Source organism: Siniperca chuatsi, linkage group LG17 (genome assembly GCF_020085105.1).
Source record: "Siniperca chuatsi isolate FFG_IHB_CAS linkage group LG17, ASM2008510v1, whole genome shotgun sequence".
In the NCBI taxonomy this organism is placed as follows: Eukaryota; Metazoa; Chordata; class Actinopteri; order Centrarchiformes; family Sinipercidae; genus Siniperca; species Siniperca chuatsi.
The window spans coordinates 9,156,823-9,227,204 of record NC_058058.1 but is presented as its reverse complement, the minus strand read 5'-3'; the positions used below and the strand labels follow the sequence as shown (position 1 = coordinate 9,227,204).

The 70,382-nt window shown below is 39.3% G+C and overlaps 2 protein-coding genes across 2 annotated transcripts in view; both read right to left on the bottom strand.

Moving 5' to 3' along the window:
* Positions 1–2,527, bottom strand: part of abrab (actin binding Rho activating protein b) — a 4,566-nt gene extending 2,039 nt beyond the window's left edge. The window contains exons 1-2 of the mRNA XM_044170615.1: positions 2,396–2,527; positions 817–1,615 (exon numbers count right to left, since the gene is read on the bottom strand). Coding sequence (XP_044026550.1) covers positions 817–1,615; positions 2,396–2,477 — 881 coding nt within the window. The 5' untranslated portion in view covers positions 2,478–2,527. The remainder of the gene's footprint in view (positions 1–816; positions 1,616–2,395) is intronic.
* Positions 2,528–13,947: 11,420 nt separating this feature from the next.
* On the bottom strand, positions 13,948–69,084 carry angpt1 (angiopoietin 1). Its single transcript, XM_044170613.1, has 9 exons — positions 68,165–69,084; positions 46,205–46,360; positions 45,457–45,578; positions 43,986–44,218; positions 37,152–37,279; positions 34,938–35,039; positions 31,769–31,935; positions 20,368–20,498; positions 13,948–15,913 (listed from the first exon to the last, which is right to left on the bottom strand). Exons 1-9 carry the CDS (start codon positions 68,576–68,578, stop codon positions 15,750–15,752), a joined length of 1,617 nt encoding a protein of 538 aa, XP_044026548.1. The 5' UTR covers positions 68,579–69,084; the 3' UTR covers positions 13,948–15,749.
* Positions 69,085–70,382: the final 1,298 nt, after the last annotated feature.

The window sequence follows — 70,382 nt, the reverse complement described above, 5'->3', positions numbered from 1 at the left end:
GTATCTGATCCTGCAAGGGGAGTTACAAATATTCAACAGTAAGAAGTTGACAGCTGATAGACAAGCAGAACATGCATCATGACGTTATGGTTTATGTATTTCTGTGGTTTACCAGTAATAATTATACATTGCATTGTGGGACTGATAGAAGTTTGGAATATTTGAGGGCACTATATAGTGGATACATTTACACACTTAGACTTCGGACACATAAAATGGCGGTCAGTAAATATTGTGCACTACTAGTAAATAGGGAGTGATTTATCACTGCTACTAGCTGCCGTGTTTCACTGGAATCCTGCTTGTCATGTTATCTTGCTAAATCCCACAGGTTTTGAAACCAAAATACTGTAGATAAGCTTTGGAATCTTTATTAGACTGTGTTTTATTTTTAGGTTGTCATGGAATAGATACTTGATCTTCATGGAAACTATTATTTCCTGGAAGACTTCTCATCTTAATCTTTGACTTCATGGTGCACAAGTGGTTTTAATTCAACAAATTAAGTTAGCACTAATATTTCAGCAATCCTGGCTTTCTGCTCATCCTGTCAAATCAAGCTGCCTTTCTCTCCACAACTAACATACATTTACACTTTAGATTGATCTCTGACTGTCAAATGTCTCGCCTCAATATCCTATTTCAAAAGGAAATATCACATTAAGGAAGTAAAGGTACTATTTCATCTGAGTTTGAGAACTGAGTTAGAGTTTCTAAAGTTTGTTCCTTGTTTTTCAGCATTTTAAAACCCATTTTAAAATGCAACAACTTCCTCTTTACTGGAAATACAAAATGAAGCACAGTGATCGTACTCACGTTGGGACTGAGGATCTTTTAATCTTCATTGCTGACTCAGAGTCTCCTTCAGAGTCTTTTTGCTCTGCCTCTTTCAAAGAGCTTGTCCTGTGTGTTTGATCATCCTCTATGTCCAGTCTCTCCTTCTCTGCCTCAGGGTGTCCACTGTCGTTTTTACCACGACCAAAGGTGCGTCCCTCTCCTGGTCCTCCTCCCTCTTTTCCAAGCTTCTGCTCTTTCTCCACCTGTTTCCAGCTTTTGGTCAGAGATGATACCATGTTGGAGCATTTTCTGCGACGTGTAGGTGAGCTTTTCTTCTTCAGAAGCCTGTCAATCTCCTCAGCTGATGGCAGAGACTCTTTCTTTATCTTTTCGGTCAGGAGCCCAATGCCAGCACTTTTCTCCTGAACCCCGCTCGTCACCGTTTTCACCACTTGCTTCACCTTGATGCGAGATGCAACCGGTGGCTCAGTTGAGGTCTTAACCTCCTCAGTCTTGGATGCATCTTGGGTCTCTTTGTGAGGAATTAAAGTCTTTTGAGCCTCTCCAGAAGTGATTACATGATTTTGAGAAGCTTTTGTTGGCTGGGTGTGAGTGGGAGGAGGCTTCTTTGGGACCCATGTCTTTTTGGGTTCCTCTGTTGGTCCTCTTAGCGATGACGGAGCCCAGCCACTGGGTTCACTGGCCTGCTTCGTCTCGTTCTCTGTCACCCACTGCTGCCAGCTACTCGTCAGGCTGCACACCATGCTAATTGTGCGGAGCTTCTTGATGTTCTTGTTGCTGGATGGTTTCCTTTGGGAAACTTGGCCGGTCTGTATGTCTGACATAATTATGTGTATTTAATGTGTCAATTTATCCACAATTAATCCCACTAAAGGCTCTTCCTCTTCCAGCTGTCAGATTAGCTTGAACATATTCATCTCCTCTCTGCTCAAATCTTTGTTTTCTGTAACTTTTTCTCCCTCTGTTGCCACCTACCCTCACGCTTGCAGCTACAGCTCTAAAATGAGGGGAGCAAACCCTAACATGACGGTGGAAACTATTCGAGTCATCACAGGCTCCTGATCATCTTTCCCTGACACCGGTCACCCCTACGGACTCATGTGTCATCACAGATTGCAGAGCTTGTAACTGGTACAGACCAGGGAGTGCTAAGCTTAATCAGCAAGTGCACAGATACAAAGACCATCAAAGACATACCACTTGATATGCACTCACAATATGCCTTATTAACTTTATTCCTTCAACAGATATTTAAAAAAATCTTCAAGTAAAAGCAAATGTATATGTTGAAAAATCACACAACAACTCTTAGTAATCAAGGGAAATTATTATTATTGTTGACAAGTACTCCCGTCAGTTTTTCTGGACATTATACAAACACCCCCACAAATTTAGATGACCTTGTACACTGGGAGATAATGAAATTATCTTGTGTCCACATACTCTGCTTAGCACTGCCATTCCCTGTGGTGGGTGAGGTATTCAGATCCTTTACTTAACGTGAGACTATGTAACCCCTGAAAAAAGAAATACATTCTTCCTCTTACAAACGATAAGTTGTACTCAAAACCAATGCTCGAAGTGGGCTGGCACTCACCTTTACGCAGACCGGCTCTTCTACATTTTACTCGTTGGTGCACCGTGACTTTTTCTTGCATACTCTTTTCTGCCCTTTCCATATCAGGTTCTCTGGGTGATTCATAATGGCCCTAAATAAACTGCATTACCCAGGGGGCACTATGTGACACTCATCTGTTCCTGTTCTTGCCTGCCTGCTTTTCTCTGTTGGCAGCTAACACAGAGCCGGGTGGCCCTATAGAGAGGCGAGGTCCCTACCCTTCTGGTGGACCACCATGGGACCTTATTTTAGAAAAAATATGTACGGTCAACGGCAAGAGACAAATAATGTTTTGATCCCATTTGGATTGTGCCATGAATTACACAGATAATTTTGCAAGTCAAGAAAGTCGCAGTTTGTCATAGGTTTGTTGTAGAATCATTTAGTTTTGTGTGAAACCGCTCAGTGAACGATCTCTCGTCTCGCACAATATATGTCACCACCACCAACGTGGCAGCCCCTTATAACATTATCAGAGACAGTTTAGAAGGGACACGGCTCACTTTCCTGTATCTGTGTCATGTGGGTTTTCAAAACTGCCCTGCCTCCTTAGGAGACTAGCACTAGGTCCTGAGTTTATTCAGTCCAATGGGAGAAGTGAATGTGAGCACAGATTATGACAGATTCTTTCACCTCATAGTCTCCAAAGTAAACACAAAACCCATTTTTCACAAGCCACATATCTTCCAAACAGTCTGATGCTAAAATGACATTTTTCAGATGAACAAATCAGGAGAAAATTAACTTTGATCAAGACCTGTCTCTGTCTCAGCCACACACTCTTGTGAGATCTGGCAACATCTGCTCTATAACCGTCGGTCTGGGGGAGTAAGGAAACTCCGTAAATCACACAACTGAGGCAGAGCAGCCGAGGGACGACAGAGGGAAAACCAGAAAATATTTTCTCCATAAAATACGATCCAGTTTCACCAAAATTAGTGAATAAAGTTGTTGTGGTTCTATACAGTAATCAGTGAGGCCTGCCCCCCAGAAACACTCCGTTACAGCATATAACATTTTTCCAACCTCATTCTTGGCTCATTTGCGGTCTGATAAACAGTAAATTCATCAAAGTAAGTGCCCCATATCGTTACTTTAACCAAAACCATTGAATAAAGTCATAAAGTTGTTTTTTCTGTAAGGCCTCTCATGCAAAAACTACATGAAGAAGACCAACTTCTGTTGCTGAGATCACGTGATTTCCTGTCAACTGCAGAGATTTGCTTGTGTCTGCAGCTAGGTACTCTTGGCAAATTATGCAAGGGCCCCGCCTCCCTCTCGTGTCAAAGCGGATGACAGTGTTTACGACTTCGATGAGAGGATGAAGTGGAACTATCCTTATTCTCAGGAAAAGAGGGGGGAAAAACAACACATTTGTGCCTGACAAAATCGAGAGTGAAATACAACTATTTCTTACGCTTGATAAATGCCACTGGGCAACAGTGGTTATAAACTGCAGCTCAGAAAAAATGAAGAAACATGCATTCATTATGCGCGTGCACGAAATGAAACTCGTGCTTTCCAGCAGCAACCTCTGTGACCAGTCCAGACAATATTTGGGCGTGATGGCACTCTAGACGCACATCATTTTAAAACAAGACAATGATTAACGTTATCCAGTCTCTCAGTCAAGGTTTAGTTAAGACTCTGGACCAATTCAAGACGGAAAGCAATGGATTGACATTGACTAATGATTAAATATTAAATTTAAAATGTCAATTAGCTGGACATACTGGGCAATATGGATGCACATCTTTCAGTTAATAATAACCATCATGTATTCAGCCAAGCATAGTATAAATAGTATTTTATATTTGAAAATGTATAAAAGGAAATCTGGGGAAGTTTGAATGGGCATGATGCAGCTGATAAAATTAATAATAGTGTTGTTATCTATAATTCATAGGTGCTATGATTAAGTTTGTCAGTAGAGGTCCTATCCTATTCAATAAATATTGTTTGTTTCTACCTCATTCTGTTCTGTATAGGTCTACTTATTCTTAGACCGACAGATGGAGTTTGTTTTATTCACATTAGAAATTCAGAATGTAATACTTAATGATTTGCTGATACCAGCCAATACGCACGCAACATGTGAATAAGGGGAGTACCGGCAATAATTTTTTTCCACTTCAAGCACTGCTCAAAACAAATAAGACACACCTTTGCTCAATTCATTACTGTTGCAGGGTTTGCTGCTACACCTTTACTTGGTCTGGTATGACCACTAGCTTATGGTGGCGATTGTTAGCTAATGTCAGCAAACTTTATAGATGTGTACCTGACATTAGTAAGTCAGTGTGCTGACTTTATGACTCTTCCTTACTTGTGCAACTATAAAGCTACATTTTAGCATTTCCGCATACCATCAACCTGTTATTTTGACTTGTGAACAAAATGGCTGCTGTTCAAAGTTACACAGTCTGGCTTTCAGTAAAATTAGTAATATAACACTGTATTAGCAACAAGTATGTAGGGTACTTAAAGTACTGAACGTAAAAGTACTACTTGTTGGGCAGAATAGGCCCTTGTTCATTATACTGCATATATCATACTGTTAAAATATTATTACTGATGCATTAACACTGTTAACAATGTCACAGCTAGTTGAGGTGGAGCTAATTTTAGCAACTTTATATACTGTATATTATATATTTATATATATATATTGGGCACTGTTATCTATATTTTATAACTTGATCATATGTTTTATATGTGAAACTTTAATCTAGTAGTAACTAGTAAAAATAGTTGTCAGGTAAATTTATGTGGAGTAAAAAGTACAATATCTCCCTTTAAAATGTAATTGAGTCGAAGTATACAGTAGCAGGAAAATTAAATACTCAAGAAAAGTACAAGTGCCTCAATATTGTACTTAAGTACAGTACTTGAGTAAATGTACTTAGTTACTTTCCATCGATGCCTTTATTGTGACTTGTGACCAAAGTGGCTGCCATTCAGCAAATGTTACACAGTCTGGCTTTAAGTAAAATTAGCAATAACACTGTAAAAATATACTGTTACAAGTTCTGCATTGAAAATGTTACTTAAATAAAAGTATGTAAGTAGTAAAAATGTACGCTATTATAACTATGGCTGTCAGATAAATGTAGGGGAGAAAAAAGTATATTAAAGTATAAAGTGGCAAGACATGGAAATACTCAAGTGAAGTACAAGTACCTCATAGCTGTACTTAAGTACAGTACTTGAGTAAATTAACTTTAACATTTACATTACACCACTGGTCATTCCTGTCGCCAGGTTTAACAGTAATGATAGCAAAGTTTGCACAGGGAGAAGGGAGGTAGTAAATTAAATGATGACCATTTGCCCACAACTTTTACAGAGAGGTGCGATGAGATGCAGAGAGAACAACAAAGTAAGACAATCCCCAGGTATTACGTCTCTGACACCTAGAGCACCAGTAGAATATAGCTTTAAAATCTTACTAACAGAACTTTTCCAGAAGCTTTAAATACTGAAATAATTTCACAATTTAAGAAAAAAGAAAATCCCTCTCACACTGTTGTAGCTATTTAAGAGTTTATAAACATTATCAGAATCTGCTGCTGTCTGCAGTTGCACTGTCAATTCTAAATGATCTTAGACAGAAAGATTTAAAAGAAATAAATGACCATCAGTGTGAGGCTGAAGCAAAACTTTATAAAACTTGAAGGAGATGCAGCCGAGATTTAAACGGACATTATCACAGATACAAGGAGACACTTAATCTGAGGTGGGAAAAGAAACAGGGAGCGTCTGACCAGGAAAGAATGTAATACCTGGAGGAGACGAGGATCTCCTGCTTACGCATGAGGGGGTTTAGTCTTGCAATGCAGCTGGTAGTGAGATCACAATTCACCCATAAGAGAGCATAGAGCAGCATGCATCTTGATGTTAGCGCTATTAACATCAAGACTTTATGCTTTGCAAAACTGAGCTTTGACTGAGGTGTTTAGTGCTGTTTTAAGAGCTGTCTGTGTTTTATGTGAAGATACATGATGTAGTTTTATGTGTGTTGTTTTTTTCATATTAGTGTTTGCAGAGGAGGGTTATTTATAAATAGAACTTGGCACACAGACATGAAGTTGCAGCTGTTGGCAGTCTGTCATGGAGAGCGGAAGTGACTCATTGAGCATCAGCACAGGACGTCTTCTCAAACCAAGTCAGAGTGACAATAAAAACAGTTTCACATGCTGCTCTGAGAGGAGGGTTAGTGCTCCTCCACAAGGACAAAAGGGGTTATTGCGGTTTCAGGTTCAAGATGAAAATATGATACATTGATTAAATAGCTTTTTGCAACTGATGTGGTCTAGTGTCTTTTAGTGAAAGAAAGTAATTTATTCAAAAGACACACTAATATATCTTATTCAAAAGACACACTGATATATATTCCTAATTTAGATGTTGTCAAAGGTGCAACAGAATTTTCTCCCCTGTTATAGTTAGTTTAACAATGAAAATCATGTATATGTGAGACACTCCTGCTAACATGTTGTGACAACATCTCGGGATAAAAAAAATCCACACAACCATGCCACAGGAATTCCTCATTTTTAAACGCCACTTGAGACGCCACTGACTTCTTTTAGTTTTTTGTTTGTGCAGTGGGACTTACATGCAGTGGTGTCAGTGAAGAAAGCCCAACACAAAAAGACAATACTTCCTCCATTAGACTTTTGGATATAATAATAATAATAATAATAATAATAATAATAATAATAATAATATTGGTCAAAAGTCACAATAAGGATGCACAGCCCATCTGTCACATTCAAAACAAACCTTAAACCCTGTTTCTTTAGTGGAGCATCATCTGGAGCTTTTCCCAAATTTACCTTTTCCAAGTATAACTGGATATTACCTCTGAAGCTGCTTGTATTTTTATGTGACAGCATATCTGCAGGGACCTGGAACAATTTTGATGGCAGGTGAAGCACTAAGTCTATGTCTCTTCTTCACACTATGGCAAAAGGAGGATCATTCCTCCTTCCTTCACACAATATTGTTACAGCTAGAGAGTTTTTGTTTGTCAGGAAGTAAGAATTGAAGACTTGATTTTTCTTCCAGTCATTTACTTTGTTAAATGGATGTTTGACGGATGGAGCCAATAAAATGCAAAAAGTCTGTTTTAGTTGATTTTAAACAATTTTGGATAAATGTGAGGATGGCAGTCCACCAGTAGAGGTTGCTATGATTTCATTGTTGAAGCACTGTAACACTCCACAAGGACACAAATAGGTCTCTTCAGCTCACTATTTAATGTTTTTACTCAATAATCCCAGTAGAACATGTAAACATTTCTAATAATGAATCAGCAACCAGTCACATGGTGTATTGAATTAGAGCACTGATGTGCACTGTATACCACAGTTTATTATATTATATGAAAGAAATTTAATTTATCTCACCCTGTTTGATGTATTAGGCTGCCTTTAAAACTGAACTTTGTAGAGTGAAATTAGAGGGATTATGGGGCTCTGAGATGCATTTTCTGATACACAGAATAACAGCACAAAATTAGCACAAAATACCAAACACTTATCAAAAATAAACCAATAACACTGGATCCATGCGTGCTAAAAGTGCTGATTATGTTCATTAAAATGCCGTTAACCATCTGCTGATTCCTATTAGACTTTGCAAAGCAGTCATGACAGCAATGGAATAATGTCAATTCAGATGGTTTTCATTCTGTCTCTAAAAAGATACATAAGCCGGTGCATTTCCTAAATCTAAGGCTACTCTGGTGATTCGGGCCAAATAGACAGGGTGGTCGACCCCACTGAAGGCAGAGGAGGTCCAAATCTGGAGAGAATGCACCTGTGTTTCCTGGTGCGTATCAACATCTGCACTGCTACTGATGCTTTGTTTATCTTTTGCTGCTTGTTCTGAGATTGTTTTACTTGGCTGTCCTAATTATTGTGCATTAATTGTGCAGGAATGCATCTGTGAGGATCTCTCAAGCTGTTTCTTTGACCTCTCTCTGTATGTGATGCTGATTTGTGTTATGCTCGGGGTGATCTTGCACATAATTGGAATCCTGTTGTTGCAATGATCACATCAACATCCCAGCATGTAAGAGATGTTCATTACTATCATCTTGATTGCAGCAGCAGCTTAAATTTGGTCAAAGTTTATTTGCAGGACCAGTAAAATGACTAAACAGCTGTAACCAGGAATTAGAGGATGTTTTTCATTTCTTGCCACAGAGTTTGACAGATTTAATGTTTCTTCATAATCAACAATAACATCTGTAATGGTCAAACATATGGCTCTTCTGGCTCATCTGAATAACTACACTAAACTACAGTCCACAATGCTGACCTCAACAAAGAAGCCAGCCACACAAATCTGTCCTGGCCCAGGAAAAGTAAACCACGATGTAATCCACTAATACTTCCTTCCGAAGAAGCTGTATGTTATTGTTTGGCTGTACCACTTGGCCCTGATAAATAAAGATGAAAAAGACAGTAAATTAAAGCTAGCTCAATACAGGGGTCAGTAAGGGCCGGCCAGGAGGCTGAGAGGAAGCTTCGTCCCCTGCAGAGGGACCGACAGGATGACAGAGAGCACTGCTGGGGCCAGACAAACTCATTAGAGCCTGAGGGAGAACTGAAGGTCCCTGGTTTGGATTTATGTGCCAGGTTTCATGACAATGTCTTACATGATGAAGTGGATGAAAGCAGAAGAGGAAGGGAAATGATAAAAGATAAAACATTAGCTCTAGGGTGGCAAGTGTTTACAGTTGTAGAGGCTTTAAATGGCACTGTTTAGTGTTGAAGATGTTTTTTCTGTGTCACTGATAACTGCTAATGGCTTGAAATAAGAGTCTACAGCCATGCTAGCAGCTCTGTGAGGCTGTAGGTCCTACTTAGGCACAGCAGAGCTTTGAGCTAAATGCTAAAGTCAGCATGCTAATATACTCACAATAACAATGCTTAAATGTTAGTTAAATGTGTTAGAATGCTAACATTTGCTAATTAGCACTAAATACACAAATGTAGTGAATTCATATCAATATGTCCCCTGTGTGAACATGCTAGTGTTGTGACTTATTATAATGCTACATGTAACGAAGGGATGTATGCATTTTACAGCACTAAATTGGCCTTACAGTACAACATGAAATATTGGCAAATTAGCTAGCTAGCAGTCATGCTAAAATAACTTGCTGATCTTTTATGGTGTGCTGGATCTGCGCCGACTATGCTGACCCTAGCGCTGCTAGCATGACTAAAATGTAACTCATGTAGTATGGGCTACCAAATATTTTCGTTTGAGTTAAAAAAGGGGCTTTTTTCTTCTTTTCTGAAATTAAATAGGTCTTCTGTGGAGCTATGTTTGTCTCTATTCATCCAATGAATATGAATATGAATGTGCTTTCTTCAGGTAGGCTATAACAACATAATTTTCAGAGTAGTTAGCCCACGATTAGCAAGCTACTTCTCCCTTTAATTAAATGTTGATTTGTGTTGTGGCAAGCAAGTACTGTTCTGTATTTGAGGCATGCTTTTTAAAAAAAATATTTTATCAACAGAACAGAAAGCATATTCCAAATTTTTGATAGGAAGACTTTCACTTATCAAATTAGGACAAATTAGGCTGAATTTGAGAGGATTCTTCATGATTTGCATGCTGGTTCCTCTGTATTTCAGTTATATCGAATGTGTTAGTCAAACGTATGGGCTATTTGTTTTGAGACATGCCCTTGTTACCAGAGATCTTATAAAAATGTGTTGCTTTTGGCTTGCATTGCGTCAGTCAGCAATCACACTTCATTACTTCTGACCGCTGCAGCCTCTGGAGCAATAATTGGCCACACACTTCTCACTTGTTACATCAACTTTTATAATGTTATAACTGAGCTCTGAAATCAAAAGCCCAAAACAGGACCAGCACATTCATTCTTACACTGTTTCTTTATCCAACTTAATACTTTCTGACCTCCATACTGGTTTTCCATGTTTTTTTTGCTAATTTTCCAACATGTCACAGGAATGGACAGATAAAATAACACTTCATTGTATGAATACTTTTACAACTGATACTTTTAAGCTCTTTTCATCCAACTAAGAAACTTTCATGCTGTTATCAGTTTGAATGGCTCCTGCCGGGGCCTGCAGCCTTTCTTTGCTTCACACCCTCTGTGTACACCAAGTGTCATTCTTACTCCCACAGACCATCAATCATATCAAGCTCCTTTTGAGTTTTTCTAGATGAGGGAGTCCCTCACCTCAACTCACGTTTACATTCTTATTCTACTCTATTTATTTTCCTAAACCACAGGACTTTCTGCTCAAAACCAGCATTACACAATCCAAAATCACTTTATAATTACCACCACAATAATCTTGATAACTGTTACGTCCCAGTGGCAATCGTTCTTATTATAAAAGTCAAGAAGATAGCACATAGAAGTTGGCTTCTAATAGTCTTGAGAAATCAGAGATCAGATAACTTGTTGCTGTAGATTTGGAAATCTATAATGGAAATGGATATTGTCTCTGAAGTGTACAACCTAATGCCAAATCTTAACAACTCTGAAGAGACCACACAGTTGGTTTGGGATTAAACTGTATACTGCAGTGAAAAAGAGAATGACTCAGAGTTGCATACATTGATGTCAGCATTTACTGTAATGATTTCAGGTTGACTTACATCTGATGAATTTATGAGTTCATTCCCTTGTGCCATTTTAGCACCATATTCTGTGCTGTGGCAGCTTTTTAAAATGTTGGCTTCATCTGTGGTCGATTCTGTGCTATAATTATGCGGCTGAACAGATGATTTCTTTATGTGCTGGTCTTGGTGATTGCCCCGCAACATGAAAATATTTAAGAGCCAGTCATTAATTTAAACACAGGCAAAATGATGTCACTGTCACAGAAAGCCAAAATATGGGGGCTTTCTTCTTCCCTCACAATGCTGTTCAGCTCACAGCTAAGCAGCAAACTGAACCATATATGTATGTATAAGTACATATATGTATAAAATATGGACGTAGTCTCCGCGACGTCACCCATAGGTTTCTGAGCCAGTGTGAAGCTCAGTATGGTGGCCTGGCTGACGCCATCTTGGCAGTGCCTGACTCCCTGCTAATCCAAAAATGGGCAAAGACATGAAGCGTGGGTGGAGAAACACAATAACAAGAAAACTGGATTCATGCAATCTTAGCTGAATGGAAAGAAAAAGAAAACCACCGTTATTCTCTTCTTGCATTATTCCAAGATAGTTACCCTGACTTCTAGCCTTGACACACCATTTAAATTTGCGTTAAGTATTTGGAACAGTTCATTAGCAAGTGAACCAGATACGAACAAATGGTGACCACTCATTTTGAATTATGCTAGGAAGTAAGTATCACCAGTGAAAGATGCTAATCTAGTGAATCTAATAAACATCCTCATAGAGTCCATAAAAGTAAAATAAAAAGTAACAAACAACAGTTTAATGGTAAATTAACAGTTACTTTGAATGAAGTATTAGCAACACATTAGCCTCAGACAGCTAGCATAGTGGCTAGCTTGGTTCGCATTACAGTGCTTGCAGATGAACTGAATAAACAAATCAACAACCAAAAACAGCTAAGATAACAAAAGCATGAAGCAAAAAACGTTTGACTTCCGTTGTAGAAAATCATAGCAACGGTTAGCAACCCAAGTGACGGGGACAGTTTTTCATTAAGGGTTAATAGAGCATTCACTGCATTCCCTATGCACCATATAGGATTGAGATTTGTGGACTTAATTACGTTCAGATATAGATGTATGTCTTTTTTCTCTTGCTTTTAAAGCCTGAGAGTCCAATCCTACATACAGTCATGTGACAGCACACGTTAAAGTTAAAATTCTTTTAGTCTGTTGTGCAAATGAGAATTTGTTTTTACTTAGACATCAACAGCTGTTTAAATGAATTTCATCAGGTGACATCATTGACTGAGTGTGCAGTAATGGATGCAGCTACAACAATGCAACTGCCTCTGGGTGTGACTGGTCTCTATGCAAACATTTTTTATTCCTCACCCACTGCGAATCACAACAGCCGTCACTGACTGACCACTGATAATGACATAAAAACAAAAACAATTTGACACACACGTATTCTGTTTTTTTAATTTTAGGTAAGCCTAAACATTATTATTTCAAACTGAATTATTTACTATTTGAGTTCCTCACTGAGCTATTTGCTTCTCACTTTATTTAAAACTAAATTACTTTAATCTTAGTTTCATATTTTAATTCATTACTTCTACACCAGGGCTACACAATGAAAGAGGATTATATCATTAGCTGTTGAAGTTGACTCCATCAGTCTTGCGGCTTTTGTCAGACTCTGTCTCATCATCCTGGGATGAAGGATCCCCTGTGGTGACCAGAGTGCACCACAGAGGATCCTTTTCTGTGACTGATATGATAATGTTTTGTGCTGGTGCATATCTCTTTATTAATAATGCTGGAATTAAGAGCACATTCTAAAGGAACTTTATGATTAAATCTGATATAAAGCAAATGTGCAAGGGCTATAGAAAGATGTTCTATTTTTACTTTCACTTCCTTTCTCTAACTATCCTCAATGTTTTTATTCATTACCATGTGAGCAGATGGTCTCTTTAGGGGATTCAATGGCCCTGAGTGTTCATACTGCAGGTATTGTACTCTGTCATATCTGATTTGGTTGGGGTCCAACACTGTCCGTCTGCATGCAGCTTGGAGCCCCACCTCCCTCAGGGAGTCCCATCGCCTCACCAGCCCTCAGCTCTTCCTCAGTTAACAGGAAAGGATCCATTTTCAGCAGAGCGACCTGGCTGTGGATGTAAGGAGTTGGTGGTGTGCGTACGTGTGGAGATGACAAGTGAAACGTGCTTGACATCCCATGTCCACTGGAGACAAAACTTCCCCCAGTTTAGAAGTGGTTCTCGGTACCTCCTGTCCACACACCAACAAAGGACAAAGCTCAAGACCCACATAGGTGTTTGCCAGCTTGTGTGGACTCTCTTCACACTCCACTGCTCCAGACTCTATAGAACACATTCCAGCAAGGGTGTCGGGTCAGTGCAGGCGCTGAAGGACACACAGTGGTTTGCAGGCTGCAGTAATTTGTTTAACCTCTGATTAGGCCCAAGAATGTCAACTATGAGGAGACACTACAGGTCCCGACAGCATCGTTTGACACTTTGGCAATCTGTCATTGCCACTAGCAAGCAACCACTCGAGACAATAGCTGCTCCAATGCCTGGGGAGAGAGGAGGTTTTAATGTTTGCACCATCTGGTTTGGTCCTGAAGAAAGCATGTCTGTCTATCTGTGGGATTTATCTCATGTCTTTCAGTGCAATAAGCTTGCTTTGCATGACATACAGTATAGCATTTGTATCCGAAGATTTAAACTGATGTTGAAGATATTATCATGAGAGGAAGCCTTTTGAAGTTAAAGCATGTCTGCTGAAAGAAAGACGTAATGCGGGCCAAATTTTGGAACCTGTGTCTATCACCACATCAATTTGGCACAAAAAGTGCAGCCTAAACGCAGATTGAAAACATTAGTGCATCACATGCTCTTTTATTTAATCTAGCAACACAACACTGACCACATGTTACAAAAGATGTTTAAATAAATCTGCAAATCTGGAATTTAATGAGGTAAAAGCGGAGTTATCAAAGGCACAGTTCTCCAGGGTTATTATCTTAACTTCTATGTTTTATGCTCAACTTCAAAACACCATTGTACTTCAGGCAGAGTAAAAACAGAAAAAAGAATAGCTTTCCTTAGGAAAGCTGCTTTACGTACACACACATTAAATTATACAATTTTAGTAAGCTAATAAACATGTCAGTTGTAGTTTTACAAGCTCCAGATACACTATATCTTCTCGCCACATGTACCTTTAGTAAATAGTCCACAGTAGATTCTGTTGTTATAAGCTGGAAGTTATGAAATATGTGTTCACACGGATCACTTGGTGGAATCATTGATTTCATGCTTCATATCCAACTCCTTTTTAAAAAAAGCTGCATTGATGAGAAACAGAACTGGCTGGATTCTGAGGCTGTGTCATGTTGATGTCTGTGAAAAATAGTTTGGATGCAACTTGTCTTAATGATCTGCTCTTTGTCCTAAGGTAAGAGGTCTTAAAGGAGTTTTATAATGTCCTCTACAGCTAGAAATAATATTCAGTTATATGAATGTTAACCTCATTCTTTGTGGGTTTCATACATGTGGGATACCAGCTTAATATAAGCATTTACATCTTTGTGAAGATGGAAGGATCATGATGTGGTCCTTCATCATTACACTCAGAAATACACTGTATATCTCGGTGTATTTTTGAAAATACGCATTACTTGTTGTGTATGCAAACATTCATTTTCTTCCTCCATGCGCACACAGCTGTAATTGTTATATTTCACTAATTATATGCATCTAAATTAATGTCCTTGTTTTTCATATTCTGCAGAGGTAAGGTGATCACTCACAATCTGAACCTTGGCAGTTGTTAGTCGTTTCTCAGCCAATAACAAAGGCAAACAGATCTCAGTCCAGACTCTAATCCAATAATAACCTCACATCATGCACTCTAAAAATAATCAAGACAGCTAGTGTGTAATTGCCAGCAAATACTGCAAGCAGCCCTCATAACTATTACCAATCACTTTATACGTAATGCAGATAGAAATCCAGTATACACTGTACAGTACAAAAGACAATTTTATCTCACTTTTGATATTGTACACAGTTGGGATAGCAAAAATAATACTAAAAACACAATATATATAATACAATTGTAATATTTATGGGCTGCGTTGTGTGAGCAACATTTTAATATAAAAGCCATATATTTCATTCGTCTCCTTAAAGCGTTCCGGATAAGTTCTGTCCTGCAGTTCAAGAGTCAGTGCTGCCCTATGATAGCTGCTTTCCATTCAGAAGAGTTCAAGTCCTACATATTATTACAACACAGGTCCCCAGGAAAATTGTGGTTTGACATCATGCTCCACAAATTCCAGGTGTGCGCTAACACACCTGAACGCATTTGTCCTTCAATTAGGTCAAGTTTGTGAATCTGCTTGAGAGCAGAAATCAGTTCAGGTGAGTCATGTCTTGCTCTGTCTTTCTCCCCATGGCTGCTTTTCAGTTCATTGAGGGGAAAGGTTATGAAGAAACATTAGCACAGAAATAGCAGTTGCTCTGGGGAAGAACCAGGTTGAATAAAAGATTCATTGGATGACTCCCATGGCCAGCGAAATGAGATGAGACAAGAGGATAAAATAGGATGCGTTCCCTCTAATGTGCTACATAGCCATTTGGAAGTTAAAAGTTCGCAAGTTCAGAAGACTAGGAGAAGTCCAGGGGGCGGATCATCATGACGGTGGCTCGTAGTGAGTAGCTGGGGCCCTTGAAGTAGTGCCACTTGATACCGTTCAACTTCCCTATGTGTTGTCCTTGGGTGAAGTACATGCCGTTAAGGTTGGACGGGCCACAGGCATCAAACCACCAACCTGAATAGAGAATGGGCAAGGAAACATAAACGATTATTTTGTACATAAAATAAAGAGTAAGGGGACACAGTCCTCATTTAAAAGCTGAGCAATTATATTGTATGTCACCAATAAATATGAATAACTTGCAAAGCATCAATGCCTTTTATTAGAGCAAACAAGGCTTTGAGTAAGTAAGCAACTCAATCATAAGTTTTGCCCTTGGTAAGAGTTGAAAGTTTCCAATGGCCTCTCCCACAGGGCCATGGCAATGGTTCAGACACCATTTCACTGCTATCTGCTCAATGTGTTGCTGTCACTGGGTTCATTGGCATGCCAGTACCTGTTGCTGAACACTTTTGGTACCTCTTTCTATTTAAAGCAAAGAGTGCATGTGCATGAGCTCCAGTGGGACGTCAGAGTAGTGATTGGCATGAGAAACTTTTATTCTACTCCCAAAGTGACACATTTCATAATTTCCCCAAAGTATATCTGGAATTTAGAGAAAGGGTAGATCTGCTTCTACTTAGAAGACGGTTATTTAATAATTTAAGCCACATACTGGCTTCCTGTCTCTTTTAGAATTGATTTTAAAATTGTATTGCTAGTTTACAAAGTCTGAATGGTTTAGCACCTCCATACTGTTTCTCCCTCTATACTCTTACCTGCTGCCTGTCTTATGTGATCGAACACTATAGCATTAAATGTACCAGCAGTTAAGACACAGAAGTATGGAGAGGCAGCTTTAACTTATTATGGACCGAAACTGTGGAACAACCTGCCTATAAATATCCACCATACAACTTCTCTAGTTGTCTCTAGACCTTTTTAATCTTGCTTTTAAGCAGTCTGTGTCCTTACTTTTATTGAATCTTACTGAAAGTTTACTTCTATTTAATCTTATTTTAAATTGTATTACTATTATTCTACCCTGTTTTATTGTATTATAATATTTTGCTCGCAACCTTTGAAACTTTGTTTCAATTTTTTTAATATATACAATTTAATGTAAAGCACTTTGAGCTGCATTGTATGTATGAAAGGTGCCAGACAAATAAAGTGTGGTTATGATTATTGTTATTATTTTTATTAGTATTATATATTTCAGAGATTTACTAAACATCTATCTGTCCTACTAATCTGTCAGTCAAGTCTTATATCTGACCTAGTAAACACACCCTCACTGATACAGTCAGATATAGAACATATGCGCGGCATTTCATGTGTCAGTCACACAGTGACAAATGGCAGCGCTTCTCCTCTCAGACCTGAATACCACTGCAGCCTGCAGTATGACATTTCACAAGACCTGTCAGTAATCAGGAGCAATGTTCTGCCCTTGGTACTGGCATGGATCGCACAGATATAAATTTCATATTGATTGCTACATCGTCATAAGACACATACACAATATAGAATAGAAACTGACATTATATTTCCACAACTGCATATAATTTCAGGATTCTGGCGCCAGTGGGAATCAAATATGAAATTGTACTTGCTCTGCTCTAATTTTTTACATGCAATTCAATGAGGAATGGTCCTCAAGCTGGAGAGTTTTATCAGGGGAGGCACTGCACCTTGATAGATCAACCAAAGCTGTGAAACCTAAAGCTGCTACTGTATAATCAATGTTTCTCAATTTACAATGGATTGAATGATTAAGTGTAATGTGAAAGGGGTCACTTGTAGTGACAAACCCACAGGCAATCACCCAACGCTGTAGTTTCCCTCAGCTCTACAGGGCATTTTAGCATCTTTTAGCTCATTGTTTTGGTTTTAGGGCCAGCAACGTTACTATTTTGGTTCACTCTCACTGCTTTCATCAGTTTCCAGTTTTCAGCAAGTAAGCAATAAAAAACCCACTGTACCTGCCCAGCACCAAACGACAGACAGACAAAGTTAGTGACAAGCTGGTGAAAATAGTGGAGCATTTAGCAGCCAGATATTTCCCTCAACAGCTGGTGGAGAGCAAAACAGAGCTAAAAGGAAAGTGAATACTGGTTTTCCATTTGCCAGGTGGCTGTCTACTGGATGTGTAAATAAGCAATATGTTTGCCATGTCATCTTAAAAAGTGATGAATATGTCAGTGCTGTGTTGCTGTCCCAAAGTGGCCAAAAAACATCAATGTTTACAACATCAGCCACAATTAAAATGAAAAGACAGTTGAAAGTATCAGTAGAAAAGCTGGTTGTAATGGTAGTTGATACTATGATGGAATGGGGTTTGGTGATAGCATGTCACAAAGTGTGTGTTGTGCAACCTGCTGTTTTACTTTATTGAGACAGTGTTTTTCCTCTTAAACCATGAAGCAGAATACAGCGAATGTGTCCTACTTGCCATCCCTTACTTGTTGATAAACCGCAGACCACACAACTGCCGACACACACACACACACATAAACATTCAGTGTGCACAGCAGCAATCCTTTGAGATTTATGATCAGTATACTGTTTCCAGGCCAGAGATTTTTAGTGACTTGTAAAAACAGTGGGGATGTCTTCTTTTGAAAATGAAGTCTCAGCTAGTGCAGTTTGTTCTCATGATAGAGGGATCCCCCCTACATCCTACTGTCAGTGCTTTACCTCTACTGTATTTTCTGGTGCTGGGTAAATATATACATTACAATATGTGTGTGTCCAGATTCTTAACATGGCATGCTGCAGTTGTCCTCATAAATGTAACAGAGAAGTATTTTCCTCTTGTATATTCCAGACACTTACATCATTTGATGTCAGCCCTGCTCTTATAAATGCAGGGAATAAATCAAATGATACTGTATATACAATAGCTAGCACAGTGCTGGGTTCGGACCAGTCTTGATTCAGGCTACATGTTGTCATGCTTCTCCTTTGTGGCTGGCCTTAGGCAGGCTATGAATCAAGCAGAGTAGGGATGTTGATCAGTGATCAGATGCCAGTTCCCTTCAACCCACTGCATTCACAATGACCTAAAAGGTAATGCTGATCTTAAATCTACACTTAGAAATGCTTGATTAGTACCACGTCAGGACTCCACAGCAACAGAGCTGCCATGAGGTGACAGCGAGGGTCACTGGGCTCCACTTACACAGCAGGAGAAGCAGAGTCATTTTAAATCTCTCTGACACTTGGTGCCGTGCCCAGGGATTTTTATAATGTGCTCGTTTCCAACCACAGTGCAACTGGGAGTGGATGCAGAATATAGCCTAATGGGTGCAGATAGATGTATAGGCAGCCATGTTAGTCCATTGCATGTCTTGCAAGAGCAGGTTGTAATCATAATAACCTGAACTAATGACTGTGCAATGAACATTGTGGGGTTGGTCATAAAGCCAATCAGAGAAAATAACTTTTGGAATGGTTACATCATGCCGTTGTTTTCTCATAAAAGCAATTCTGTATTGTCTCACTGGTGCCATATAGAGGCAAATGTTTAAAGGATCATTCCGGTTTATTACATGTTGGGCATTTTTTTTGTAGATTTACCCATGATTTCTATTGGTAATAATAACATTGTACTCCCCAAGTTAATTGTTGACATCTGAGAGCAAGAAGACATTGCTGAAAAGAAGTCTGATGGGGCAAGAAACACAAGAACATGGACGATCAGACAGGTTTTACACAAACCTTCAAGCAAGCTAAACTTATTTGGAAGAGAAAACAAAGACAAACTAAAACTAAACTAAACTTAAATTATTACTTAAAGCTGCTCTAATTGATATTTTTATAATAACAGTGGATCAGATGACTATATGTAATGAGAATATCACATGACTGTAGACCTATCAGCTCTATGTAACTTTTTTTTTAGCATCTTTTAACTCTTTGTTTTGGTTTTACAACCTGAAAATTTGCTGTTCTCTCATCAGTGTTGTTTCCAGCAGCAGTAGGCAGCTGTTTTCAGTGAAAAAACGCTGATAAACTGACAATACTCTACCTAACCAACACCAAATGGCAAACAGACAAAGTTAGCGACTAGCTAGCTGGTGAACACTGTGGAGTATTTAGCAGCTAAAGAACCAGATACCCCTTCCAGTAGTTGGTGGAGACCAAAAACAGAGCTAAAAGTACAGTGAATATTGGACTTACAGAGACACTACTCTAAATGAATGCCTATGGACTAAAGGAATATAAATAATCAAGGAATGGACACCTATTCGAACTTTATGACCGCTTCAAAGGTAGGGAGGTGACGCCAATTGGCTAAATCAATTAAAGAAGCTTTAAACTGTCTTCTTGTCCTGTTGAACTTCAATGTAGCAATCTTGCCATGCTCCCTGATCTCAGCAATTACTTATGTGAGTGCAGTGTTATCATGACTGAAACTGACTGTAGAAACTACAAAACTAATACTCAGTTTGTAATGAACAAAAAATAATTCTTACACCAGGAATTACCTCCTGATGATATAGGTTGATATGAATATAGGGTCTCCTGTTTTGCCATGAATGTATGATTATCCTCACTGTAATGGACTGTTTGGCTGCACTTACCACCAGTTAGCATGAGGGCACACTTGCACATGCAGTTGTCATTGTCCATGTCCTTGGTGCTGAAGTCTGCTCCATGGATTACTAGACTGCTCTGTCTGCCTGCAGTTCCACTATGGCTTTTCAGGAACAGCCTGAAAGACATCAGGAGGAGGAAGAGGAGGGAGTCAGGACATGGAAACACATCAGGAGGAGGAAGGGGGGAAATGAGTATGGTGGAGTGAGCAGTGTAAGCAATAAAGACAGCAGAAAGACATAACATGCTGCAAGAAATGTCTCCTGAGAGATATTTATTTTTTGTTGTGACTGTGTACATGTAGAACACCTGGAACAACATTAACAGGATCGAGATAATATAAAATAAATAAGGAAAGAAAAAAAGAGCATATGAAAGAATTACAGATGGAAAGTGAGAGAGAGAGGCAGGGAGAAGAAAAAGCATGTAGTGTAAGGAATGTCTGGGAATCACATTTCCATCTGCGGGGTCACAGTACTTTAATTTACACCACAACAACTGACTGAATCATTAAATACTGACAGCTATACACAGTAAAAGGGCAATAAACGACCTATTTAACATACAACCTTTATCATACATCAACAGCTGGACAGGTAGGACTTTCAAGTCTTTGGTATCCAAGTATGCAATATTTCTCCAATTTGAAGGATTTTATATTTAAAAAGTAAATTGGTACATCATTCTAGCAAAATGACACATATCAACTTTGTTTTATTTCAGAGAAAAAAAACAACAAATTATATTTCTTTTTGACTTTTTGTAAATAAAGTTTGAGTTTCTGTAGGTGGCGCTATTGCCTTTGTCTACTCAGCCCTGGTGACTATACATGTAGCTGGTTATGCTACCCAGTTCCTCTTCTACCCCAAAAAAGTCCCTGCCGTGCACATACTGTAAAGTGCATCATTTTCTGTGCACATGAAGATGTTCTCTGCATATCTATTTACAATAAAAAGTCACAAACTGTTACGCTGAAAATTGATGTCATAGATTAAACGTGCTACAGAAAGCCCACATTATTGTTAATGCACAGTGGATACAGTTATACAGGTCTGTACATACTGAAAAGTGATACTATAATTTACTAAACAGCTGCAGAGCATCACCTGGTAATTATCCATCCAATGTAAAAGGCGACTCTGAGGATTATTACAACAAACAGCATGTCCATGGGACTGATAGGCCGTCACTCCCAAGCTGAATTCCTTCACACACTCACAAATTGAAAACTAATATGCAGCTTGGAAGCAGATTCCCTCAGGGTGTGTCCCACTGTGAACTCACTCGTGGTGTGAATGGGAATGGCTGAATGCGGATCTGACAATTCCTATATCCCTTTGACAACTCTACCATTACCATCACAGCACGCCTTCCCCTAATCTGTTGCATCACACACGCCTTTTTCTCTTGATGTCTTTGTTTCTCTCACGCTCTCTCAGTTTCACTTTCTCCCAATAGATGAGATTGCACATCCAAAGAGCAGGACTGCAGCACCATGCCAACAAGGTCTGTTATTTAGTATGGTTCACTCTCACTGAAACCAATTTCCTGAGTCCATTTCTGGACAACAGGGGACCATGGGCGTGTAGTGAACCTTACACCAAGTTCGGGTTTTCCGATGAGAAAGTAACAATTACAAAAACAATATTTTATTTTTTCAGGAGCTGTTGCACACTCCATACTCACCTCCAGCCTTAGTGAAGCGTGTAGCTCTGAGGCATCAGGTTGAATACCTCAAAGAAAGAGACTGGCAGACTCCCCAGGAAAGAAAGTCATTTAACGTGAAAGACTTCTGTATTTGGACAGCTGTGTAAATGGCTGCAGTGTGAGTGCAGGTCACAGTGGGGAATTCACAAAGCCACTAAACCAATACATGTAATCCTACAATGTAAGGGTGAGTCATGTGTCTAATCAGTGGCACCAAATGACCACTGGACATGGCAAGTTTGGATAAGAGCCTGTGAGTATATTATAAGCACTTGTGTGTGTATATATGTGCAGGTTCCTGTGAACAGTACGTCATCTGTGACACAAGCTGAAGTAACCGTTGTCTACAAGGCAACAGATGTTTTTGGAGATATTTTCCAGTTAAGAGTAAACTCATTTCTCAACACACTGCTTCACTTACAGGATGGCATGACTTCTATCAGCTAATTCCTGATTCTGAAAAATAAAAATGCAGTGTCAAGGATGAGGTCTGCTACTGCTCTGATAAAGACCAGACTTTGCTGCACATCTACTCTCCATTTTCTAAAGCTCTTACGATCTCTGTTGCGTTGACGAATCATCAAGAGGGATTTTCAGCGTGACACTTTGACAGGCTGCCTTAAATAGTCTGCGGCTGTGTTTACCGGGTGCGCTGCATATTTACCAGACCGACAATCCCCAAACTCAACTGACATCTGCAGTTTTTCCTGTCAGGATCCATTATGCACTCAAATGATAAGTGTGGTAATCCAAAGATGGGCCAAGTAATGAACTCAAGAGGAAGAGATGCTTTTCCTGAGGCCTGTTTCTAAGAATGAGAGAGGGAAAAAAAGAGAGACATAGAAGATTGACAGAAAGATGGCGTCTAGTAATTAATGTTAATAAAATATATCAGGGGACAGACATCTGCTCAGCCAGATCTGGAACTTAACAGGCAATGCATGCTAATCTGATTGTTCAAGTTAAAGTAACATAGTAATGCGATTGGTCAAGGCTCATTAGTAACCAAAATATTGAGCTATGAGGGGAATGACTAGGTTTTACTCAATGACACCTCTTGGGAGGGAGGTTCGTGTCCTGCCATCTGATTCTTCTAATCCACTGGGGATGCCGGCTTGTTTGTGATCTTGCGACATATTTAGAAAGTCAAAGTAGTAACAGTGCATGTCATCATTAAGGGTTCAGTTCACCCAAATTACAAAAAAACATTGTCCTTGCTTGCTTGATAGTGGCACACAGCAGGTGTTAAAATAACAGCGAAAAGTAACGTAAAGTAGGAATTAGTTATAATGCAAGCTAGGCTAACAAGCTTCCACTAGTTAGCCTAGCTTCCATGTTCCTACTGGAAACAAATGTCGAATGTTGTTAAGAGACAGATTGCTTCAATTGTTAACAGTTAATAAACAACGCTATGTGGAAAAAGGAGAAAAAAATGTTTAACATGTCTGTCACTTATCCTAGTAACTAGCTGGGACATTGTTTCTCAAAAGACACAATACTGTTTTCAAATTAGCCAATGTGTTTAGCACCACAAATGAAATTCCAAACACCTGTATTGTATTAGGGATGGCTGTAAATGTATCCAATGGAGATACAGTACATCAAAACTTGGAGAAATAAAACCAAAACTATTTGCATGACTAAATACCACTCAGGGTAAGTGAGAAAATGTTTTTTTTGTTTGTTGGTGATTTGGGTTAACCGACGCCTTAAAGCTTTGATGCAGATGATTCTGTTTCAGTCATAATGAGTCTATGCTCTGGAGTATTACAGCTGCAAACTGTGGACGTGGGAAATTAGTAGTAGCAGGGTCAGGTGAGGAATCAGATGACCGTGAAATGTTTATCTGAGAGCACTTCCAAGTAAAACTAGGTTACAAAGATTGACATTTTATCACACTTACCTTTAACACACAACATTGTTATCAAACATCATTAAAACATTTACATTGTTGTTATTCTTACAAGGGCAATGAAGGCTTCGTACTTTTTAGTTAAAAACCTTCTTTACATTAGTTTTTTTGTAATGTTCGAGCTTGCACATAAAATATAAGCATAATATCACTTATCTACCATGTATATTACAAAAATAAACTTTTAAGTCAAAACATTTAAAAAGATAAGCGTTTTGTTAGACCTGCCAGATCATGCAAACATAAATCAGCCTTCATATTTGTAGAAATGCACTCCACAAAATGTGTCCCTTTCTCCCCTAATAGAGGAGAGATATGTTGGATTAGAGCTGAGCAGGCTCGGATTGGCCTGGGGCCCCAGATCTACTAACATGTTGCCTGTTTGCAGTCTTTTATCTGACACTTCCCATTTCACAATGCACTGTGTTATTCTGAACAGAGGATATTGCTGTCATACAGTAACTTTATGAAATAGTTTCTCTGGAGAGGATAGGGAAAAGCCATAAAACAATGTGTCTAATGAAATGTATGTTACCTTTTACAAAGTTCAAGTGATTCTTTGAAGAATATGACTGAAATAATATACTGAAATTGTGTGAATGAGCACTATAATGTGCACAAAATCTTTCTTGAGGCTCTAATGAAAGTGGTAGCAGTCACTTTTCATCTTTTGACTGACATAGCCAAGCTTAGCCTGCTTGTTTTCTTTCATCTCCATACAGGAAGGCAACAACCAACCAACAGTCAGCTGAGGGTCCAGCTTGTGTTGTTACACACCTGGCAGTCATTAGCCTCCTGAACTTCAGTCTGATTGGCCCATTGCAGAGGTTAATCACCCTGATCAATGGTTTGCTTCCTATTGCAAGGCCACAGAGGTGTCTGGCTGGCTGAGACCCACTTGGCTGCTCTCTTGCCACTGGGCATCATATGGCTCCATTGAGACACATATACACTGATACAAACAGTATGTATAGATAGTGGATATAGGTTAGCTATAGTGTATATAGATTGATAATACACTTGTTAATTCTCAGTGTTTTCTGCAGTAAAGTTACTGGTTAAGGTATGTAAATAAATTTCAAAATACAGTGAATAACAGACTCATCTTCTTTATGTCTCATTTACATTAAAAGCACAATTTACTACCAGAAAAAAAGCTGAGCTATTGTTTTTGTGCCACTTTCCTTTGAAAACCTGTCCAGCTAAGCATGAAAGTTCCTTCTTGACATGGAAATTTGCCCAACAATTTCAACTCGAGGCGCACTTACTAGCTTTTTCCGTAGTCTTCAACCATATTGCAGGACTTCATCAGCAGATGTAGTTTGTTTAGTTGCTATGGAGATGGATCTGCTGATATGTGAGTTCAGTAGCTGACATGGTTGCATCCATATCACTTTTAGTCAATAGATCCATCTATATGACAACTGAGCAAACTCCATCCACTGATGTAGACCATGCGGTATGGTTGAAAGCACTGGGCAAAGATATTAGGTGGACCTTGAGTTGGGAATGTTTTGTGTGTGATCAGTAATCTATTTAGTTTTTCATTTCTTTTATTCTAATTTCTTAGATTTTCTGTTGTTTAATTCGAGAAGATGATCAAGAGCCGCACAATCAACTTTACGTTGTATGAAAAAAAAAGCCCATATTACAACTTTGATTACAGATAAACTTTAAAAACACAACACATTGTTCATTTCTTGTCCTGATGCTGATCCTTTTTTCTGTCCAACACAAGTGTTGCAGCCTGTAGCTTTGATGCTTAATCTCTGTATCATTGGAAACTGTGGAACCTGACGCTTTCAGGGATAAGGTTCAAGACATAACTTGAGATATCTAAGATTATCTCAGTGTGAGTCTTGGAAAATAGAGGGGTCACCATGTTTTGGAACTGAAATCTCTGCCAATTTCTTTCCTAAATCCTCACATGAAAAACATCTTAACGAGATCTATCTGATTCCACAGGGAAATCGGGCCATTACCATATGGAGAAACCACTGGATTTAAGAACTTGGCTGTCCGAACAAGGAAGGATATTGAATAAAGATGTAATGGCTCGTTCAAAAATAAACATATAAGTCTTTTCTTCCAGCTGGGAGGCTTTGAAAGTACATATGAAACATTTTTCCCTGTAAACCTCAACTTGTGTCTGTGCATATATTTGTCTGCTGTGAATGTATGTACATGTATTCCTCAGATGATTTTGGAAATGATGGTTCTCTCTGGTGCCCAGGGTACTTCACTACATCTTCACATGCGCATTAGTGTTTAAGGTGCATTAAACATACTCAGACATTCACTGATCCACATTTCACTCTTCTGAAGTAGTTGTATGAAACTTTAAATTCTTAATCCTAGAAAAAAGTCAACTATACAGACATGGTCAATCTTTGGGTATCTATAGTTGAGCAAAGGATTTTTGGAAACAATATCTTAATGTTGTACATTTCATTGACTGTTAATGGAAAAATAAATAAATTCTATGTGTTTCTCTAAGATCTTACTAACGTATCAGCTTGCACTTCTTTTTATGCCTGGTTAATGACAGTCTACCTGGCCCTGACTGTAACATTTTGTATTTTCTCATACTGCAACATGTTTTATTTGAGGGCAACCTCGATTCTTGAAACAACTAGGAGCATTATTTAAGAGAACAATTATACTAAATGCCACTTTAGTTTTCCTACCACTCTATGACCAGGTCTACTATTAAAACATGATTACGCACATTTATTATATAGCTCTTAAGTGGGCCTCTTGTCCAATTACAGTAAGTAAACCACTGGAGGCTAGCCAAGATTCAATAAGTTTACAAGCACTTACTTTGAGTATCCTGGTTATTTTCAGCTTTCTTTGCTTTCATAACAAGGATTGTCTTTTTCATCTCTGATGGTCAAATACATCTTTATGCAGACGATACTGTTTTATACTTGATAATTCTGTTCAATCAGCCATAGAGAAATTACAATTACAGAGAATTGGCTTCACTCTTACCATACAGGTTTGTTACTGGAAATAATTATAATAAACACCACTGCATTGTATAAGATAAGTTAATTTAGTCAGTTAGAGACATATTTATCATTAGTATTTATTTATCTACAAAGCCCTTGTCAAAAAAATTGCATCATGAAAAAATGTACAAAGCCACCTATAAATTGAAACACATACTCTTCTGTAACTTCAAGACCATTCTCAATAATCACTGTTTATCTGCTTGAAAATGTTAATCTAAGATAGCATTTTGTATCATTCACTTCAGTTTGTAGCTCTGTCTTTTCTTGTTACATAATTTAGTTTTGTGTAATGTGTAATTTTCTTCATTCTGTGCCATAATTTTCCCATCTGACTCAGCACTATTTCACTTTTTTCATTCCATCTGTATTTTCTCTAATTTGCCTCTTAGCTTTTTTGTGTCTCTTTGTTATTTTGCTTTCTGTGTCATACAGATTGACTTGTACTTTACCCCTTCTGTTATTGATATGTAGGACAAAGCCCATTTTTGCAGCAAAGAAACTTTGATAAATGAGGGTGATTAACTGAATGTGTTCTGACTGATGTGATGGCTAACATTACAACAATATTTGCAGGTCATCAAATTATATTTGATTTATTATTTTCCTTTCTGCAACCCATGCTGTATCACAGCAATCAAATTAGATATGATGATAGAGGATTTTTTCTGCTGTTTATAAAGACAGTAACCTCTGCAATTATGGTGACCCCACTCACAATGAAGAAAAAATCTAGAAGAGCTCATTTCACAATATTATGAGGTTGTGGTTCAGTGGGAACTTTGTAGCTCTGGTCAACCCCTCAAATGTTGTCCACAAGATTTGTTCGTTCAACATTAAAACAACATTGCTGATGTCAGCTTACACTGTGCAGATGTAGCCAGTGATTTGATTTCTGCTCCTGCTCTAATGCTCTACATAGATCATTTTTTTGTAAGTTCTGCAAGACCGATGCATGCATGGCAGATATTGTGCATGACAGATAGTTAAGGTATCTTTTTGTGTGCTCCACACTATGCTGAACAATAAAATTACAAACCTTGGAGCTATAGGTGCATAAATTGGTCCATTACAAAATCCATTAATCTGCACTTTATTTTCTCTATTAATCAATTATTTGTTTGGCCTATTTAATGTCATAAAATAGTGAAAAATGCCCATCATAATTTTATGAAGCCCAAGTTGAGATATTCAAATTTCTTGTCCAAAACCCAAAGATATTCAGTTTACTTGGAAGGTACCTTAGAAGACTAAGGAAACTGGTAAACATTCAGATTTAAGAAGCTGGAATCATCTTTAAAAAAACTGCTTAAACATCTAATCATTTATAAAAACTAGAGTTACCCAAAATTGTTGCAGATTCATTTTCTGTTGATCGAATAATAGATTAATCTACTAATTTTCAGCTCCACTGATAATAATATCTTCACATACAGTAAATACAGAAATGAAGAAGTATACCAAATTTGTTTCTTATTTTAGTTTTATAGATCTCATTTTTGGTAAAACTTTGAAGCTTTAAGCTGTTGATCCTAACTATGTTGGACTGCATGGACTCAGGGGGGTTAACAAGTTGTGATCAGTTGTCACCTTATCAGTTATGATTCATAGAAGCAAACTCTCTGAGGGCAGGATTGGCTTCCTGAAAAAGGTCTTCAACACAAGCAAAAACTCTAATAGTCTAATGGTATTGACTGAGAGAAATTATGTTTTTTCCCAATACCATTAAATTGGGGGAAAACTGTTCTTTATTGATGCTTAAATGGGTTTCATGGGACATTAAGCACACACACTTCTATAATAAACAACAAAATATCTCTGTTTTTGAAATATACCCTATTGCATTTTCTTTCCGTAAGTACCAGTATACCACTGTCAGACACTGACACAGCTATAAATATCATTACAGTCTCAAAGGGTTTCCAATCTTACAATTTAAATGAAAACATCAACCGAATGGAACCTAAGTACTGAAACAATGCCTTATTTTGAAAATATTATTATATATAAACGATTTCAATCATCTGATATAACAGTTTTATTATGTCGGACAAAGCCAACACGAATTAGATGACTAAATAAAGATGAATGGCAGGTCCAAACTTTTAGAGCGCTAGTAATAAATATGACATTTATTCCTGTACATGATTTCATTTCTAAAAGATTAGGACACTATATTTCACAAAGGAATAATTGCACACCTCCCTCCCTCTCTGCAAGTTGAGTAATTTCCGTTTCACAGTATATATGAAGCAAAGAAGCTGGCAGCAAGACAAACATTTCCTGGCTGGTAATGCTCAGTATTGTTTATGGTGAGTCGTGTGCATTGTTGGACTTAGACCATTCAATTATTCTACCTGGTTTCCAAGTGGTGCTTGTCTGTTCATGGCCTTGTTTATGTGCTTTTGTTCAGTTTGTGTGGGACAGAGAGAGAGAGAGAGGCAGATTGACTTTACCATATGAGGTCTTTATAAATGTTTGTCTGACTCACACTGACACAGACTGTATTCCAGTAAACCACCACAGACGACAGATAATAATCCAAAACCACCTAAAAGACAGGCCATATCTCTCTTATGTTTCAGAGCAATAAATGCAATTTGGAGAACTTGCCGCAGATTGTTTGACATTTAAAAGCAGGGAGGTGCCAAAGCAGAAAGAATAGAGAATGTAGCAGCGTCGGTTTGTTTGGGGCCCGGCCATCTGGTTTGTTTTGGTCGGTGTTTCAGAGGAGCAATGTGTGATTATCATACCACAACTATTTTTCAAGAACAAATCTATTTATAGAGATCAGCATGTCGATTGGACTCCTAAACAGTATGAGCCTGCATCCAAAACAGGCTAGAAAGGCCGGGGATGCCCTTTGCCTGTAGTGAGGTTTGATACCCAGCCCTACAAATATACGGGCCTGCACTTCACATATCTGTGTGCCATGTTGAGAAGCCTGAAGTCAGTGCCTGTGCATTTCAACCAGAGCTAAAGCTACTAAAGGTAACCAGAGATGGAGTTTCACTCGGTCCTCACATTGCAATCACACCAAACCTCAAATTTGCGTTAAATTCAAAATAAAAAACAACTTGATCTTTTCCGCTTGATTGAAAACCATTTCTCCAGTCCTCAGAGAAAACCGCAGAGCCCACTCCAGGTATAACTCCTCAAGACAGAAACCCCGTAAAGTGAAACCCCTGTCATCGCAAAACAGTTCTGAAAATTAGATATGGCAACAAGCCTAACGGCCCCCCGCTGTAGGGAAACATTTGAAACTTGAATTCTTTTCTGGAGCTTGGGTGCAAGCAATGGAAGGGTTGAGGTAAATGCTTTAAAGCCACAGAATCTCTTTCCTTATTTCGTCATTCAAAACCAAACACAAGACATTTCGCAAAGGGACCTCTTATCAGAGAGAACCAGCCATCCAGTGAAAACTGCAGAATTAGAGATGTCAGACCTTCTCCTCTGAAGCCAGCAATTGCTTGGAACTCTGTGGAATTTGCAGTAGTTTTCCACATCTGAGAGGGCCAAGCATCTGCCATAGTTTGAGGCCTGTTATCATTAACCCCCTCAAAAGAAAACAGAAACCTTCGCCCCCGCAACACACAAGGACAAAGCGTCAATCAAAGGAAAGTTTGTAATGAGGGGATGATGACAAGTGATAAATTTGGTTTGGAAGGAATTTGCAATGACAAAAACCTTGCCACAGACTTACATAACAGGATCGATGTGTCTGAAGTGTCTGGAAAGCTCACAGTTACTAGAAATGTTTATAATCTTAACATTTTGTCTTTCCAGTGAAGTGTTATTTCCCATAATTTTCTATTCCTTTCTTCTTTCCATTAGTGACATATCCTAAAGACACAGTTCCACAATCTTCTGATATGCAGTGATTAAAGCGCGAATAATTCAAATCAAGACTAATGGCTGTCTACACAGGAGGTACTTCAGCCACGTTTTTCAGTCGTCCATCTCACAAATGTCTGACGGAACAAATATACTTCTATTTTAATCAATACAGCTGTCTACACAGGCTGTGAAAAGGCTCACGTTTCACTTGCACTATACCTGTGTAACCGCGACCTGAAGTATATTATGCTGCCAAAACGTGATCTACACTCAATACCGTGTCTGGATGCATCCTGACACAAACGGACAGGAGGACTCAAGCTTCTGCTGCTTTCACTATGCAGGCTACATCATGTTAACGTGGTCACAATGACAATGTTAGTAAGCTGAAATGTTAGTATTAACACATTTAGCATGTTTAGCAGGTATAATGTTTAATGTGGACATGTAGCATACTAGCATGCTAACATTTGCTAATTAGCACTAAACACAAAGTACAGCTGAGGCTAATGGGAAAGTCATTTTGCATCAATTCATCTGAGGGGGACATGAATGTTTGTACCAAATGTCATGGCAAATTCATCCAATAGCAGTTGAGATATTTCAGTCTGGAAAAAGTAGTGGAGAGACCGATCAACATTGCCATCGACAGAGCCCCATGCTACTAGTGAGGCTAAAAATAATTTGTTCAGTTATTTGTGGATTCATTCATTCATTTTTCAGCCTGAAGTCTGTACCATTTTAACATGTGGTGCAAATGTGTGACTGTAGTTCAAACCGGCACTGAATTCTGCAAAAACAGATCCAGTCCTGAGGATATTTATCAGCCACTATGAAAAGCTGTCTGTGTGTTCCTTGGCCTGAAAAACACTTATCCCCCTCTTCTCTGTCTACTAGTAGCAATATGAGCAGTATTACCTGTAGTTTTGTTTCTCACTGCCGATTTGGAAGCGGTCATACAGTGAGAATGCCTGGTGTCTGTCCCAATCTGTCAGTTCTACGCGAAGGGCATACTGCCTCTGGCTGGTCAACTGGTAAACATACTCATTCCCTAACCAGTGCTCTGCAGACACGCTCCCAAAACCCTGCAAGGAAGGAAGAGAAACACAATAATCAGTGTGGAAATAGCACTGAAAATCATTTTTGTAAATCATAGACTAGAGATTATTCATTGCTATCTTCTTTCTTTTCCCAGAATGATAAAATCTCAACACTAGAGGATTGCGGAATGGATGGGAAGGAATTTTTCTAATTTATTTATTGATTTATTCTTTGTCAATCAGAAATTAGATCAGAACAAACGGTTCCTGATAATAAATAATGCGGCTGTTTATCCACCAGCAGAAGCAGTAGATTTTTTTTTATTCATAGCATCCCAGCATTCTTTTTCATTTCTCTAGACCTCAGTGGAAAAGCCACACACATTACTCACATTGTATATTAATGTATTTTATGCAGGGTTGTTTAAGCATTTTGACTTGATTCTCCATATGGATAGATTTACCTACCTATAAAAGTGCCTAAATTGGTACCAGCTGAAATGGACACACACCTTTTTCCATTTCTGTCTTCCACTCAAGTCACACATGTTAAACTCATTATTACTTAAAGACTTCTTTCTCAAAATATAAACTGCATGCACGGACACTCCTTCAAACAACTGCAAAAGTTTGTATTTGATCAGAGTGGCTCCTGGTCACAGGCAAAGTGCTTCTGACAGCAGCAAGAGCAGTGGATTGCAGAGGGTAATATCACAAAGCAGGATGACATTACAGCTCTGACAGGATAGTCTGGACAGCTCCATTAAAGATTGGGGAAAAAGTGGGGTGGAGTGGGCTATGGAGGCAAAGACAGGGAGAAGTCTGTGTTTGTGCTGAGTGTGTGTGGTGATGAGAAATGGGAAGTGAGGGAAAGTAAATATGGGGCATTCCTTGGGCCTTAGGCATGTCCTGCCGAGTGGGTGGAAGAGAAAGTGACTGGGGCCCATTACCGCTTTCTCTCCTCTTTTTCTCTCTCTTTCTCTACATTTGATCTCACTCCTGATGAGATGTTCCCTTCTGACTAGCTTTCAGCTTGGTCCAATGCCTCATACTGTGATCGCGGTTTATCTCAAGAACCCTGGCTGAAGAAAAGGCTTGGTCAAGCTCTGTTTACAGTTTTCCTTTGTATAGTTCCGGTGCTTCGTGATCCTTCACACGCAAACCTGATCTACATCACTCAGCTCAGAAGAGATGAGAAGATGGTTAGGCATATTGTTGGACTGAGCGCTTGGTTTGCATTTCAGTTACACTTGCTAAAATCACTTTGTCTGGGAAAAAAGTAATTGTAAATGTTGAGTACTGTAAATCTCATGAACTGTTGCACATACAAAGATAAACTAGAATTACAGTGAGTGTTCAATACTCTACAACAGTGGTTCTCAACCTTTTTTGTCTGACGTGCCCTCACAGCCGTATCAGATGAGCTCATGCGTAGTTTTCACGCTCTCTCAATTGCGACACACGGTGTTAATGTGTTACAACTGACTCAGGTTGATGAACAGCTTACTGGTTATTGTAAACTTACTAGTTAATTAATTGAGCTTTGCAGTTACCCCCTGGCAACTGCACAAGTATCCTCTGGGGTACTAGTAGAGCAATTGTTAAGAACCATTGCTCTACAAGCACCATTTTCACATGCTGATAAGGTGAAAGAGTGAGTTATGAATATAATTTGCAAGGTCTCCTGTGATGTGTGGTCTCCTGGTAATGTAATTACAAGCATTAGATGGCCTTAAGATCACATTTGAATGTGTGCACTACATCCCTGCTGCCAAAAGTCTCTCCGTGGTCCCACAAAGAAACAGCATCTCAGTTTTGACTGAAAGATTTACAAATCCTCCAAGTACATTAAATCTGTGAGCACATGCCTCAGGAGACCAAGAATGAGAAAATGAATAACACAATAAAACACCATCGATCACCTCCAGTCTTTTCAAAGAGAAGAACAGTAATACTAAGCTGTTAGATCAGCACTGTGAATGTCGGCCAAGGTCCATGAGTGTGCCCTCATGTATTGTAATGCACTCTATGGTCTCTGTCTGTACACCTGTTCAAAGCTGGAAGGTTTCCAGGTCTGTCTCATTGGTGCTCACTTTTTAGGCCTCACATTATCTTTATTTTCTTCTTCTCCTTTGTCCTTTTTGTTCTCTTTTATCATCACTCTCTGTTGCTTTTTTACCATTCAAATCTTTCACCAGCGTTCAGTCCCTGTTAAGTGCTTTTATTTGATCTAACTTGGGAGTTATTTGGTTTATAAACCTTTGAAATCATTTCCCATTGACTGGTAAATTGTACATCAAGAGCAGTGGAGAGAGGGGAAACAAGTTAACTGGAAACAGAAAGCAGACTACAGTGGATAGAATGAACATGGTCCATTTGACAATAAACTGAAAGCTAGTGGAAGGTATACACAGGTGACTTAGACAGAAAACACAAGCAATGCAACTGCCAACAATAATAAATCCAATTTACTGTCTAAACACAACTTAGGTTGAAAATGTTAACACTTCCACTGCATATATGCATAGATTTCTCCTTGATGACAAACAGATGAAACAGCTGGCACAGCGCTATAGAGACTAAACAAATGTGTTGTTTTTACATTTAGGTAATAATTTCCTGTTGGAAAAGAGGAAGAATAACAGCATGTCACTGAAGCCTCGGCTGAGAAGCGGAGCAAGTCTCAGACACTCTAGACAATATTGCTAATACAAGAACGACAGAGGAGCTATTGCTAAGGAGGAATGATATCTGGCCAAAGTGTTCCAAATGGTGTTGGATCAGTGGATCCTGCCTCTTAGTTTTCAACATGTTCAATCAAGGCCAAAAAGCACACTCTATTTGTCATAATCCCCCTGCTGAAGTGTATTTTTGAAACAGGATGTTTTGCTCATCGTTTCGTAATTTATGCTTAATGGATACGGATGAGTGTATTCTCTCCCTTTTAGTCTGTGTGTTGACCACCATTAACATCTTGCTTTTAATGGATATGAATAAGCGTCTGCATGCCGAACAAGGGTCTGTGTGACACATTTGTCTCGTCTCACCATCTTGTACTCCTTCCACGTTCTCTGGAAGTCCACACTGCCGTCATCTCTGCGCTGGATGACTGTCCATCCACCACCGGCTGTTTCCATGTTGCAATACACCTACACAATTGAAAAGAGAGAGCAGAGAAGGGTGGGAAAACACATGTATGAAGGTACTGGAACACTGATAGCACCCATAGGTCTTTGTAAATTTTTTCAGGATTCAGAAGATGTAATTTAACTAGCAAGCTAATGATTCCAACATTCAACGTGACTCTCAGCGGCATTAACAAACAATGAAGGGTCATTTGGACGATTATTTGGTTCCAGACACTCCTTTTCCCAGCTTTCATGATGAATCATCTTTGGGAATGTGACGTATCTGTGTCCTCCTCAAACTTAATCAGCGTCTCCTTATCCCTCACCAACTCCCTGGAGATGTTCCTCATCAGAGGGCCTCATTTCTACAGGATCAAAGTGGCGGTCCTGGGTGTAATGTGGCCCTTAACCTTGGACCTCAGTGTGTGTAAGGTGATAAAGCAGGGCTGGTGCTCTATCTCCAGTGTTGCTTTTTGTTTTGAGGAGACCCCAGGGTGGAGTGGAGAAGGTCTCTCACCTCAGCCAGCCCACACAGCTGAACACACATGAACACAGCCTGGGTATAATTAAGGAAGTACCCTTGATAAAATAATTTTCCCCAAGACTAGCTCATCATTCGTGGTATACATGCACCAAAAAGCATACATACAAACCCTACTGACCTTTAAAGTTGATCTGAAATTCCATTTTTGCTAATATAATCTGCAGTTACATATATCCTTGATGTTAATTTTTTGTATTTATGTACTTATTTGAGCAAATTGTGCTGCAATTATACCGCCCCCTGCACTAGTGTTTTCCAGCCGCCATGAATTTTTGGTTCTAACTGACAATGTCATCACTGGTATTTTGATTGCTGAAATATCTGTGTGTGCGGTCTCTAAAAATAATAGTATCACTTCAACTCCAAGAGCCACACGGGCAATTAACCAGCTGAGGGTTAAAGCCCTTTGCTTTATTTCTGATTTGAGCACTACCTACATTACTCCATTTACTCCATGTTGCGATTCAAATCACAGGGTAACCTGATGCTGAGAGATTTCACTCATTTCCCATCACTAACTACATCCCATGACCAATGAAACAAAGACAGCTAGCTAAACCCCCTTCTTGCTGCTGAGTGTGTGGGAATGCCAATATCTTAGAAGATGTTAAAATAACATGAACAAAAATTAATGTCTAGTGTCAGTCAGTGGTAATGTTATAAAGCTAGACGAGCTGCCACTCAGAAAGTGAAAGCTGGTTAGCTAAGCTAGCTAGCTTGCTAGCTTCCACTTTCTGAGTGGAAAACTTAACAGCACAATGGGTCCTCCTAAATGTTGAATGTTGTAAAAAGACACTTTTTAAATTACTTATGGTACATAACCAAAGATTTGTGGGTTTGCTGAAAAAACAGAAGATACTGTCTTGTATCAACATTTGTAGGCTATTAACTATGATGTTTTACAGTCGATAGCGCAACATGGAAGGTGGCAGCACAAATCCTAGCAACGCTGGTTCCCAGAAATCAACCACTGCAGTGGAAAATGTTCACCCAGAGGCTTGAAGCTTAGATGCTGTTTTCACAAACATGTTCAAAAGCTGCTCCATCCTTTTTTGAAGAATGGAAAAATATGCACAATATCTTAAGTAACATAATATTTTATATCTCCTTACACAAAAAGGTTTCTGCAATTAGCCCAGCAGCACCAAGCTTGAGTTTGAGAGACAGAAATCAACACACACAAACCTTCTGCCAACCTTTTAACTTTTGAAATAATCACTCACATTAATCAAGACTATGTAAGCATAGTGTAGAGGTTAAGAACGCACACATCCACACACACACACACACACACACACACTTGCACAATTGTCACCATCCTGATGAGCTCAGTGTCTTGTTTCACATCCCTGTTTCACACCTCACCAGCCTGCTAAACTCCTGCACTCACAAAGCTGCCAAGTGTGTATTCAGCTTTCAATATTGCTGCAGCAGTAAGCACCCACCATTCACACTTATCAGTGGCTGAGGTCTAGCTTGCATAGAGATAGTTGATTCTCGCTTTGAAACCCTGTAAACCCCAGTGATGAAAAGGGAGATATTTTCACATTATTGGTGACTGCTGCCTGTAAGATATTGTGGCTTCCCACCTTTTTGGTCTCCTGAGGGTTGATCTGGATGGTGTAGACTCCGTTCTTATGGATGCCAGCCTGGTACAGGTCAGCACAGTCGCGAAAATTCTTCTCTTCATCCATGACCTTTGTACTATTAGGCACAACTGTTGGAACAAAAGAAATAATGGAAACAGTGTTATACTGTTTTAGAATAAAGTTCTAAGTAGACCTACTTGCAGCCCTTGGGTGACTGGGTATTGAAAATTGTTTTTGATCGTCACTGCTGAGATTCTATAGCTGTTACTTTAAAGGAATAGTTTGACGTTTTGGGAAATATGCGTATTCACTTTCTTGCTGAAAGTAAAATAAGAAGATCGATACCAGTCTCATGTCTATGGGTTAAGTTTGGCGCTGGGGCAAGGAGGCCACTAGCTTAGCTTAGCATAAAGACTGGAAGAGGGATGAAACAGCTAGCTTTGCTCTCTCCAAAGTTAAAAAATACACCGACCAGCACCTCTAAAGCTCACTAATTAACACGTTGTATTTTGTTTGTTTAATTCGTACACAAACATAAACTTAGAAACGACAAGTTGTAGTTTTAATAGATGTTACGGGCTGTAACTATTTCTTTGCGAACAACGGCGAGGTACAGTGACTTCCTGGAGTCTTTGGGAAGTCATTTGAATAGAGCTAGACTAGTTGCTTTCTCTTGCTTCCAGTCTTTATGCTAAGATAAACTAATCTCCTCCTTGCTCAAGCTCCATACTTAGCGCACAGACATGAGAGTGGTATCTTCTCATCTGACTCTTTTACCAAAATGTCAAACTATTCTTCAAAGCCACTATATGTATAATTTTTAAGTGATTAGTTTTTGTTTGTAGAACACTGAGACTGTTCTGTGTGTTGCATTGCTGTCTGCCACAGTCTTTTTGATATTGCAACTTTTTGATATTTTCTAATTTTACATAAATTGGCTTTAAAGTTGTAATTTTGGCACAGCCCACACTACATTTTGTTGCCACATATACCAACTGGCTATCAGAAACATGAGAGGAGCAAATCTGGACAGGGTCCCACAGCTCAAGTTAGTGCTACAATATTTTGTGATAAAAGAAAGGATCAAATTTACACTTGATACACCAGATACAGACACAAGAATAGCACTGTAAAAAAGGTCCATGTTGTTAAAAATGGTTTACCCTTCATGCAACCTCTCGTATATATGTATAGAAATCATAGTTCTATAATGCTTTATGAAATCACTAATTGCAAACAAACCCTTAACAGGTCAATTTATCATATTTCAGATCTACATCTCAAAGGAGAATATGTCTGATGCAGAAGCTGATCGGTGAGGTTTCACTGTGAGTATCTTGTAACAGCCAGATAAAATATGAGGGCGACTAACTTATTAGCAAGAGAACAGCAGTTCATCGACTGGATGATCTCCCACTCTGAGAGACGGCCTCAGAGTTTGACAGACCAGCTGCATCCATTTCCATCTGTAGATAATTATGGCGGCACTATTTTGAAACCAAGCAAGGGGCTGAGGACAAAATACTACAAGCTATAAATTTCAAGTTCCTGTTATAACAAGTGGTTTATATTTACCTTTCAAGCCCTTGTTATATTGATGGAAATTCCTTCCGATTTTTCTTTTTTTCTCTCTCCTGTTTTTTCCTCCCTTTCTCCTCCCATTTGAGGAGTTCATCTCAGTTTTCACAGCATTGTTTTTCCTTGTTGGAATTGTTGAGTCAAAGAAGATGTCAGGGAAAAGTGAAATGTGTCAGTGGTCCTTAGCCCTCGCTTTGATCCCCCCCTCCAGAGCACAGAACATCCCAGTGGAAGCAGGCCGCTTATTTGGGTGTAGTATCTGACCATTTTGACAAAGTATTGAGTGTCAGTGACAAGAATCTCCTGCTGTGACAGGTTGACAGAGTGGGCCATTGCGCTCCAGACTCCAATACAACAAAGAGCAGACCTGTCAGGCGGTAATTTACCCCAAGCCGGCAGACGGCAGGGCACATTTTAGAGGCCAGGGAGATCATTGTCAGAGGGGAACTTTCTGGTATTCGATCTGTAACAGTGTGGACAATTATTTCACAATAATGAGAGAGATCTCCTGTGGTGGAAGAAGATGGTCTACCGAGGGACTTGATGCTCCAGTGTAGGAGTGGCTCCCTTGAACAGCTTGCTGCCCAGCTCTACAAATATTATTTATGTCCTAATATTTATTTACAGAAAAATATTTTGTGGTTCAGTGGGGACTCGTATTCATGGGGGTTCATGTGAAAAGATCAGTAGGGCTTGGGTGTTTGCATAAATCATTACCCTTGCCAAATGAGCCCAAATACTAGAACTAAAGAGAGTGAGTAATGGAGCTAAATGGACTGCCATAGACATCACAGCTCCCATGTGACTATAATCAGTATCTAAATGCCGCTGAGAGTTTAAGTGATTCCATACAAGATCCAATGAATTTCTCTAGTGAATTCACATATGAAGGATGCAAAGTACTATACAATAATACCCGGTTCCTTCCCACAGTACATTTCACTACCGTGATGTGTAGTCCTTGCTTAACATGTGAAGAGGATTATGGTTGTGTTAAAATTTCTGGGTAATGTGTGCCAAGATTCATGAGATTGTAGTTATATTTGTTCAATAATATAAATCCTACTTCCTTTAATATGTTTAACAACAGACACTGATTGCTGACACTTTCTCAGTTTTTATGCAACCCTGTTTCCTAAGAATTATAACACACATATATAACTACTTTGCATTAACAAATACATTTTGTAGGAATCATATGCCCCCTTATATTATTTACTTGATATGTTGATCAAAGCATATCTGTAAAACCCTCACTATCAATGTATTTTCATTGTTTTCATGCAGTAACTGCTCCTTGCAACTTATGCATGCTTAATGTTTTTATGGTTATATTTAGGCAACTTAGTGCACTTTATTAAGATTACGGAAAGATCATTGAAAAAGTCAAAACTGAGCTGAAGCATGTGAGAAGGGGTGCATTGACTTATTCAATATTCAGCCAAAACCACAATCTCCCTCTATTCTTAACTAAGTGTTTTAGTAGCCTAAACCTGGTCAACTTATCCTCTGGTGTCAAAGTCCTTTGCTTTGTACACCCAACCATACATCCCAACCTCCCTATTATGACTTTTGTGCAGTAAAAAGAACGTTACACTTCCTGGATTGGTAAAAAATGTCGCCAGTGAACATAAGCTAGGGATAATATGCTTCTTTTAAAATGTATTTGGCAAAGCAAATTAGAATATATACATATTTTGTTGGAGATTTTCACTCCATTATATACAGTCTATACACAGTACTGTAGCCATAGTCTTCATGGTAATTAACTTACCAACTCTGATGACTGGAATTGGTATCTACTGCCTTATTAAATGGCTCTAAAACATACTGCTCAATTTAACAATTTTAACAGACATGTGTGCAAACTCTATATACAATAAAATAGTCTTGATCCCTCTGCGAAAATAGGTGAGAGGAAACCCATACTTTTAGGAAGGTCACTGAGGTGACTCGCACACTTTACAGGGTCTTTGCAAAAAAAGGTGTCAACTCATTCTGCTGGTCAGTGAAGCATGAAAATAATGATGTGCAGCACTTGAAAATTTGCTCTGGATCATGAAGTGATATCTAATGAAGTGGTTTACCATAATGTTGTGTTGGGGCATTACAACCCACTAATGCCATTTTTTTTAGGCTTTGCATGGAACCTTAAAATAATTCCACTCTGTTCAACTCTGAGTAAGCAGCTGTAAAAGTGATGAATGTCATTCATTTAGTGGGATAATACAATGCTGTAAAACAAAATCATATTTGGCAGCCAGAAATTTTTAGCGTTCCAAAGCTGAGGTCAATTACTGTTAACAACAGTGTGTGGCTCATTGCACCCTAATGAGGTTTGGGTAATGATTACAACCTAAACAAGAGCTCCACTGCTGCATCTGGCCACATCAAAAATATCTTCCCGGCCCTCAGTTTGCACTACAATGATTGGAAACACACGGGAAACCTTAATTTTAGTAAAAGCTATATATGGACAAATTGAAAAAATGTACATTAATAGAGATTTAGTATTAAATCTCCCTTTTCTAAGTATCTGCCATCTTCCCCAAAGCAAAGTCAAAAGTGCTTTGAGTCCAGGCTTTAAAGGAAATGCTCAGGCTCAGTTTTCAAAACAGTGCCTAACACAAGCAGACGCCACTCCATGGCATGAAATGCTAACCCTTTCCTCAAATGAAAACACTAATACGTTTCTCAAACAAACAAAAGCCCTCCCCTGAACATGGAAAAAAAGAGAGCGCTGCTGCTTCTGTGTTTTAAATGCTGTAGAAAAACAGGGGCAGTGCGTCAGATGATAGGTGAGATCTACCTACTCCTTCACCTCCTTTGGACGGGGCTTCCCCGAAGAGCTATTACAGTTTGACTTATTCGGGCTGGGGTGAAGAAAAGGGAGACCTCTGACCCGCACGCCCGCCTCAACCTTCAACACCACCATGGAAGAGGAAATGACCAACCACAGAGCAGCAGCGGCCATGTTCCGCTTCTATCGGCTCTCATTAAGGCAGCCACCAATCACAGACAGCGGGACAGACTGTGGTACCCTGCTCTAGCTATAGCAGACATGGTGGCAAAATAAAGGTTAGAAAAGTATAATATCGAACTTGGCAGATTACAAAGCCAGTAAAATAGAGAGCCAAAAGTGTTGCATCAGGACACACTTTAATCTCAACATGAAGAATGCAAAGATGGCCAAATTGGTCTCAAAAGACCATAATTAAATGTAACATACACAAATCCAGGCCGCCCGTGACCTTTATTGCATGGAACATTAAAATTACAGCAACATGATAAACACAAAACATGCGTTAATCATGTGCGGTGGTTATCCACTCATGACTCTTACATCCCTTTATACCCTTGTTGTTTCCTATCTGATGGGAAACCTCAGGGAAGCACTGTGGGGTCTCGAGGTGTCTCTGCAGGAAATCCACAAATAGAAATGAGGTTGCAAACAATCCCCCGACACAGAAATTCATGTCAAATGTCCTGTTACCAATGACATTTAAAGGCCAAAGGTAGGATCAAGTGGGTTTGGTGTTTAAATGGCTGAGAAAGGGGTAAATGAGTTCACTCCGAACAAGAAAGGTTGCATTGCTGTCAGGTCAGGTCAAACGTTGGGCCAAAAGGGAAATCCCTGGTCTCATATTAACAGAAGGCAGACACTCAGAGGAATAAAATAAGCCTATTACTTCATACCCAGAGTCATGTTTAACGTTTCAATGAAGCTGTGTGTGCAGACTTTATGAAGTTAAAGCCATCTAAAGCGTGAAAAGCGATTGTTGCAAAAAAAGAGCACCATGCTGGTTTATGAGAGGCACCAAACCTCTTTAACAGGAGCATACCAGGTTACAATAAGAACCATGTTTCTTTCTTCATGCTGCTCTCAATGATGCAGAATCTAATAGCCAGTGCATCCCTGTGTCTCTCAGTATGGGGTAAGGTTTATAGCACTGGTGTCATCATAATTTCATGAGCATTGTAAAATCAAAGATGTTGTAGCTGTAACATCTGACTGGAGGAAGTAAGTAATCCAAAACAAGTTGAGTGCTGCCTCATAGTTCAAGCCTTGCACAGCCAATCCACAAACTTTCTTTTGCAAATTGTGGTCTGGCAAGGGCCAGTAGACATTTTTTTGGGTTAACGTCATCGCTAGTGGGGGTAGACAAAATTTGGATCATTCTATAAGCAACCATGACTGACAAGTACTCTTCACCACTGAAACATAAACATAAACTTTTCTTTGCCTGGTTGGACCAAGACAGTGCACAGTGGATGGTCTTGATTTTGCTTCACGTTTTCAAAGTGAAACAAGACTGAGAGTCAACAGCTCTGAGGCTGTACTTTGACATAGTAGTGCGCTGAGCTAAATGCTAACGTCAGCTGGCTAACACGCTCACAGTGATGATGCTAACATGCTAATATTTGGGTAAAATGTTTACCTTGTTCACCATCTTATTTTAGCATGTTAGCATGCTAACATTTCCTAATTAGCACTTAACAAATAGTACAGTTGAGGCTGATGAGATTTGTTCATAAAGTACTGGACAAATTAAACATTTGACTTAATAATGGGGCTAAGTGAAAAGTCAGGGGATAACAAAAGTTATAAAAATTCATCCAGAGAGGGATGGTTGTTGAAACATTTCACTCAAAACTACAAATGTCAACTTCAAGGTGGCACTAGAGGAAAACTCAGCAGATCACCACAGGAGGCTTCATCCTCTGGGGACCATGAATGTACAAAATTTCATGGCAATCCAGCCTATGGTTCTTGGACCAACAGACACACCGACTGACCAACATTGTCCTCTCTAGAGCCACGCAGCTAGCATAGCCAAAAACACAGCAGCTATTATAGAAATGTCAAATTACACCTAAACTGCACCTACACCTAAGGCCTTGTAGTTGGTAAATCATGCTCTATGTCCTGTCCTTATTGTCCGTGATTTTTTTGGCACTTTGTTCAACTTCAAAACACAGCCTTGCTTGTTGTCGTCATTATCTAAACCATTCCTGGGATTGCACTGATTGGTCCAGCTTAGAGCTGCTGGGCTCAATCACTTCTCTGACCAGACTTCTCAAATTGGTTAAACATTTTCTTACACTTCTAATAGGTTGTGACTTTCTTCATCTCCATCCTCAGCATCATACAACTTCCAGAAAGTGCTCTTACGTGATGGTTATTGTGTAAGACCATATTTACACTGAGAGTTCCAAACATCTCAGCATGTACGATTTTCATTCCAGTTAGCTTACCTCCATCTTTGGAGCAGAGGTTGAGCAGGTTGTGGACGGTATCCATCATCTCCTGCTGCTGTCTCTGCAAGGCCGTGCTGTTTCCTGTGGCCCGGCTCAGCTGGGCTTCCAGCTCCCCTATAACCCCGCTCTGCCTCCCCACCAGGGCCTGGAGACTTCCCTTCTCCTTCTTCAACGTCTCCAGCTCTTCACGGTGTCGCATCTCCATTTCTAACATCTTCTGCTCCAGGAGGCTGAGGGAAAGGAAAAAGGTCAAGAACAGTTTGTTATGGAAGATGGAGAAGTTGTTAATTATTATTATCCTCCTTCAGGGCATCCAAATCTGCTGGAATGAGATTTGTTTTCACAGATTTAAATGGATTGAATATTGTTTTGAAATTTTTGTTATGATGTTACCAATGATTTACTGGTTATGTAATGTGTATCTTTTTCATTTTTTATATAGGCATCATGAATAGGGGTCAGCTAGTTGAATCTAAATTAACAAAATGACTTTGGACAGTTTTACTTCCTGCTCTAACTTTGTGATGGATACTGCAAGTTATTACAATCAAAATGTGGTGATAAGCTCCCTTCACTTCATAGAAATACAAATAATGATGTCTGTAGGTTTGGTTGCTATGTGTTCCCCACACAACATATGCTTAATCATTAACATTGTAGACTCATCTGAGGTAAACGAATAAGCCCGTATGTAAACATTACCACTGTACAACGCCTGAAAGATGATATAAGCTGACATCAAATTCATTAACTGATCATATGTTTCCCTCTATTATAGATTTAGTAAAGGAAAAAGAAAAGACAACACGTTCAAGATGGAATAATGTCAAAATTGCTGAAGCTTAGGGAAATTGCCCTCAGAAATCTATCTCCATAAACCTCAAGCATAACTTAAAGTTAGAATCACCAGAGACTACACTTTAAAATGGTGTTCATTTTTTTTCAAAGTGATTGCATGGATTCTCTGTGGATATTGCAATGAGAGATGTGGACCAAACCCTTTTAAACACTACATCATCTAACGTAATCCCACAGGACCAATCACAGTAAAGAACAAGATTTGGAGACATGAAAATGTATCCAAAAGCCACAATTTAATTGGCTGATTTTGCAACAAATGCGCAGGAGTCCAACAGTGAAAGCATAGCATCATGCATTTAAAACTGATTTACTGAACATCACAGAAAATACAAGCTGCCTATTATGGTGTTGTTTATACAACTGAATATTGTTTTGGAAAAAGGACAAATTATGTGGTAGTCAATGAGAGCTGGTAGCAAGCTTTTGATTTTGTTTACGCAATCCTGCAGAGAACAGCAGTACATAGAGTGAAAACCGCTTTTTGGCTGGCTCTTCGTCTGTCGATGTATCATCTTTATTTCCTTCAGTCTATCTTTGTCCAATTTGCTGCAGTATGGATGGTATCCAGTGCGTGTGGGTTTGTTAGCTTGAAGCATTGTCTGTTTACCTGTTCTTGTCATGCAGCTTGCTGATCTCATTGGTCTGGACCATTAACTCTTTCTCCAACTTGTTTGTGGAAAGAGAATTTTCCAGCAGCTGTATCTCGAGCCTGGATGTTTGATTCAGAACCTGCCATAATAGGGAATACATAGATATGCAGAATACAAAAATAATAAAGATGATACTATGCCTCTATACATACTATGTTAGCTGCAGTAATACTAGCTCATATCATGCACATGTGCACCAAACCCTGAAGAGAAAAACACAGGGCTGTATTTAAGGCTTTCTAGACACTTATAAACCATCAACTTTGTTTTCATTTTGTCAATTGTTCATCCAACACATGGTAATACTTAGGAGATATTCATCTCTGCTATGATTACCTTTTTCTAAATTTGCAAACATTATCTTTTTAGTGCTTTTGCAAAAATTACCCACCGCTAACATCACAAGTTTCCATCACCTCCTCCTCAAACTCCTCCATGTAAACACTAAAAGGAACCTGAGCCAAATAAGTCAAAGAAGGGATAGACATTTATATAGCATCACTATTGTCTTTGGCCAGTTCTCTGTGACCTTTCTGGGGCAGTTGAACGTGGAATAGTTGGGTTAATGGAGCATAGGATGGATCTCTCAGTGTTAGTGTGTGTGTGTGAAAGAGAAAGATTTAAAGAGAGAATTGAGTGGGACGTTTTTTACGGAGACAAGTGTGTTTGAGAGCATTGGCGTGAGTGTGTGTTTTGAGCTGTTACCTGTGTCTCAACGTCAGTCAGCTTGCGTGTCTGTTCAGCCGTCTGAGAAAGAAGGTTGGTTCCCATTTCCAACATGGCTGCTGTGTGGTTGTGCACGGCACTCTGCTGCAGTTGAGCCATCTCTGTCTTCATGCTCTCTTTGATGTAGTTCTCAATCTGCACCAAAAAAAGGTTGAAGAAAACAGATTAGACTCACAAGGGAAAGGGCATTTTCAAATGATGCGGAAGACAGGGGATGGTGCCACACAGCACATGTTCTACAGTATACTCTTAGGTTTGCCCCACTCATGTCAGAATATCCTTTGAAACACAATTGCTCAATTGAGCTGGGTACACTGATGCAATATCATATTGCAGGCATTGTTTTGTGTGTGTTCTCCTCTTGTCAGAAATCCTGTCTCTTACACATTCACATTCACGGTAAAAGCAGGTTTAAAGGATACCATATAATGTACCTTAATCAAGATACAAAATTCTTTAAGTCGTTTTTTAATCAACATTCCTTTGGTCACACACTGGAAAGGGTTTCTGATGTAATGTACATCTGAAGAAATGTACAAACAAATGTCATTTTTCCAACATTTGAGTGGCACTCAAGCGAAGAATGGGTTTAGTCAATACAGCCACAGCCAGATGTAGGTGGTTAGCTTGGGATGGAGGAGGCATAGATGAACAGATATTCACTGAAGCTTGTCTGGAAAGAGCTCTTTCATCCTTATCTTCAAACGGAAACAAACGACAAGATGGAGATAGAGGTTTATGTCTGATAAGATTTCTCTTATGGATTAACTATATGGACCATCTGTGTATTGTACTTGGATTCTTTACTTAATTTTCCTCCCAGTGAAATGTTAATTTTGGATTTTTTTTACTTTCCTTTACTGAGGCTCAGGTAGATAGGTTTAGGTAAACCTAGTCTTACTTTCTTGTACTTTGTTTCCTTGTCTTGTTTATATCATTTTGTTCCCTTAATTGTTGACTTATTAGATATAGAAGGGCTTGTCTGTGTATGGTTGGAGACATGCTTTTGTTTTATAAATAAATCTGGCTTGATTGTACTTGTTCATCTGGTTGCTCGCAGTCTGAACACACACTGAGATGATTCAATAATCGGCCAGTGGGGAGATTCTCCTCCACTTGATCTTTAAAAGATGAGTTTCGCTTTGGCTCATTAATGGTCTGAAACAGCTGTTTTTCAGGGACGCATCAGCCTAGACAAATCCGTATCAAACAGCACAATATCACATGTGCTGGTATCCTTAGCACATCCAGTACTCTAGCTGAGAAACTAGTCTGTGAAGGAAAATGCTTTTCTGTGAATTATAAGACACTTCCACAGAAAGCAGCTGGTGACAGCACAAGTCTCAACTCATCTTTCCATCCCTCTGTAGGTACACATTGTTGCCATTATTGTGTTAGCCCTAATGCCCGGTGATTTACCCCCACTGACAGTCAGACTATTTGACTCACATATGGAGGGCCACATGCCTGAGCGAAGACCACAAATGTGCATTGAAACAAACATCAGATAAAATAATTCCCACTTGCCATAAGACTAGCTAGCCTTTTATGCTTGCCATCCTTTGGGGTGAATTTACACAAGTCAGAAAAGGGTTGGCAATATCTCCAATTTTTTTTTTCCCAATCTAAATAATTATTTGGCCTAATGATTCGATCAATTAATTAATAGGTTGACAAAATGCCACAGCCCACGAAGGAGAAATTATATACTATACTGTGTACATTATATGTATAAATATATATAGGACCTGTGTTGGCTACCATAAAGTTTCTAAAACTAAGTAAAAAATCAATCTATCTGTATCTGTTGGCACAATAAAATCTTGATGATATTTATACTGTAGATATTTCTAGTTGCATAAAAAGGTAAGCAATGTTCCTGCTTTTATAAAGAATAGATGAATTGCAACATTTCAATCAATCCCAGGCTGACAGATAATGAAACAGTCAGAACAGAGATGGATCTCTTTGCTCTTCAATGGAAACAGCCAGTTCTCAGCCATTTGCACAGGTCTGCCAAGTCGAATTATCTTTTCAATATAATATCCTTTCTTGGCAACAATATTAAAGTGAAATGTAAAGTTTTTTTGGGATGGATTTCAGGCATAATACAGCTTCCCCTAACTGTGAACTACATAAGTCTGATATAAGTGTCACTTTCCACATAACCTTCAATGCTCTGGCGCAAGGAATTGGAAAGAAAACAGTGAGTCTGGAATCCACAAAGCTCAAGTAATGATGGATTACTCTGCTTGATAATGTACCATAGAATATAATTGTGAATGAATATGTGTTTGGAAATGTTTTTTTAGTCCATATAGAAATGTAAAATCTCTAATATCTGTGGATGGTTTAGGTTGTTTTTACATACTGTTATTTTTAGGCCTAGGTTTAAAACTTCAATTTAAACTTGACTGCTTTGTACATTTTACAACAGCAGCTTTACATTGCTGTTTACTCATCTGCTGAGATTGCTGTGTCAACCGTTGTGTCCACGGCGATAGGCTTTGCACAGTGTAAGTCACCTTGAAAGAAAAGGTATTGAAGGGACAGATGGCTGACAGAAACTTAAACCCAGCGATCACTTCATGGTTTGTCTCTTAGGGAATGTGGCTGACTCATGGCTGGATCTGGTGGGGGTCATAAATGGAAAGTACCAAGGAGAAACAAGATTACACAAACACACCCAATCATGTAAAATCGCTACTCTGGAAGCCGTAAAATAGGTCTATGTGGGTGTTGGGTTATTTTGATGGTTTCTAACCTCGACTCCAGTTAAATGCTGTGCTTTTCCAGTCAGTGACTACCAATTGTAACTATTGTTAGCAATGAAAGCAAATACTCGCTTTCATTGCCAGAACTGAAATGCAAATTTGTGTCAGTTGGGAATGGGATTGGGATGGTGAAATAAATATGAGTGCATAATGAGAATGCAAAGGTTGTGGTGCTCTATTTTCTACTAAGGTTCTTATGCCAATGACTGATTTTCTCCAGAATATATTGTAACTTAACCATGTTTAGCTGACCTGAAACTGGACCCAATTTATTTAATTTGATGTTGCTGTTTTCTATGCATTTTCATCAAGAGATAGAGTAAAAAGAGCCAATGAAATTACATAACCAAGTGGTAATTTTGTCTGATACTTGTAAATTCTTCTCACAAATAGGAATTTGACGAGAAACAGGTTTCAGACCAGTAAACATGGTTTAAAAGCTTTATAGTTTGGTAAGCTTCTACTCCACCCTGCAGCCCACCAACTCAGGGTTAAACTAAAGAAAAATGGGGGTCACCCTTAACAGCACAGTCAGGTGTAACCATTTAAGTATGAGGGATATCGAAAGATTCAAACAATAAAGAGTAAACTCAAAATGGGGTTTCAGACATAAAGTGGTGACATTATCTTTAAACTGCTTCTTTAACGCGAGACTATGTAACTTTTGCTGAACAGCAAGTGAAAATTATGATGTAATGGTAAATACCTACTGAAATAGAAGCACAAGTGGGGAAGAATCAGAAAGTCAGTAACTTGACTCAGTAATGTCCGTTATGTTTACGTAAAGTTTGCTAACATTAGCCACCATAAGCCACTGGTCATAACAGACCAAGTAAGGCTGTAGCTGCAAAACCCCTGAGTGTACTTAAGAGAGGAATGGTGTGTTTTATAGCTTCAAACTTTTTATTTATATAGAAAGAATGCGTTATTTCTTCTTTACAATTTCAAGATGAAAACTTTTGTCAATTCCCATCTGTGCACGAACATTTCACACTTTAAAAAGAGAAAAGGAATTTAAATGAAACTCCACTATCATCAAAATAAAAATAAATCTTTTTTTAGAGACATTCCAGAAGGTGCCATAATACCAGGATCTGCTTTCAGAAACTACTAAATCTAGCCTCTGGTTTCACAAAATCACTGTTTGCTAAGTGAGAGTCACATAAACACAAGTTTATGTTTCCCTAAGTGCTACTTTACACCGAGGCATAAAGGTTTTAAGGTGGTGTGTTTGGCACAGTCTGGCCTCATGCGGACTGCCTGTGACTTTACTTATGATGCTGCCATTAATGCCTTAACTGCACCCTCACAATGCAGTGCACTGCATGTACAGACTGGTCCGTTTAGACAGTTTATGAGGTACAATTGGCTGTTAATCACTAAACAAACTGCTTTACGCTGTGTAGAACATACATGACAAGCTGTGCAACATAAAGCAGGATGCAGATTTTAAGAGCAAAGGGACTGTTCATCATACAGAGGGACAAGTGTTTAGGTTACTGAATGAACCGCACTGCCTGTGCACATTTTCACAGAAAACATCACAGGCAAAAAGAAAATCCATCAGCTGAGATCCCCAACATACATATTCTGTACATCATCATGGTGGAGCTGCTAAATTGCCATCGCTTGAGAGCCAAGAACAGGATAATCTCTCAAGATGATACTCCCTGCTATCATGGCTACAGATTACTGCAAATGTTTACCACTTTTCTGACATTTCCCATTCAGCCATTCCAAAAGGGGTCTTGATCTTTTTCTAAACAGCAGCAGAGGTGGTGCTGAGAGACACTGTGAGAGTTACAATGGGTCTGGGCTGTATAAAACACTTAGAGCGCTGTCACATCTCTGCTTATCTCTTGCTTCTGGGATGCATCCCTTACGCTCAGACCTGGATCCATTTCAGACCACTTTAATGGAATAGAGCATGGGGGCCTGTTACCCACCACCACCAACCCACCCCCGAAATTAGCACCTCCTGGTGTATAATAAGCCACCTTGGGACCAATGCCAGCAAATACACTTACGCCTTGTTATCACCCAGCAATGACACTCCTCTTTGAAACATAGCTGGGCCTATAATTCACTCTAGTAGGGCTTCAGGAGGTGTTACCGTGACTCACAGCCCTGTCACTCTCCAGCATCGTATAATATAGATATGGGCAACCTCTGTACATATTTTAAAAAGCTGTCTTACTCAGTCACTGGCTTGTTTGTTTTTAAATCCACCATGAAACAGTTTTAAGGCTCTCTGTCTTAAACTCTGTCAAGATTAGGTGAGTAACTCAGGCTAAACTCACAGTTGACCTCTTTGACCTTCGCCCCGGTGGCCAACAACCAGGCGTTAACTCAATTGCTGCCACATTTTTTCCTTTCATAGAGTGGCCGCCAGACAGACGGAAATATAAGAAACAAACTGACGTCCCCCATGCCTTAGTGGACAAAATAGCAGCTTAGACTTGACTCTGAAACATGCTGAGAAATGTTGGATTTCTCAACATGAGAAGCGATGTGCATAGCGTCTCTGCATCAGGCAGCCATAGCCGCCTTCAATAGTAGGCCTCACTGAACTGACCAGAGTGTGTACTGTTGTCTGTCATTGGATGTTGTTACTGTGTGAAGTTGTTGTCTGATGTGTATAGTGCTGCGGAAAGGAATTTCCCCTCAGGGAGAATAAAGTTAAAGTCTATTAAACGAGTTTGGAGGGTGGTGTTTTAGCATCTCCAAAACCAAAAGCACTAGAACAAAAGTGTAAGGAATGGATTAGGCCTGAACAGTGTGTTTATCTGGTCTAAGGTAAACTGCAATTGTTAACATGTAGCTAACTAGCTTATTACCTACAGCAAACAAGTGTTACTTCCAAGGCCAAGGTGTACATCATCAATTAACTAGGTAACATTAGTTTGCTGGGTTACAGGTTATGAAAAAAAAGCCCCATTCACGACTTATACATTCACTGTATAGTATTTCCTTGCTGTGTGGAAGCCAAGCCTGCATGCTAACAGAGTTTCAGCTAACTTTAGCAGCTCTGCTCTTTACTGGATTTGTGGAAGTTTACACTCCTTTTCTATTGTAACGATAAAGTGAAACATACTGTGTAAAAATATGAACAAGCAGCATGTAAGCTTAAGCAGCCAAACAGGGAATGAAATAACAGCCTGATCTTACATTTTACTTGATCATACTACAAGGATAGCTCTACACTTCAATTCAAGATTATTTCCATGTCTTCTACGTGGAACATCAACTGGTGAGGATGTTGACTTTGCCTCAGACATGCAGCTTTAGCTTTAGTCTTTTAGCACGATATAATTTCAACACATCACTTTTTTTTTTTTAAATTTATTTGTTTTACAAGAAGTTTTGAGAGACCAACTCATGGAAGGTTGCCAGCATCCATTTTCTTTTCATTTGGCAAAAATCAATGGTTGCCGGCTAGAAATGACAAGTCTGCTTTTGTCTACCTCTAAGGCCCCATTTAAAAAAATTACAAAATATTTTGAGCGGTAAATCTGCCATCGTCATCATTGTAGATGGCATATGTGCTGTGCAAGACTGGAAAGCCGACAGCAACATCAAGTAAGAAGAGCGTCAAGAAGAAGGTGTAGCTTAGCCATCATCTATTCGGGTAGAAACTTGGGTCTGCAGTGAGGTGGGTGGTCCCCTGCCTGATCTCTGTTGCTCTGTCTGAATACTGTTGATCCCAGAACTTCCCAGAAAGACTGCCATCTGAAAAACAAACCAGCTACTGCCAGCACCCACCACTCCAAGACTCTTTTTTCCTCTCCTTTTGCATTTTTCTTTCTTCTTTTCTTCTCCTTTGTCTTTCTGTCAAGATGCTATTGTGTTGATGTCAACTGCGTTTCGGTTGTGCATTTCCAAAGATATAATGAGCCCTGTGTACAAAACCTGAAAACAAACCAACCGTTCCTCTGTATAAATCACTGGGTAAATCATTGTACTCACTTGGAGGTGCCCAAAAATGTTTGGCAGGTTCAGAGGCACACCATTTTCCACCCTTCAAAGGCTTTCTGTCACAATGGTTTGTCAACAGGGCAGACAATAAAAGAAAGTGAGAAAACTGAGCCGAGTCGAGTTTTCAAGGTTGGTTGATTTGTTGGTTGTTTCTATGGAAAAACAAACCAGAACTTCTAACCTGAGGACAAATGTTTTATGCCAAACTGATTTTCCATATTCATTTTTTTCAAATGTGTGTGACCTGCATGGCCTTGTAAATCATTCTTCAGTGTTAAGAATTTAAATAAACCACAAATTTTGGAAACAGAGCGGAAAATGTGATGTTAAATTTTGATGTGTTGAATTTTTCAAATGACTAATGAGTTTCGTAAATGGTCAATTTACTTTAATTTACAACAATAGAAAAGCACAATGAAATAACAAGGCTTGATTTCAAGAAAGTCTGAGTAAAATGTAGAGAATGCAGTGTTAAATCATGATTTTGAAACACAAATTGGCAGAAATGTGGCTTTAGTTGAGTCAAATTTCAGATTTAAAAAATGTACTAGGATGAGGTAAAAAATCCAAAAATATAAACGCCCTGAGAAATGAAAAGAGACTGGATGTACTGTTTCTGTTTTTAGTTTTTCTTTGGGAAAATAAATGACATATTTCAAAACATGAAATTTGCATTTATTGTTATTGTAATTTTTTCCAACAAATTTCATAATTGTGATCTACGTTTAGCTTTCTCCTATATGAAGATTAACGTGCCATCAATAGCAGAAATCACACTACATGAATGTAGCTTCTATCCTCACAGGACTTTTTAAATCAAGAACTCTGACAGTGTTGTGTCTACAAGACATACTTCAGTGATACACTGCAAGCCTCAGAGCAAGATGAATCAGAGAAAGTCTTCTGCATGTCTGTAATATGCAAGATAAAAGCCAATTCATCTCAAAAGCCAAAAGAGGTATACAAATTAAGTTTTGACATTGTGTTATGAAAATAATGAACTTTCTCTTAGCATCAAAAAAGAGAGATGGACAGAATGTTTTGCCTTGAACTTCTTGCACTCTGAAGCGGGTGTGAGCACATCCAAAAGAAATGTTTGCTTTTCTTTTATTGATATTGGTACGGTGGTGTGGACGCTTGTTTTTATGATCAAAATTCATTCCTGAAAATATTTTTCAGAGTTGGTCCAGACAGGGATAATTTGGCTCTTCTTTGGCCAGATTCCAGTAGCAGCACATATAACTAAAGTCACTGATTGCATGTATGTGGAAGTTTCTGGAAGTTTCTTTTAAATCTCTGCATAAAAGTCATAGAAAATGGTTTGAAAAAAGCATGCAAAGAAGCATGAAAATATATGTTGTATAAATATTGAGCCAGAGCGCGCTATTGCGACAAAAGTAAACATCCAACCTCCCTCCCAAAGTCAAGGGAAGAATCGAAACTGTTAGCAGGCTTCTTATTTTTAGATTTTATAAGCTGTATCAACATGTTTCGTGAGTTAGCCAAACTACAAAATGAAACTGTTGGCTCTTATCTGGTAAACATGTCGCAACTCCAGCCAGCTGTACACGTACACTCTGCCAAAGATGCGTTTTAGGGCGTGAAATGTCACTCTGTATTGTTTTGATAAAAGAGCTGTCAGCAGGATCAGTTTATATCATATCTTCAGCTTTTAATTGTTAGCGCTGACTTAACGTCATTATAAATTGAAATGTTTATAGAAGTTATCACTAAATATGATTAGATGATTAGAATAATGAAAAAGTAATTTTAGGTAGGTAGTACTAAATGTGACCTACAATAAATTGGCATGGTTTTCTACAAACTTTGAAGTTGAGTTTGAAGTGAAATACTGATAAAAACATTAGCAGCACACTTAAGTCCTGATAAAAGGGGACTACTGTTTTATTCTATTTTTATATAGCTTCCTCAAGATTCTCATTTCTTTAGTGCAATCAAATGTGTTATATGTCTAATATACAGTAATATGTCTACTATCAATTTGTGTGTTATTTTAATATTATTTTGTAGCACTCACTGGATGGACAGCTTTCACAGTATTGTTTATTGCCCCCCTTGGATGGAGCAGTAACCCCCTAGAAAAATACTAATGGACCCATTTGACCCCCTCCCAGACAATCCTGGGTCAAACACTGTACTAAGTCATGTTTGACTCGTACCTCAAGCTGATGCAACGTTTACAACATGTGGTTTCTTTTCATGTTAAATAAAAATAAATACAGCCAAGTACAACTTACGCATTATTGTATATTTTCAAAAATCCTCCAGTTCCAATCCTGCCCTCTAATGTCAAAATGGGCCCAAAAATTACTCCAATTAACTATGCGTATCTGGCTGTATGGGAGAGGAAGTACTTGCATTCACCCAAGACATGGGAATGCGTAACGAAAACCAAACAACCAAACAAACTCGGACCTGCTCATTCATCCAGAGGTCTTAACAGTGAGTACCAGGAGAGGGGCAGTCTGTAGTTATTATGACGCAAGTTGTCCAACATGGGAATCTTTCCTCAGGGACACATCCGGGCAGGAATGTCCCTGATGATGGCTTTTTTGTGTCAGTGCTACAGGCCATGTCAGTCTGCCCCTTTTACTGAAGCACACAGGGATACCACAAACCCACCATCCCCCAGAGGAGGCATTTACATCCAAATATTTGAGATAGCATTCCAGTGTACCCTCTAAACATCACAGCAGGGGATTCCTCTGCCAAAAAGCTGTAGAAATAGATGCAAAAGGACGTGTTGTTTTAAGCTCAGCCATGACAGAAACATTACCATGCATACTGTTGTGTGTTAAACCTCCTAGCTGGGCAAAACTTAAGGGAAAAATGGTTCCAGTATTCCAGTTTGTGTGCCAGCAATACTATCTATCAAGCTGGGTGTCTCTTCTAATCAAAATGAATGGGCATTTAATGACAGGAGTTGTTTCCTTCAACGTCACATTCGTGTTTATCTTTCATCCTAACATCCCATTAAGCGAGGACCCCAGAGTTTATAAACCATCGCTGTAGTCATCCTGGGTTACAATCACCACACAGCCTTAAAGATTTCTCACTTTTTCTTTCTGCCGCTCTTTATATCTCTCTATCTCCCTGGGTTTTGCTATCCCCCCTTCTTTCTTACAATCTCTGCTTTACTTTGCTTCTATCACCAAAGACGCACTGACACTATCTCATCAGGTCCAGATTATGTTACTTAAGTCATTTTCTACTCTCCCACTGTTGCTTTGACACACACTGGGCTATATTTCATAGCAGTGGCTGCATGAGGCACTTTTAAGTACTGATGGTGATACATTAAGGCAGTATGGAGTGTGTGTGTATGCATGTGGGCCGAAATTTCCCCTGAGTGATGCTGAACTGACACAATCTAAATAAAAAAGATGAGCAGGAAGACAAGGTGCAGTAGCTTGACAAACATCTCCACATGGAACTGCTTCAGTCTGACCTGCGGTTCACCACGGCTGATGGAGCGGAGGAAAATAGATGTTGGTGTTAATGATAATGTGCAGTTCACAGCCACTATTGTATCACCACCATGTTGCAACATTAGAAACATTTGCTGCAGCCTGACCTTCAGCTGATGATGTATGAAAATGCTGATAATGTGCATGTTTGTGTGTCTTTGTTGTCTGTTGCTCACTGTGATACAGCTCATTCTAGAAAAGCTGCAGGATAAATATATTTGTGAGTCATGCATCTAAAATTTGTTGAATGGCAATCTGACGGTACAATTTGTCAGACATTCATTTTTGGATAATTTACAGCATATTTGCTAAATAAGACAGAAAGATGAGCAGGATTTAGAGAAGCATGGAGGACACACAGTGCATTGTATAAATAATTCCTGGCCTTTCATGTGCCCAGTTTTCTGTTTATTTTTGCATTTCTTAGACTGAAGTGCACACGATGTGCGTATAAACAGTCAAAAACAGGTTGGATCAAGTGATCAAAACCAGTGCAAGTGGGATCATTATGTTCAGACAACAAAGCAAAACATCCTAGCACATCAGGCAGGAATTTCCACAGACCTCCACAGCATCAACTATACAAGAACAAAGCCAAGTCTCCAACAAACGCAAACATTCTTCTCATCTCAATCTCATCCGGTAGTCGCATGTACCTCAGGAGGTAGAATATGGTGGAAATACTGCAAGAAGTATGGGATTATTATAAATATGTGCTCATTGTATTGTGCTTTAGTACACATCAATTGTGGTTGAATAAAGTAATTTTCCTTAACTTTCCAATTTCACCTTGAGGTCAGTTTAATGGACCCTTTGATTGTATCACATGCTCTACATCAGCAGATGGAGTTTGCTCAGTTGTCATGGAATTGTAGATGTTCAGATTTTTTCTGAGCAATTGATTTTTTTGTCAGCTGCTGTTTCCAAGGTCAAGAATGAACTTTGAAACTCAACTTTTAAGCCAACATGAACAAGACATCCTGAACATCTACACTTCCATGACAACTTAGCACACCACATCTGCTGGTCAAGATCATGGGATATGATCGAAAGCTCCAGAACAACCACTAAATGGACCTTGAGGTAAGATTGTTTAGTCAACTATTCCACAGTTTTTCTCATTCCAGGGACCTCAGCTGTAAACTATTATGTATAAGGGAAATGACTTTATTCAAGCACAAATGTGTAAGTACACTGGCTGTTGAATGAGGACATGACTGCAGACAGGAAGTCTGTTTTCACCTGGACATTGTTCAGAAAGGGTTTTTCTGGTTTGACATAACCGTTAATGAAATGTCTTGTGCTATTCTACACATCATGCATCACTAAGATGTATAAATTTACGTTCATAATAAGAGTGCTGTTTGAAAGTCACTGAGAAAATGTGACAGCCTCTTTTCTGTCCGAGCTTCACCCTATGACTGTATGTATGTTACATCTCATTTGATCCTTTACAGGCCATCAGTTAAGCTGAAGTTAATTTCATCCAAACACAGACTCACACACCAACGCATATGCAGAAATGGACATTAGTGTGACACAGATTCGTCTGTACACACACACACACACACACACACACACACACACACACACACACACACATACACACAGGCCTCTGAGGATTAGCCACTCCATCTCCAAACCACTGCAAACATCTCAATTTAAATAAACATCAAGAACCATTTGTAAGCCTTTGTATTTTGGTTGTAAACCCAGACCAAAAAGCACATCCATCTGTTTGATCAATGACAGATTTATGTGCGAGTTCCTGTTAGGTCACCGTACAGCAGCACTAGGACTAGTGAGTCGGCAAACAACATGAAGATCAGATCACAAAACAACCAAATTTAACAGCCACCTTTCAAACCTACAGTGATAAGTATTTACTTACCTTACATAAAACTTAATAGTTGAGTAGAGTTGTGAAGTGCTTTCATGACTCCTTGGAGGATGCACATTCGTGTCCTTCTTTGTTAGTCTGATTTATGTGGTTGTCAATGTCACATAGATTGCTCTCATAATGGTGATAGAACTTCAGTCGGGAAGAACGTTTGCATCCCCTCTCCTGAAGGCACATTTCATGCCACCAATTGAGGTGAACAAGTGTCCTTTACTACTGATCACATGCTGTAATCACTTGCTAAAAATGATCTGCACCAATCATCTTTAACTGCTTCTGTCATTTAGAGTGTGCAGTGGGTCCCTGCAGAGAACAGCTTGATGCAATAGCCATGAATGTCAAACATGGCAATATCAGCATTTATTGCTATAAAAGGTTTAACCTTGTAACTAAATGTGAAAATAACAATTTTAAATGTAGCAGTGTTAAGAAGAAACCTGACACTAAATCAAGGAAACTAAGGTCCATAGCTAAGGTCCATACATTTAATAATTTATGTAGCTCAGAATTAGTGATGCACTGGTCCAATACTGACCTTGAAGCTGCTATTTTTATATCAACAACAAATCGAATGACCACATGTGAAAGGGGTTGCTTGTAGTGACGAACCCACTGATAATTATCACTCAACTCCCATTTCCGCTCAGCTCTATGGAGCATTTTAGTATCTTTCGGCTCATTGTTTTGTCACACAGCATGCCTAGATAAGAAGTGATGTGTTACAGCCTCATGTTATCTCATTCATTGAAGAATGACCCCGATCCAATTTCCAAACAATGAGGTATACTGATCATTAAAGCATCATCAAAGCATGCAACAAAAATGGTGTGTAGCAGGTGTTTTCCATCAGCTAATCACCTGCTATGACATCACTGACTGGGATGTCACCAAAGGTGCAACAAGCAAAAAAGACAAAGGAAAAGAAATGTGGTGAAAGGTCGATAATGTGAATGAATTTATGAGGACTTTTGACTTGTACTGTACTATATTTTGAGGGTGTCATTTTCAAACAGTGGGGAGTAAGAAATGTCAGTGGGTAACCCACTTTACTGTGTCTCTCCTTCATGTCTGCAGTCTCTGTACCAACTCCAGCCCTGGTATTGTGTGGAATGTGAGAAGCTTGGCTCTGATCCCAGACACGGCAAACACAGCTCTGGACAGGGTTAGGAGTGTGTTTTCAAAACACATATGCAGATTTTAGGGTTTATGTGCGCGTGCATGTGCGTCTATGTCTTTTTTTGTGTTTGTATAGTGAATTTGTGCATGTGTGTCCGTGAGCAGGCTGAATGAGGTGTCACACCAATCACAGCATTTGACTGATAAACCTAGACCTGACACGCTCAATTGTCCAATCCACCCACAGAAAACAGACGGGCTATAATCAGCCTGCCATTCTGCATAGCTCCAGACTGTCTACTATCGACATGTGTGGGTCTCAAATTGTAAGTTAATAAATCACATGATATTCACCCACCAACTCTCCTCTCTCACCCACACCAAAAGACAAAAAAGATTAAATAAATAAGTGAGGTAATTCCTGGATGTGACACGGAGGCTTTAAGAACAAGTGGCTCCAATCCCACCACCACAAGAACAAAACAAAAACTAATTTGAAACCATAGCAAAACAGAATCCACAGGGCTGAAAAAAGGTGAAACTGTTCTGTCCTCTGGAACCTCTTGAAGGCTCCCCAGCGCTGACAGACAAAGACATCCTCTCAAAAAGCAACATCTGTCGGGGAGAGTCAAGAGACGCTGCGGGGAGAGTCGGCCTCAGAGGTAGCATGTGGGGAGGCTTCAGGAATTTTTCTTTGGGATTAATAATTGTCACATACAAGGGGATCAAATAACTAAATTTCAAAATTGGATGAACATAAAATGAGGCATCTACCGAGAGCAATACAACTTGAAGTGTATTCAGATTTTTTATGCTCCTACTCCCTGCCAGAATCAGCAATACAAGACATACGTGTTTTCTCAGTGTTATATTTTCCTGGAAGTAAAGCAGCTTAAAAAAAAAAGACACGTTATTGTAAATTCACACTGTGTAGACAACCTGTGGTATCCATTGCAGACGGCTCAAATTCTCCAACGCAGTTTTGTTTATCAATGGCGTTTCAGTTCCCTTGGCCTTCATCAAACCTTGATTTACAGCGCACAACCCAAATGAACCTGAAGTCTGGAGAAAAATAAATAGCAGCAGATACGGGTGAGTAATATTATCATCTGCTCTGTTTATCAAAAGTTATTATAAAACAAAACTACAACAAAGATAAAAGCCAGCTCTGCGACTGAAATAAGTTCAAACACAGTTGTGATTTGCTGCAGGCTGTGATAACACAACATTACTTGCCCACTAACTGCGCACTCAGATTGACTATAATGCCTAATGTTTCACTCTATCTAAGCTATTACTATCTCATATTTGGATCATAATCACCTAACCTTAGCAGTGGCAGAGATATAGCCATGAACCTTGTGCATTTGGCATCTCTTCTGACCATAACTTACACTCTCAGTACTAATGACTTCCACTTGCCTGCCAAAAATAACAGTATTTATACTCATTCTTTTGAAAAAGCTTTTGCTCTTGTTTCAGCCATTTTATAAGAAAATATTTAAATGCCACATTAGAATGAAATATGTAAATACCACTTCCATATCTGAGTAACACACTGCAGAACACGCACATTCGTAATACATTTAAGCTGCTATGATCAATATTTTATATATTATATATATAATTATATATTAGCAATGGATCAAATCACCACATATGTGTGAAAGGGGTGGCTTGTAATGAAAAACCCACAGATAACTATCAGGTAACATTTACTCTTAGCTCTACTGAGCGTTTTAGCATCTTTCAGATGATTGTTTTGGTTTAACGGCCTGCAACTTTAATGTTTTGGTTCAGCTGCACTGCTCTTACCAGTGTAATTTTAATCACAGAAGGCTGCTGTTTTTAGTAAAAGAAAAGCTCTGATAAACCCACTGTTTGCTACCTGTCCAGCAGCAAACAGCAGACAGACAAAATTAGCGACTAGCTGGTGAACATAGTGGAGCATTTAGCAGCTAAAGAGTCAGATATTTGGCTCTGGAGTTGGTGGAGACCAGATAACAGCTAAAAAGAGAGTGACTATTGGACAGGGAGCCAGAGGCAAGACTCAAATGAATGCTAATGTTGCTCCATGTCTGTTATAAGGTAATAATATGTCAATTTTGTGTTTATAGTAGGCCCGCACGATATGAGGAAAATCTGCGCGATAACTTTGTGCAATATTGCGATGACAATATGACTTGCAATAAATAAGCAAATATTAAAGTGGGTATATTAGCTATACAGTTACTATGTCAGCCTGGTTGTCTTTAAATACAGAACAGGATTAGAACTGAATATAAATATAACTAAACATTGTTTCTAGAACAGCAACAGCGAAGTTTACAACAGCAAAGTCACTATATAAACTCAATAAAATTTCACTGGAAACACATCTAAAATGTCCATAAAATAAATCATACACACCAAAACACCTTATACACTAAAACATAAAATACTGAGTGAAGTTTAGAAAGAATGAAGAACACAAACATCAGTCAGTATCAGTCCTTCCTCCTGTCCTCTGTCCTCCTCCCTCTGCTGCTGCTGTGATTCACCTGCAGGTACCGCTGGTAGAAAGAGGAGGGGCTGGTTTGTCTCAGCCAGTAGGAAGTTTACAAGAATTTGCCAAATTTTACGATAAACTAACTACTGGCAAATTAAGCTAAACAGTTAGACTACATACATACAGTACTTAATTTTAGCTTGTTTGTAACAATTCGCTATTAGCTGAGCTAGCGCGCTGTGGTTGTGTAAAACATTTAAAAGACTGCAGACAGAGCAGATTATCGCTATTGCTATTAATATCACTTTCTACATGTTTACATGCTTAGGCTTGTTTAACAGGTGTTTTGTTTTTTTATTCGCGAAAGTTTTATTGCACTTACAGTAATGAGCGTAATTGTCTTCAGCTCAAGGAATCTTCCGAGTTATCTTCATTCTGTGTCTGTGTGCATGTGGAAGAGCTCAGCTCTGAGACAAAGAGCAGGGCAGAGGCTGCAGCGTGGTAATATATACTATGGGGCCTGTTTAATACCGGGTTCCGGTACCCATCCCTAATTTAAATGATTTTTCTATTCATTGCATTGCGTTGCATGACGATGAAAATAACATTTATTGGTCAGCACTAATTTATAGCTTGTTTTGCTGCCTCCAAGTGGCCTATAAAATCAATGAATGCAGGTTTAAACAGATCACTTCCATGCCTGAATGACACGCTGCCGAGCACTCAGATTCATAAAACCTCTGGCAACCAAATGAAGAAAAATTTGCACCATTATGGGGAGTGAATATACTCGAGGGCACATGGAAACACAAACACAAATCAGAGGAAGCTCTCAATTTATTCCACAGATGCACCAGTGGGTGCCAAGCTACAAGCTAGCTACACTGTTTTCAGAAGGGGATATCATAAATCCTGAGTGCATTTAACCGAATGTATAACCTTGTAATTGAAACAAAATAAATCCCATATAAAGTACCCACCAGAGAGTTATTCACTCAAATGAGAAAAGGAACCACATGCTTGTGTTATAGCTGCCATAAGGTAAACTAGACAGATTTAAGACACACAGTGAAATTACCAAGAAATGTACTGCTTCATTTATTGAGCTTTAAAGAAACGTAGGTGTACAATACCTGTCTGCCCAACATCAAAATCCAGCATGTTTGGGGCCATTGGCTGCACTGAAATATGATTTCTGGAAAAAAGGGGGTCTCAAAACAAAGTAGCTTGCCATATTGAGCATGACAAAACAACTAAATGCCCCTTTTCCTGTAAATCAGAAACATTAACAACGTTGTGCTCCCTTTTCACGTCCATGTGGAAATATTGTGGCATGGCCGTAATGTTTTTCCCCTATTCCCATGACATGCTCAGTTTCCTTTTACTTTAAGTCATAGTGCAATTGCGACGGAGACAACTTTTCTGGAAGCTGTTATTATAGTGTATTTCAGCAATTTCCATGGTTTCCTTTTTACAAGTTTTGGGGTCAGGAAGGAAGAGCTTTTTATTCCTCTGAGCATTTCTTAGCCTTTCTGCATCATCCGATTGTTAGTTTTGGCCTACATTATCAGTGAAAATAAACCCTCATAGAGGCAGTCACCCCTAAAATAGATAGGTTTCTCCTTGGATCCCCAGGCATGCTGTGTGGCCCTCTTTTAGCACTAAGTAGAGAAACATATTCACCCTTTCTCGTATGAACTCCCAGTGTGGAAGGGAAACAAGCTGCTGCCCATGTCGGTATATCCTTTTAAACCACTGTTTATGTACCACAGTGATGTTCGTCGAGAGGCAGAATGATGGGAATTTCACAGGGATGAGACACCGTCGATAGTTTTCCCCCCTCCCTTTGTTCAACAGCTTAGTTTGGCACAGGCCGTCCTTCTCAAGAAACACTGCTCTCAACCACTTTCTACTCTCCACATGGAGGGAAATGAGAAGATCTATTACTTTCACTCCCAAGAGCAGAAAATTTGGCTTGCTAAACTTCTATCCGTGCCAGATTTCCGTTGTACTTGAAATATTAAAGAAGCAGGAAAGATATTCTCAAATGTTCTGTGAGATGCGTGCTTCATATACTTTTTAGAACCTTTTTTTAAACAATAATCAACAATAATCAGCAATAACCAGCCCTACCTGAGAGTTTCAAAATCCATTTGAAGATTTTATGAAATGCTTTCAAATTAATAGTTAGACATATTGGGAAAAACACTATTTGCTTCCTTGCCTAGACTTAGATGAGAAGATTGATACCACTCTCAAATCTGTCCGTTAAATAAAAAATATTCCTTTGAAGCACATTTGAATCTGGCTCCTGGTTACATCGGTGACCTTGTTGCTCTTTCAGTGCTAAACCGCTCCCATCAATCCTTGAGATGCTTTGGTTGTTCCAAAATCTAAAAGACCTAAGGAGAGCAATCCTTTGCCATGAGGGCTCTTAGACTTTGGAACAACCTGCCTAAAGGTGCCTGTAGACTGATAAAGGTCATTGGATGTCACACTGTGGGAGATGGGTCTAATAGAGCTGTGGGTGCAATCAGTGTCAGACCGTACAATATACATTTTGAGATGTGTCAGATGTTGCAGTGAATACCTGATGAATCGAAGTGCTATGATGTATATAGAAAAAAAACAAATGCAAGCACAGACCAGTCATCAACTCGCGTCAATGATCGGCTCCACTCTCATGTTTTGAAAATCAAGCAAAGCAATAAGCAAGTTTTGGCCATAAGGTTGGCACGAATTTCGAAATGAAATGTAGATTTTGTAAATGAGTTTGATGTAAATGTTTTAGCATTAGCATTATGCTAGCTCGCCAGTGTATTCTGTGTCTTCTCATGTTGTATTCTGTTTGGTTGGTTTGTGAACGTGGGTTGCAGCAGCAGTCACATTGGTCACATTTGGTGCTACACAACAAAAAATTCTTATTGTTTTATGTGTGAAGGAGCTTGTTTCCTGCTGCATTTTCTCTCTGAGATCATAGCCAAGCTTGTCCGCGGCAAGGCTCCTCGCCTTGCAGGCAGGCCAAGGAAGTAATCCTTGGACAAACACACGCCACCTTTGACTGGTCAGGAATGTTATCAGGGTCCATATACTCTACCCTGGGTTGAGGAAGGAAAGATCTAAGACTTAAAATACTTCCCCAACAGCTGTTTGCTGCATCACTCTCTCTGTCTACCCCCCACGCTGGCCTGAGCACGCAGGCACGGGAGTGCTATCTGGAATCTTCTCCTCCGTCTGTCTCTTTCATCAGGGCTGGCTGGAGCAACATCAGGGTGAGCTCTCGCTTAGACAAGCGGTAAAACGCTGGCGTGTTTAAGATAGATAGACTGGCCAGGACACTTAATCTTCTGTCCAATGAAAAATGTTAACTGCATCCTGATGTTCCCCCCCATGCAGTGTAATTAGGCTGAATTACCACTGTGTGTTTAAGTGTCCCTCTGAAATGACTACTCCAATTCCTTTGTGCTGATCTTTTACTTATTACTTACATGCATCCAGGGAATTAAATTTAATTCTGTTCATCGCACATTTTTAAATATAATCCACCAACTATTACATAATATAACCTTGTCAATATTGGATTTACACAAAACAAAATCATTTTCTACTTGAAAAGATAAATGTCTGTGGCCCTGCAAAACTCCAAAGTATCAGGAAAGAAGCATGATAGTATTAGTGGTGATGACAGACGTTTTCACATGCTCCCCTTTTCCATCATCTGAGGAGAAAGTTACTCTAGCCGTCTCATTAGTCAAACCTTCAGTCTACCAACGCTGCCGCTCTGTTTTCATAGTATCACTTGTACTATCACAGACGGATGAGGTCCACTGAGCAAAGATAAAGCTGGTGTTATTTCACCCCTGGCCTTTCTTGACACATGGATTGCTTTTGGGAGCCCTACAGAAACACACACAGGTTTTCAGACCAAAATAGTGAACCGTTGTAGAAACTCATCAATAAAAGGTGCAGGGTTTATATTTCTTTAATCAGAGGAGCGCACATTGGTGTTCAGCACTCTAAAGTGAAAAAACAGTGCAGAATATCTTGCTTATTTTTCTTATTTCTGCTTATGTAAATGTGAATCTACACATGCAGCCTTGTAAAATTTATAATACATCATGTCTTAAACATTGACATACACCATATACAGTAAATTCCTCCTTTTAACTGAGATAAGTCAGTGATATACAGTCCGATGATAAGCTGATATTTCACAGATTCTAACCTGTAAACTCAAAATCCTTCTCATACAATATTTCAATTGGATTTGGACATATTTGTATCTGCTCTGTGGTTTAGTAAGAGAATCTGAATTTGCAGAAGGGTGGAGTAGCCTCCAACACTATACCTCCCTAATTACAAACTCAATCAACATCTCGCTGAAACATACTGTGACCAACGCCTGGATAATTGATGAGGAATGACTATTTCCTCCAACCTGAGGAGTGAAAGTTTACTTTCTGAGTGTAAATGAGAAGCAGGCACACAACAGAGTAGCCCAGATGGTTTTGGGAGGACACGCTGATTGCTAATGAATAGACTATTGATGAAGTTGAGGTTGATTAATCCCCCAGTTCCACTGTAATCCATCAAATCCATCAGGTGTTGTATATGCATGCATTTGCTTTGTGCTACACCAAATTGTTTTGTAAACAAACCCCCCCCCCCAAAACTATTAGCTTTATGAAATTAATCACAGATTGGACCGGCTAATCTTATTTCAGAACAACAATATTGTGGAAAGCCGAGGAGCAGGAGAGCCGGTTATGCCGAATTTGGAAGTTTGTTTATTTGATTCATGTATTCATTTCAGAGAGATAGTCTCGCTCTCTTTGGAGACACAAAGTCTCAAAGCTTAGAAAAGCAGAATGCCTGCCAAGTCATATCAGTGATGGCCTCACAATTTGTAATACATTAACATACAGTAGAACCATATTTCAACATTGTAAACACCTTGGTGGCTCTGTAAATAAATTGTAATTTAGTTGTTCAAGAGTAATTAAATAGGTGTTATTTTATATCATATCAGCTCAAAAAATGATGATTGTGTTTGTTTTATTCTATAGGAAAATCAAACAAGTCATAGATGTTTTGTTCTTTTATGTGAGTCTGGATTTTCAAGTTATACTTGCACGTCCTTGACTTGAATAAATAAAGGGAGCCTTCTCTTTCTCTGTCTTTTCCTCCTCTGAGTGTCTCTGGGGGCTCTCTCTGACTTCCTGCCATTAAAGAGACAGCCCACTGGAGAACAGTGGGTGACTGACATATAACTACCTCTGCTCTATGACCGACGCTCTGCTCAACTCAACTGGACATCTGTGGAATTTACTCAAAGGGTAGTTTACTCAGGAAAAAATAGGGAGAAACGTAGGAAAAAATTGATGTGTTTGCTGGACGTATACGGAGCGGCAGACAGAGCCTCGGTCCAAGATGTCTATGGAGGCTATAAAATCAGACAGCTGTGTGACATCCAGAACATAAGTTCAATTCAGATAATGTACACAGTTACATAACAGCATTGCAGGGTTAATATAAATTGTGTTGCTAATTCTGGCTTCTAGATTATTAAATACACATTTTGTTGTTGTCTGATAGAAGCTTTGTTTGAAGAAATACAGCCATTCTGCAAATTGACCACAATGTAGATCCAATAATTTTAGAGGTTCATGAGACCAAGGATACTACAGTAATCCTTCCAGTTAACCCCCTTTCTTTGTGCATGTTTTTTTATGTTGTCACTGACATACGAACGCCTCTGTGACATTTCAGTTTGGAACTGGTCACACAGCATCACAGAGAAACTCCTAAAGCACATAAACTCTCCTACTGACAAACAATTTGACAAACAATGTGTCCACTATGAGAACACAGCCCGATTTTAGTCTGAGAGGCACATCGAGAAACCAAAACAAGTTATCTTGTGAAGCCACAAACAGACACTCTGCGAAGACCACACACCCACGGAAACACAAATACTACAGCGTGAACACTTCAAAAGAAACTGATCCAGTTTCATGCATTCCTATTTCGATCTACCATTAAGATGTTTGCTGTTTGATATCATCAAACAGCAAACCAACAGCCGATACTCCTCGCTAAATTATTCTGATAGTGATTTTTTTTTTTAAAGGACTGTTGTTCCACTTTGTTGGTCAACTTTGTTAGAGCTGCATTGAAACTGCACACCACCCTCCTTACCTTCTGTAGCCACTGGGTATAATTCTCCATAATGTGCTCGAGCTGCTGGATCTTCTGGCTGGAAAAGTCTGGCTCAGGTGGCGGAGCGTCTCTTTGGAGAGAGTTGGTGTTGTGCGTTGTTGGGCTACCGGCTTTCGCCTCCTTGCAGGAGCCTCCTCTGGCTCCGTCTCCTTCAGGTAGGATGAACGTATAGGTGCACTGACCATGCTGGATCTTATGAAAGCGTCTGTTGCTGTAATTATTGCTATTACTTCCTGCACTACTGCTGCTACTGCTGCCGCTGCTGCCGCCACCTGTGCTGCTGGTGCTGCTGCTATCCGTCCCTCTCCTCTGCTCCCCTCCTCCACAGCTCACAATCACCAGAAGTGCTGCCAGAGAGAGCAAGTGGTGGCCAAAGTTGTACCACAGCATCATATCAGCCTGGGGTAAAAGTTGCAGGTGAAAGTTCTTGTATCTTTAGCTGCTCCTTCTTTGTTTGGCTGGATGTTCCCTTTAAAGCAGGATCAGAAAACGGTGAAGAACACCGTTAGCCTAGAACATGCGTCATCCATTCTTACACTGGACCTCCAGCATTGAAAGCTACTGCAGACTCTCACTGTGGACACTTAAACATGCAATGTTTCCAAAGCTCCTTTAAGTTTTTGTACTGGCAGGAAAAGTTGCACGCATCTCTTGCAGAGTGACAGCTTGGTTATAAATCTTGATGTTCCTCCAGTAAATCAAAGCCAGACTGTGCGCTTGCATTCATCATTCTATGCATTTAAAATAGGTGCCGGGTAAGCTGGGATGGTGTCGTCAGACCTCCCCTGGTCTCTCTGCCTTCCCTTCCTCCTCTGCACTCTGACTTAACGACTGGGGAGAGTGAGAGAGACGTTCACTCTGAAGAACAGTTCCAAGCTTCCAGCACACTCTGCGCCTGCCCCTCACAGAGCCTGCAGAGGAATGTGAGTATGTGTGCACGGACGAGTGTGTGTGTGTGTGTGTGTGTGTGTGTGTGTGTGTGTGTGTGTGTGTGTGTGTGTGTGAGCCTGGCAGAAAAGGGACCCCAGCACAGAGGATGTGCTTAGACTACGAGGATCAGTTTACAGGCGCTCCAACTGGAGGCTCACGTGGTTGACCTGCCTTTTTGCCTGTGTTGACACAAAAAACTTGTCTAAATGTGTGTTTTTAATTTATCTGCTCCTGAGAAACTACTCTACTCCCTTCAATACTGTATAATGACAGGTGCTATATTACAAGTAGGCACGAGGGAGGTATATTTCTAGGTGTTTTCATTTAATATTCAACTACTTTTGTCTCTCCCCTGATAATAGAAAACCATCATCATGGCAAGTGAGATATTTATAGAGGCAATCATTTTGTTTTCATCCTCTTTTCAATGGAGGTGGTCTTATATCTTCCAAGCACCTTAAAGTTTTAATCCTTAATATTTTCATCATATCATCCCCAAAATTGGATATTATTTATGGGTGGTATTTCTGTTGTAGCCATTCAATGTATTTACATTTATTAGTTACCTCTCTATGTAGTAGTTTACATTGTCAATGGCAGAGTCTGCCATCCTGTGCTGGCTTCAAATGGTATTTGATTCGCAGGAATTGGTTGCATGCACATACTGAACGAAATTTGGAAGCCCATACAACTAAGGAAATACACAAGTTGCTCATCTTCTTCTGTTGTATCTCTGACAGAGCAGCACCCAATGATCAATAAACTTGCCATTTCGAAATGGAACTTTAGGACTTGTAGTATTTAGACCACAGGTGTTGTCAAATCAACCAGAGCTGAAATCTTAAAAGGAGTACTCCACCGATTTAGCATTGCACTTCTATAACAAAGTATTACAAATGATGCAACAAAAGCAGAGATATTGTTTTTATTCGATACATATTTTTCCTTGTCAAAACCCAGTGCCTACATTACCCACAATGCAACTAGACCATTGACAGTTCAGCTGGAGATTTGGGTGTGTTATGCTAATAGCAGCTAATGTAGTGTTGAGCCGTTAGCCTCAAGCAGAGGTAAGGAGTGAGCTACAAAGGTCCGGTAAACTCACTTCTTTCTAACTCCACATTACCACATTTTTTTCAATTTCAAACTTGTAGTCTTCAGCCCTAAATGATGCTGACTCAGGTGACATCACTTGAGGCAATTTATCAAAAGGCTTTATACATCTTTTTGAGACTTTGATGTATAATATCGATTGAGTTCCCCTTCA

Bases quoted from the DNA above. Each gene is read 5' to 3' on its own strand.
- angpt1 (XM_044170613.1), bottom strand. From the start codon at position 68,578: ATGATGCTGTGGTACAACTTTGGCCACCACTTGCTCTCTCTGGCAGCA. The intron at 44,219-45,456 runs GTAAACAGACAA...CCTTTCCCTCAG, and splicing joins AAGCTGCATGACAAGAACAG to CCTCCTGGAGCAGAAGATGT. The intron at 37,280-43,985 runs GTAAGCTAACTG...TTGTTCCAACAG, and splicing joins CCTCTGCTCCAAAGATGGAG to TTGTGCCTAATAGTACAAAG.